This window comes from Helianthus annuus, chromosome 10 (assembly GCF_002127325.2).
Source record: "Helianthus annuus cultivar XRQ/B chromosome 10, HanXRQr2.0-SUNRISE, whole genome shotgun sequence".
NCBI classification, from domain to species: Eukaryota; Viridiplantae; Streptophyta; class Magnoliopsida; order Asterales; family Asteraceae; genus Helianthus; species Helianthus annuus.
The window spans coordinates 4,105,418-4,177,506 of record NC_035442.2 but is presented as its reverse complement, the minus strand read 5'-3'; the positions used below and the strand labels follow the sequence as shown (position 1 = coordinate 4,177,506).

General features: G+C 36.1%; 4 protein-coding genes and 1 long non-coding RNA gene across 13 annotated transcripts; 3 read left to right on the top strand and 2 right to left on the bottom strand.

Moving 5' to 3' along the window:
* Positions 1-13,791: 13,791 nt before the first annotated feature.
* LOC110883829 (protein GIGANTEA) lies at positions 13,792-28,309 on the top strand. 7 transcript variants are annotated; one of them, XM_035979056.1, is made up of 17 exons: positions 13,792-13,994; positions 14,087-14,177; positions 14,271-14,350; positions 15,409-15,604; positions 16,568-16,639; positions 16,824-16,878; positions 17,258-17,400; positions 17,492-17,748; positions 18,685-18,740; positions 18,831-19,077; positions 20,140-20,290; positions 21,118-21,327; positions 22,275-23,633; positions 24,668-24,736; positions 25,407-25,625; positions 26,967-27,059; positions 27,805-28,309. In XM_035979056.1, the coding sequence occupies exons 4-17, from the start codon at positions 15,518-15,520 to the stop codon at positions 28,105-28,107; spliced, it is 3,321 nt and encodes a 1,106-aa protein (XP_035834949.1). In that variant the 5' UTR covers positions 13,792-13,994; positions 14,087-14,177; positions 14,271-14,350; positions 15,409-15,517; the 3' UTR covers positions 28,108-28,309. The 7 variants fall into 7 exon arrangements, with proteins under 7 accessions (XP_035834949.1, XP_035834951.1, XP_035834947.1 ...); XM_035979058.1 differs by having other exon boundaries at positions 15,370-15,604; XM_035979054.1 differs by having other exon boundaries at positions 14,256-14,350.
* A 3,128-nt stretch (positions 28,310-31,437) lies between these two features.
* LOC110883828 (UDP-rhamnose/UDP-galactose transporter 6) lies at positions 31,438-38,949 on the bottom strand. 2 transcript variants are annotated; one of them, XM_022131480.2, is made up of 6 exons: positions 38,769-38,949; positions 36,819-37,058; positions 35,862-36,046; positions 35,122-35,322; positions 33,354-33,515; positions 31,438-31,983 (listed from the first exon to the last, which is right to left on the bottom strand). In XM_022131480.2, exons 2-6 carry the CDS (start codon positions 36,946-36,948, stop codon positions 31,648-31,650), a joined length of 1,014 nt encoding a protein of 337 aa, XP_021987172.1. In that variant the 5' UTR covers positions 36,949-37,058; positions 38,769-38,949; the 3' UTR covers positions 31,438-31,647. The 2 variants fall into 2 exon arrangements, with proteins under 2 accessions (XP_021987172.1, XP_021987173.1); XM_022131481.2 differs by having other exon boundaries at positions 36,819-37,055.
* Positions 38,950-39,971: 1,022 nt separating this feature from the next.
* On the top strand, positions 39,972-40,944 carry LOC118483345. The gene is made up of 2 exons (XR_004870433.1): positions 39,972-40,305; positions 40,656-40,944. It is a non-coding gene; the product is annotated as an uncharacterized LOC118483345 (long non-coding RNA).
* Positions 40,945-55,444: 14,500 nt separating this feature from the next.
* LOC110883827 lies at positions 55,445-62,246 on the top strand. Of its 2 annotated transcripts, XM_035979053.1 has the most exons (4): positions 55,445-55,643; positions 56,959-57,008; positions 58,020-58,656; positions 61,824-62,246. In XM_035979053.1, exons 3-4 carry the CDS (start codon positions 58,097-58,099, stop codon positions 61,891-61,893), a joined length of 630 nt encoding a protein of 209 aa, XP_035834946.1. In that variant the 5' UTR covers positions 55,445-55,643; positions 56,959-57,008; positions 58,020-58,096; the 3' UTR covers positions 61,894-62,246. The 2 variants fall into 2 exon arrangements, with proteins under 2 accessions (XP_035834946.1, XP_021987170.1); XM_022131478.2 differs by lacking the exon at positions 56,959-57,008.
* Positions 62,247-62,933: 687 nt separating this feature from the next.
* Positions 62,934-71,389, bottom strand: LOC110883826 (protein S-acyltransferase 8). The gene is made up of 5 exons (XM_022131477.2): positions 71,079-71,389; positions 67,424-67,609; positions 65,875-66,162; positions 64,630-64,863; positions 62,934-63,466 (listed from the first exon to the last, which is right to left on the bottom strand). Exons 1-5 carry the CDS (start codon positions 71,115-71,117, stop codon positions 63,146-63,148), a joined length of 1,068 nt encoding a protein of 355 aa, XP_021987169.1. The 5' UTR covers positions 71,118-71,389; the 3' UTR covers positions 62,934-63,145.
* Positions 71,390-72,089: the final 700 nt, after the last annotated feature.

The window sequence follows — 72,089 nt, the reverse complement described above, 5'->3', positions numbered from 1 at the left end:
GAGTTCCTAGTGATGCCTTTTGGGCTCACAAATGCACCGGCTGCGTTCATGGATCTCATGAATCGCGTTTGCAAGCCGTACTTGGACAAATTCGTCATAGTCTTCATTGACGATATCCTTATCTATTCCAAGAATCAAGCTGACCACGAGAAGCATCTCCGTTGCATTCTCGAATTACTACAATGTGAGAAACTCTACGCCAAATTCTCGAAATGTGAATTCTGGCTACGAGAAGTTCAGTTTTTAGGACACGTTGTGAGTGAGCGTGGTATCCAAGTAGATCCCGCTAAGGTAGAGGCAGTCATGAACTGGCAAGAGCCAAAGACGCCTACCGAGATTCGTAGTTTCCTGGGATTAGCAGGATACTACCGGAGATTTATTGAAAATTTTTCAAGGATTGCTGCGCCCTTGACTTCCTTGACCAAGAAGAAAGAAAAGTACATTTGGGGCCCGAAGCAGCAAGAGTCCTTCGAAATACTGAAGCAGAAGCTAAGCAACGCACCTGTGTTGACCTTACCTGAGGGTACAGATGAATTCGTAGTTTACTGCGATGCATCACACACAGGCATGGGGTGTGTGCTTATGCAGAAGGGCAAAGTGATTGCCTATGCTTCAAGACAATTAAAGGTGCATGAAAAGAATTACACCACCCATGATTTGGAGTTGGGTGCCGTTGTATTTGCACTGAAGTTGTGGAGGCACTACCTTTATGGTATTAAATTTGTGATTTATTCTGATCACAAAAGCCTCCAGCACCTGTTCAACCAGAAGGAGTTGAACATGAGACAGCGCCGTTGGATGGAAACCCTGAATGATTATGACTGCGAAATCAAGTACCATCCCGGCAAGGCGAATGTAGTCGCCGATGCATTGAGCAGAAAAGAAAGGGTAAAACCCATTCGAATCAATGCCAAGAGCATTGAAGTTAAAAATAATTTGATGGCAAGGATATTAGCTGCGCAGCATGAGGCTGTGTTGGAAGCTAATTATCCTAATGAAAAGCTGGGGGTAACTGCGGAGCAGTTGACTCTTAGCAAGGATGGAATTCTTAGGCTGAATGGACGTGTATGGGTTCCGATTTATGGGGGACTACGAGATGTTGTTCTCCAGGAGGCCCATAGTTCCAAATACTCAGTCCATCCTGGTGCTGATAAAATGTACCAAGACTTAAAGGCAAATTATTGGTGGATAGGCTTGAAAAAGTCTGTAACCGCCCATGTAGCAAAGTGCTTAACTTGTGCTCAAGTTAAGGCCGAGCACCAAAAGCCGTCTGGCTTGCTACAACAGCCTGAACTTCCCGAGTGGAAGTGGGAATGCGTAACTATGGACTTCATAACCAAGTTACCCAAGACCAGGAAAGGAAACGATACAATATGGGTCATAGTCGATAGGCTGACTAAATCAGCTCATTTTCTACCCATCAAGGAGACGTATAGCTCCGATATGTTAGCCCAACTTTATGTTGATAAGATTGTAGCCTTACACGGCATACCTGTGTCTATTATTTCCGACAGGGATACTAGATACACATCTCACTTCTAGAAGAGTTTCCAGCAATCTTTGGGCACGCGTTTAAATTTTAGTACGGCTTACCATCCACAGACGGACGGTCAAAGTGAGCGTACCATCCAAACGCTAGAAGACATGCTTCGTGCATGTGCAATCGATTTAGGCGGTAACTGGGATAAGAACCTACCCCTGATCGAGTTCTCCTACAATAATAGCTACCACACCAGCATAAAGGCTGCGCCTTTTGAGGCATTATATGGTAGGAAATGCAGATCGCCTGTTTGTTGGGCGGAAGTAGGAGAGGTCCAATTATCGGGACCAGAGATTGTTTTCCAGACAACGGACAAGATTGTCCAGATCCGGGAACGTCTCAAGGCTGCCCGCGATAGGCAGAAGAGCTACGCTGATCCAAAGCGTAAGGATTTTCACTTTGAAGTAGGTGAAAAAGTATTACTTAAGGTGTCACCCTGGAAGGGGGTGATGCGTTTCGGCAAGAAGGGCAAGCTGAGTCCGAGATACATAGGGCCTTTTGAGGTCATTGAACGAGTCGGATCAGTTGCCTATAAACTGAACTTGCCTGAAGAGCTCAATGGAATTCACAATGTGTTCCACATCTGCAATCTCAAAAAGTGCTTCGCCGACGAATCGTTGGTGATTCCACACACAGATGTGCATATAGATGAGAGCTTAAAGTTCATAGAAAAACCTTTGTCGATTGAAGATCGACAGGTGAAGAAGCTTCGCAGAAAGCACGTACCGATTGTAAAAGTCAAATGGGATGCTCGTAGAGGTCCTGAATATACGTGGGAAGTCGAAGCTACAATGAAAGAAAAATACCCCTATTTATTTGAGTAAATCTCGGGTCAAGATTTATTTTAAGGGGGTGAGGATGTAACACCTCGAAAATTTGTGTCCAATGATGTGTTAACACGTGTCATTTGTTTACACGTGGGATCTATAATAAATAAAGGACTAATTTTGACAAACCTTGAAAGTATATATAAATTCGAGGGTTATAAATGTCAACAAGGGTAAATATACTGTATAGTATCCCTAAATAATGCTTAAACCTTCAAACGAATAAATTATAGATCGTACAAAAATAAAACGCGGAAGAAAGTGAGAGATTACAAACTACAGGGGTTAACCGTGTCAACATGTTTAATAATACCTCTGAGTGACCCTTTAACGTTCCAAAGACTTTGTAACGGTATTATACCCTCACTAAAATAATATATATAAATTTCGCGAAGTTTCGATATGAAACGAGGAAGTTACGATCGAGTTCGTAGAAGAAGGGTTAAAAGCGTCAACAGTGAAAGATAAGGCTTTCCAAAATAATTAATAAATAAACCGGGGACTTAATAATGCGGGTAATTAACACGAGGCCCCTATCGGTAAATAACCGAGGGCCAAACCGCAAAGTTACCCCTTCAAAACCGAAAGGTCAGGTGAATCATTACGAAAGATTTCGTTATTAATGGCCAGATTCAGTAATCATTACAAAAAGATTTAAAATCATGAAATCTTAACCTTAGGCGACCCGCGTGAAGTTTAAGCATTAGTTGAGGCGGGCCGCGAGCCTCTTAAATAACGCGTCTGTTATATGAACTTTAGGCGACCCGCGTAAAAGAAGCATGGAATGTCCATGCGGGCCGCGTAAAGTGCCCAGATGCAGAATTGTAGTAACTACTTGGCTTTTGGACCATTTGAACGATCAAACCTTAATCAAAGAGGCATGGGCACCCTACAATTGACCCATATCACTCAGGGGACATCTACCCATCATCATGATCAGTAGTAGCATGTTGTGTAATGATTTTAGGCCTTGATCTTGGCTATAAATAGCACCATTGTGCTCATAACATTCACAACATCAAAACTCACTTCTCTGATCATTCTAAGTGCTCCCAAGCATTCTCTTCTGCTCTATAAACAAGAACACACTTCTGTAAGTCGTTCACAATCAATTTGGTCTTGCATTTCCATAGTTATAGCTCATAAACGCAACCGTCGTAACTAGCGGTTGTCATTGCAATATCTTGCAAATGGTTCAGTCTTATGACGAATCAAAAATGGTTATGAGTTGGTATTTATGTGGGTATTAAACCTCTAAAATGGTTCCCCCTGATCACCACTCTAACTATGTCAATTATCGAGTCAAACGTGCGGTTAAAAAGTCAACAGAAAGCTATTTTAGCGATTTAAGCATAATCTGTAATGTATATGTTATGGAACCTGTTTTGACAATCATAAATCATAGTAATAAGTATATAAACTTGTTTGCGCTCGTTTGAATCGATCATTTACTATATAGAACCGGTTCGGAGCCGAATGTCGCAAAAGTTTGACTTTTGCTTTGACTTCAGTTCTGACCCGTTTTAGTGAGGTATAAATATACCTTAGGACTCTCTTAGGACCAGGTCACATGTTGGTATAAGCCTCTGTGGTCGGTTCATGAGTTATCCGAGTCTTTTGCGCAATTCCGTCATTCGCCTAAAAGTTGACCGTAACGGCCTTTTAAAATTAAAACTAGTATTTCGGACACGTGAACGGACCAAAACCTTGCTTATTAAATTATAAGCATGTCCCTGAAGTTTCACGTCAATCCGAGGTCTAGAATGAGAGTTATGCTAAAAGGCGCACTTTTAAGAAAGTTTTGTAATTAACGGCGCAATTAGCATAACGCTCATCTAACCCAAGTTTTCGGCACCAAAACTTTTACCCACTGTGGTAAAATAATATTTTGGGAATTTTAAAGATTTTTAATAATTTTTACCTTGCTCATAACCTGCGGTTATGGCTACGGTTCGGTAAATACCGAATATGCCCTTTTTGGCCAAAACGGGAGTTCTACAAGGTCTTTTGACCCGATTCCAGTTGCTACTGATTTTAAATAATAAATAAAGTATTTTAAGCTTTATAAGCTGTTCGGGAAACTCAGATTTCCTGTAGAACTCGAAAATCCCTTTTAAAGTCTTTAAAATGACCAAGAAGCCCCTACGGGGCATAATATTAACTTAAACTCGTTACGGGCATTACGGAAGGTATCCTACTGATACCACAACCCATTTAAGGCATATTGACTTAGGAAATAAGCGTACGACTCTTATGGTTAACCGTTTCGCCTATTTGCGCACACGGTACGGCCCACGGAACTAGTTTTCGTGCAACAGCCGATATGGGTCGAATTATATTATTTGAACCCCAAAACCAAGAGTATGAACTATAAACCCATATAAAACAAGTCTCTGAACTTGTTGGGTCCAAATCATACTCCATTCTCGGTTTTCGCCTTTTCGTGCGAATTAACCATATCTATATATCGGAATCAACCGGTTTAAGCTACGGCTACTATAAGGACCGTTAGGATTCTAAGAGGTTAATTAAAACCTTCGTTCCAGATTAGGAGCCCCAGTAAAAGCTATCGGTGACTTGATCTAAATTAAGGATTAATACTTGCAAAGGTAAATACTTTTGACTTATTTCCCCTATATGGGCTTGGGTTACGGTATACTAATACCGCTTGATTGAGCATTATATACTTCCATCGCTTAGGTGGTTAATTGATTAAATATGATTGGCTCATTTAAACAGTTTTGTTGCTTATAAGCCTTTGGGGGGTTTAATGACCGTTGTCCCGGATATCCTCGGCATCATTTTACGAAATGGCCACGACCATCGACATCCCGGTGTAGGCGTACACCCGGTATAAAGTGTCGACATTAAAACTAAAAGACGTAGCCGTTGGTTTCTGTACTACGGTTTTACGCAAACGTGGTGTGTCTATAAATCTTTAACCCGGCACGACCCGGGCTACTGAACGCATAAAAGAACATGTAAAACGTTCACAAGATCATTATGAATTTTCCCAAGTTATAAAAGAGTTTGTGCCTTGTGCATTCAAATCAATTTTAATAAACATTTTCAAATGTGTCAGTTGAATGTATTTACCAGTGTAAACTGACGTATTTTCCCCAAAAAGATTAAGTGCAGGTACCTAAACGTAATTGGCTGGTATTAGCTCCCTAGCGTCGGGATAAGCCTCGCAAGCTTGATTGCAGTATCTAATGGAACAATACTTTATCTGTATTTACGATCCACTGTGGATATTCAACTTCTGTAATGCATTTTGATATTACAATCAGAGGTTGAATTTATATATTTATCTTATGCTTCCGCTGTGCATTATATAATTGTGTGGTTTGACTATATTGTTGCCAACATCGTCACGGTAATCCCCCACCGGGCCCACCGGTGAGACACGTGGAAATCGGGGTGTGACATTTCGGGTCTTATCTCCCGGTTTTCATTATTTTCTTGTTTTCAATGCTTTTCATGATGAATTCTTGTTTTGAACTTATTGTTTTGATTTTAGACATCATGTTTTCCGGCTAATACTCTTGTTACTACCTAGGTTAGATGATAGTTTAATGAAGTTTGGATTTTTAACGGTTTTCTATTGTTTGGTTATGGATTGATCTTTGAAAGTAAAGAATTCTAGAATCTTTAATTTGGTGCGCATGCGTATTTAGATTTGATTGTTGCTTATTTAATGTTTCACATAAATTTTGGTGGATGTCTTTCACATAATGAATTTGTGTTGATTATTCGTATCTTTGTGGGTTCGGGTGATCTTTGGGTAAATCGGCCGATAGCCTTAGAAACAGTAATAAAATACAATTAGAACTAGGTGTTCTGCTTAACTTGTCGCTGAGAGGCTCGAGTTTGTTAGTAGGTCTCGGTACGATATATAGCTAAGATAAGTTTTGAGAGAAGTCGGTCTTAGTTCCCTAATCGTATCTATGTCTATTAAACCAAGTCAGAATCTAGGATTGCCTTAGACTTTCGCGCTGAGAGGTAGATTGTCGTATTAGGACACTTTTAGAGACGTTAGAGGACCGAGAGGAAGTCTAACAACCGGTGTTCATAACAGCCTTGTAGGGTCTCCTAGGTTTCTTCCTGAGAAGGGTCGAGAGGTCTTAGCAGAGATACCTTAGGGTTTAGTACTTTACGATCCCGGTTCCATACCACAATAGTACCGTTAGACATCCATTCATAGTTAAATCGGATTCAAGCCTAGGTAGTCGTTAATCTCTATTGAATTAAACCTTAGTTCTTGTCATAATCTAGTTTTACTTTAATTCCAATTCTATGACTTTAGTAACCCCCCCCCCCCCCCAAAAAAAACACAAAAAACAGTTAAGTTAGTGTCAGTGTTAGTCCAAATAAAGTCGTTAACGTAGTTAATTAGAGTCCTTGTGGGTTCGACATCCGAACTTGCTTTTCTTTACTAGATTCGACCGGTACACTTGCCGGTGAGTAGTTTAGTCGAGTTAGAAAGTCTAGATTATTATTACTTGAGTCTAAAGTTAGGTTAATTTAGTTGATTTTATTTGAATTACTTGTAGCACATCAGTAAACAACCACCCAATGTCATTGAATCCACCATCATTCACTAAGCAGACCTAATTACAAAATGAAGGAGCATATGATCATGTTTGTATAATTATCATCAAATTCCAGCTAACTAATTGTAACAACCTGCATGTTCGGGCGTTGTTACTACTTGCTATACTCGCTACGCCTAGCACTAGAGATTCAGATCATATTGTAACTATAATGCTTACATCGCTACTTCGCAGTATACTCGCATAGTACGCATACTTTATCGCTATAGCACATCATGCCGCATAAACTAACGCTCACGATGACGTTGAGTGAGGACCTATTCTACCCTCCTTGATGGCCGTGATGCGTCGCACTATAACGCATTTTCGAAACGAAACCCGATTATTGCATCGCAAACTTCGAAATATGGATATTTATATACAACCCTTTTGTGACTAATTATATATATATATATATATATATATGGAAATGGGTGAACAAACCATCGCAACGCTCAACGCACAAAGCGAAACATCGAAACGGAACTCTTCGGAGACCACCGATCGAACGACCATTCGATCGAATAGTCATCCGATCGGATGACCATCCGATCGAGTGAGCAACCGATCGAATGGCCATCCGATTGGATTGCCATCCGATCCATTACACTCCATCACCTTCTCTCCTCTTCACCTATAAATAACACTTGTCACATCACTGTTCAAGTGATGTGACAGCTCTCACTTGACCAGCACGCTTTGGGGCTATTTTCTCTCGATTCCTCGCGATTCTTGTAATTTTCTATCTCAAATCTTGTACTTCTATGATCTACACGCACTCCTTCATCTTTTCCACCATCAAATCTCACTTTTTCACCGTAAAATCCTTTGATATGGGGCTTTCTAAGGTGATGTCATCATGGAGTTCTTAGGAACAAGGAAGCGTGACCTCATCTCATCTCATCAAGAATAGTTCAGATCTAATGGATTCCACGGCGTGTAAGCACTAATCTTACCTAGATCTAAGCTGAATCTAAGTATTTCAAGCTTCCTTCAAACTTTCTTAACTTTTTACTTAAAAACCGATAGAATCAGAGCTCGTTCAGGCCTTCTACTCATTCTTTAGTGAGGTGTCGGTTTGAGAACTGATTTCTATCGATGAGATGATCGGTTAACGGGTTGAACACGAACAACCGTTAAGGACAATTAACTGATCAGACGGGGTGATTCCCATCCGATCTGAAGACTTGGCCTCGGTGGAGTTCCATTGTTTAATACGTTGTCATACCATCTCGATCAAACCGCAAAAACTTTCAAAAATAATCAAGTTCAAGACGATCTGGTTCGTTGGGACGGATTGCCGTCCGATCTGATAGCCATCCGATCGGATTGCCATCCGATCGAACTGCTATCCGATCAGATTGCACTTGGTTCCAACACTTAAACATTTTCAAGCTATTCAAGGATCTGAACGTCGATCAGATGGCTGTCCGATCGGATTGCTATCCGTTCGAACGACCATCCGACTAGTTAACATTTGGACTTCAGCACTTAATCATTTTTCATAATTTCCAAAGAACATCAGTTTCTAACGGATTGCCATCCGATCGGATTGCTATCCGATCGAGTGACCATCCTGCTGTAACCTTGTTCTCACTGAGTGTCCTGCGAATCGAATCGCTATCCGACGAACGACCGTTCGATTGACGACCTGAAGGGTAAAGATACTTCTCTGTTTTCAAAATGCTACAACGAAAACTTCAAAGCCATCAGACACAAACACATCCTTCCCAAACGAATGTCAATCCAACCGAATGGCCATCCGATCGGATGACCATCTGACCGGATTGACATCCGATCGAATGGCCATCTGATCGGATTACCATTCGACACTCGGTTCACTCGCCACCGTTTAACGCACTGTTCAACGCTTACACCATCGTTCTGTAATCAGGCTAACCTCAGACGCGTTTCCTTCAATCCAACCAAGTTGTGTTGAGCACCGACTGTGAGTATACTCGAACCCTTTTTATCGCATTTTGGGTGTAACATACATTCCTATCAAATCGAATTTATCAAAACAAATTGTTAATCAAACTGCTTATCACTTGCGAATAACTGTTATACATATTTACACGTGATGCTAGTTACATATGTGTTAGGACTTTTACTCGCGAGGTCCCGCCTTAACTAGTATAGTACTATAGTACCCGACGGGGTCTAGTTAGGATGAATAGCAATCGCAGTCGCAGCTCGAGAGACTTAGCTGGTAGTATCTGTCCAATATATGTATGTTGTATCTTGTTTATATATGTGGTAATTCGCAGCACTTTTTATTCACTCACGCTACTCTATCAAAACTTGTATACTCGCCAATACCTTTGTATTGACGTTGTTTTAACGTATGTTGCAGGTTTAGTCGCAGTCTACATCAAATTAAGCTAGGAAGTCTAGAAACTCACCTAAAATCTAGGTTGTCGGATTTATATTGTTCAAGAGGACAAGAAATCTGTGATAAATTATGTGATTGTATTGTTTGTTAGTATGGGATAACAAATGTAATAAATATTGTTGCTTTGTAGTTGTTATGGATTCTCTTGAGCAATCTGATTCGCCTAGTTTCGTGCCCCAATGATTCCGCCATCGGTTGGGGTACGACACTAGTGTTTCTAAAGATGAACAATGAGAAGAATAAGCATACATTTTTCATCATTTACTTGGATTTTGATATTTTACTAGTAAGAGATTCAAGAATTGATGAAATATGTGAATGGTGGTCTTTATTTCTCTTTTAGTGGTTACTGGAGAACGAGAACAAATGAAAGTGGGTGTTCGTAATTGTGTTGCCTTGTAATATTGCTTTCGACTAAAGGGTTTGTTATTTACAAATTTTGTAAGGACTGCCAAAAATGTCCCTAAACGACCCGTAAGTGGAAACCCGGACCCCTGAAACCCTAATGTACATAAAAAAACCAAGAAAACAAGAAACTTGACCTTCAGGCGGGCCGCGTAAGGGTTGAGCATGGCCTTACGCGGGCCGCGTCAACTTAAGATTTGACCGGATAAGCATCCGGGCCACGCGTTGTCCATCTGGCACACCTACTCGTGACACTTAAGCCCTACACGTAGACTAGGCGGCCTCGCGGGCCGCGTAAGGATCAAGAAAGGTCTTACGCGGGCCGCGTAAGACCCAAAAATCAGCTATAAATAGGGTTGGCCATGAGCAGTTCTCTGGTGTCGAAATTTTTTCTCAAAAACGAAGATATACTGCTCAAAAGCATAAATTTCATTAGAGAGACGCTGCTACGATACAGGGTATTAACTCGATCGCTGCTACGATTCAATATCCGATCGATTTAAACCAATTCGATGGATGTTTAAGTGCTGCCCACATTAGGGTTATACTTTGTTATTCGTCGTGAATTCGATGGATATTTAAGTATCGCACTTTGTCATTCGTTGTGAGGGTTTGTATCTCGTGAGTTATCGTAAATGTTGTATTAGTTCTAACCTAGTTCGTGTGCATTGTTGTTTAAACTAGGTTATCAGGCTTATCAGTAGGCTAAACTCTGTCCGTTTAAACTTGTAGTGTGAGTCATTTTTTTTTATTAAACAGTGTTTTACAATACTCCAAACTATTTCCAAAGTTATAATTACAGGGATTAAGTCGTGGTTATCTTGAATCACTGGCTAGTGGGGTATTGTGCACATTACTAATTTCTCACGGTTAGGCTAATAAACCCTAACAGTGATAATCATCACTACTTGGGTGAAAGGACCCAATAGTGGTATGACCATCGTCATCAGGAGGTGACACGGGGCCAGATAAAAATAAGATAGAAGCCATTGTAATCGCTCTTATGCTGTAATCTATAACTATGTGTCATTTTATCAAATTGAGTGACTCGCCAGTATTTCCCCGCTGATAAAACCTTTTTAAAACATATTTCAGATGACCTGCAGTGACTCATGGAAAAGTGCTACGAAGCACTAACAAGCTTGAAGTAATGGCTCAGTAAAAATAAATAAACATATTTTGTAAAACATGGGTTTCTCGGTGAAATTTTCCTTATTGTAAATTTCGGGTTTTTCCTCGAATTATGAAATAAAATAATCGGGCATTTCAAGTTTTAAAGATCCTGTTAAAAACTTCCGCTGTCAAATTAAATAATAAATACCACGGGTTTCTGTCCCGCGGCTCCTGAAACGGGTCAAACCGGGTCGGTGGCCGTGACAAATTTGGATTGTTTTTACAACTCATGATTTGCGTTGTATCTGTGTTTGATTCAAGTTTATGTTCATTTGTTGTTCGATTCGTATTATGTGTGATTGGTGTTTCTATTTTTATGAATACACGTAGTTACAAATTTTAATGGATGGTGGCAATGGATGATTATGTTCAAAACATTTTGGATGTTCATAAGCTATCCAATAGCATAAAAACACTATTTTTTTTAGAATCGGTCGGGAAACACTTACATAACTGATTCGGTCGAGTACTCTTATATTATCATCAATTAAGTTGGTCGGTTGGTAAGTCTGGGTCGAGTACTAGCATATGGCCTAGATTTTGTAAGTTTTATCTTATTTTATTTTTTCATTCCAAAATCTCATCTACTGATTCATGATTCATATCTTATTTATTCAGACTTCATATTTTGTTAAAATTATAATATTTTATTTATTTAGATTTCATATTATTCCATATATAAATTAGCAAGTTTCTTGTACATCATCACTTGTACCCCATGTTTGGGACTTTTCAAAAAAAAAAAAAACTTGATTTTTCACTTTTAACCTTAAAGTTTTCTCTTTTACATTTTGACACATTTGAAATTTTTACTTTTAACTCAAACTTTTTCATCTTTTATAATTTAACACAACACTTTATTATTTACAACTTTCGTCCCCCATATTTTTTATCTTTCGCAAGTTTTTCGTTTTACGTTTCGTTCTAAATTTTGCGAGTTAACATGTCGTAGTGTGCATGTGAGATTCAACTTTTTTGCTCTATTTTTTCATATTTGATAGACCCGTCACAACGCTTCCATTTTTTCTCTTTTGAAAACTTCCCCGCAACGGGCGGGTCGTAGATCGACTAAGTTATTATTTTGTACGTTTTACGTTTCTGGTTAATTTCTTCGCATTAAGACACTGTAACGAGTGTGCGTGGTACAACGATTTTAGTCTCCTTTTCGTTCAGTGTAATTTTTACCATTTTATTTATTTTATTTTTAGGATGTTGAGAGTCGATGTCGTTGTGGCATTGGTGCTACTTGGCATGGTTTTACGAACCATTTTAACCTATTACTTTTTTTACTAATATTTTGTTTCGGTTTACCCATACACTTCCTTTACTTATAAACTATTTTTTACGTGCATATTTTATGTGCGGGTATGTATAAATATGATTTGTTCTACATTCCGACGTAAACTTTTTTTATAGACGAGTCAGGTCAAATATAATACGTTTTCGTTTAAAGATTACGTGCATATTTTTATGTACGTTTTGGTATAAATTGAAGTTGTTCTACGTTTCGACGTAAATTTTTTTGGGAAATGATTCAGGTCAAACATTATGTTTCGTAAAGTTTTTTTCGAACCAAGTGGAGTCAAATTATGGTTTCTTTTTCTCCCCTTTTCCGAAAGCTCCAATTAATCCCTTTCGATTACATGCGCATATTTTCCTTCATACCCGTTACGTTTTCTATGTATGAGTCGGGTCACATATAATACGTTATGATTGTTTGATATGAATTCCATTTACTTTACGTTTGATCCAATCACAATGCTTATACATGTTACACGGAGTTCAACTGGATATGTCGAAATGTGTGTTTTCATATGGTTAATGGATCATATAACGTTTGGACTAATCCATTCAATGTTTACGATGTACCCGCGCCGCAAGACGGGCGGGTCTTAGCCCTAGTTTTATTAAAATTATAACTCTACTTCAGAAGATAAAGAAGTTTGACTAATCACATATCGTTTTAAGTTAGTTAAACAAACACATACATCACATCTTAACTTAACAGTGATATCATCTGGCAGTCCGACAATTCGGTCCAATGAATCAGTAAGGCGATTATCGATCGATTCAAAACCAGGCTCATTATAGAAACAAGGAAAAATTACAAATTTTGTACTTTATCTTAATACTACTTATCAGGCGGTGTCCTTTTAACGAATTTGACAAGTTTTGCCCTTTACAAGGAATTTTGTTGCACATTTTGTTCTTTAAACTTAACCCAGTTAGATTTTCTTCTTAAATCTTGTCACCCAAGGGTATTTTAGTCTTTTACCGATTTATTCAAGAGTCAACCCTAAAATATTTTGTTTTATTCTTTTAAATAATATTAAATAAATGGGTAAAAAGTCTAAAATACCCTTGAGTGACAAGATTTAACAAGAAAATATAACTGGGTTAAGTTTAAAGGACAAAACGTGCAACAAAATTCCTTGTAAAGGGCAAAACTTGTCAAAATTCGTTAAAAAGGACACCGCTTGATAAGTGGTATAATTAGAATAAAGAACAAAACTTGTAATTTTTTCTAGAAACAACGCATAAAACCACTTGAACGTCTTTTAAAATAAAAAGACCAAAACGCCCATACACTTACAATTGATACAACCTAACTATTAGTTGCTACCAAGCTTGAAAGTATTAACCACACACATAAAAACATAGATAAAAGTTGGGGACGATTTTATCAACCCTTTTGAAATTACATAAGTTAAAAACAAAATAAGTAAAACAAGAACAAAAACTAAAAACAAAATAATTAAACAATAACAACAAACCCCAAGGGTATTATCGGTACATAATCACAATATCATGGTGGTAAGGCAGCCTGTAAGGTGAGAGGAAAATATCATAGCCACGTAGACCAAATTAGATTTTTAAGCCCACACACATCTCAGCTAAAGATCTTCTCTCTCTTCTTTCATTCTCTCTCTCTCTCTAAAAACCAACTTTCTCTCTCTAAAACTAACATTTCATCCTCACAATCGCCTTATCTCCTCTTCAATTCTTCCTCTAGAATCTTCCTAATCATCTTCTCAGATCTGTTCGCAGAAGTTTTCCTACAGCAGGTATACGTAATTTCAGTTTTATATGTATATGTATATGTATATGTATGTATATACTGAGCTTTTGTGATGAAATTTAGATTTGCGTACTGCAGGTATACACAAATTCAGTTTATATGTATGTGTACGGAGATTTTGTAGGTTTGTTTGAGATTTTGTGATGAAATCTAGATTTATGTACAGCAGGTATACACGATTTCAGTTATGTATATGTATGTACTGAGATTTTTTAACTTTTGTTTAAAATTATGTGATGAAATTTAGATTTATGTACTGCAGGTATACACGATTTCAGTTTATATGTATGTGTACTGAGATTTTGTAGCTTTTGTGATGGAATTTAGATTTATGTACAGCAGGTATACACGATTTCAGTTTTATATGTGTATGTACTGAGATTTTATAATTTTTGTTTGAAACTATGTGATGAAATTTAGATTTATGTACAGCAGGTATACACAATTTGATGTTTTATATGTATATGTTTGTATATATGCTGAGATTTTGTAACTTTTGTTTGAAAACATGTGATGAAATTCAGATTTCGGAGGATTAATTTCGTTTAGCTGAGCTTAGTGAGCTTATGATTAGTTTATTAGAGATTTACAGTTATGATTTTGTTTTTGATTTTTCTGTGGTGTGGTTGATGATTTGATGAATACTGAGGGCGTTTGAGTTAGGTTATTAGGTTTTTAGGATTTTGTTCGATGATCGTTGTTCTATTGAGGTGGATATAGTCATATAGATGCTTATTACTTGGATTGTTTGGATTGAATGTGTTTTTCTGTTAATATATATTTTTGATTTTTTTATAAAAGGCATGCTATTTACGTTGTTAACTATAGTGAAGTGTGGATTAAGTTCTATGCTTATTATTTCATTAGTTCTGTTCTGTTTGTTTTATTTTACATGATCCCAGCCACTAGTTTTAGAGAGTATTTATTACTGGATTCATTAAGATTAGGACAAGTCACAAGTATCATAATTGTATCATTAGGAGGCTAATCAAGCATGTAATTAAGAGGATCTATGTAACACCCTAGGCAAATCCTACATCGGTCATGGACAGAAGAGATGTTAGGATCATAACGAATGTCCGACTTCAAATATCAGTATCACCAACGCATTTTGGGCGCATTGGCTGGGAGGAGAACTCCATAGTTAAGTGTGCTTGAGTGGGATAAGTTTTCACTCGGTTAACCAATAACAAGTCTGTGAGCTCCTCGTTAGTTAAGCGGGGACAATATTGATTGGTACGAGGGGCTAGATGTTACAATTTTGAACTTCTCTTGTTTTTTTCGATTGCCATTTTCTTTCATGTTATGCTCTTTATTGTATTTACATGAGACTTTCTTTATCTGATACTTGGTTGGTGCAGAGAATGCTGAATTGCATTTTTCTCAATCGTCTCTGATAGGTGGATAGATGGTCTATGGTTGGTAGCAAAAGATAAGAGTGAAGCTTGCAGTTTCACAATCATCTCTGCCAGTATTAGCTAAAAGGAAGGGGTGATCTAGACATTAAATATGGCTGCTACATCTGCCAAGTGGACAGATGGTTTACGATACTCATCGTTGTTTTGGCCTCCCCCACTAGATACTCCGCAGCGTAAGGTATTATCCATGTCTTTTGTTGCATTTTGTAGTTATAAGTCCTTTTAGATGGTCATAAACACATACTATGTAGTTACTAAAGACCAGTGGCGGAGCTTGACCAAAAGTTTCGAGGGGGCGTAAAGTGATGGGACCCAAATTTTTTTCCTATCGTTATGTTCAGGTCGTGTCGGCTATCGATTCGGGTCAAGTCAAATAATAATAACTTCAAATAAAACTAAAAAAATTCATTCATTCAAAGGACCCGTTCTTAGACATAAAAATTGTGATTAAGTTTATTGTGTGGTGGGTAACCTAGGGTTAAACAAATAAGAGTTAAAATATATTTACAAAACTACCCATCACTTATATACAAAGTGGTAACAAACTTTACTTTAATTTATATATTGTATAAATATTTAGGAAAAATAATTGGGGGGGAGGCGATCCTATATAATTTTTAAAATTTCCGGACGAAAAATCGAAACCTATACACTTCTAACCGAAATATTGGGGTAGGCGGGTGCACCCCCGGGCACCAACAAACCTTCGCCCTTGCTAAAGACACTTACACAGGTAGTTTGGTTATTTGAAAGAGGGCAACTGCACGAAATAGATACGAACTTTACACCTTTTATCCCGATTTTAGCACCCAGCCTTAAATAGGCGTAAAATGGAAACCGGTTTACATTCTATTAGCGATTTTAGCTACCGCCTCATTTTAACTGATTTTACTTGTAAAGTTGCTGATGTGGCACTGGTTGATGCCATGCTTGCCACCACATACATTAAACGCCACATATGCAAAACATGCTTATGTGAAAAAGGTTACAAGTATGAAATATGATCTTTTAACTATAATTACAAAAAATAATTATCAAATGTCACACACTAAAAGGACAAAAATGGTTTACACTTGCATGATACATATAAGACAACATATATGCAGTATTGATTTTACAGTTCATTTTCATTCAAAACCAGGCTCAAATTACTGCATATGTTGATTACTTTGGTCAATTTACATCAGAGCAATTTCCTGAAGATATAGCTGAGGTAATTTCTTTGGTACTTTACCAGTGAACCCTGTTTTTTTCCTCTAATTCTATAGTAGTTATATTACATACTACAGACAACAATGCAGTTATATATATATATGTGTGTGTGTGTGTGTGTGTATCACTCATCCTAGTGCTCATATTGTAATGTACTTCCTCACTTATAAGTATATATTCTGCAGCTGGTTCGCCATCAATATCCCTCACAAGAAAAACGCCTGTTTGATGATGTCTTAGGTATTATATTTCTTACTTGCGTAAAATGCCATTTTTGTCCCTGAGGTTTGGCCATTTTTGCGACTTTCGTCCAAATGTTTGTTTTTCCGCATCTGGGCCCTCGTGGTTTCAAAATCTTGCCATTTTCGTCCCTGAGTTTTGGCAATTTATTGCGACTTTCCCTCGAGGTTTGGCCCTCAAGGACGAAAATGACAAGATTTTGAAACCACAAGGACCCAGTTGCGAAAAAACAAACCTTTGGATGAAAGTCGCAAAAATGACCAAACCTCATGGATGAAAATGGCATTTTACTCTTCTTATTTCATTAAGATCACTTTTTATTTTGCATTCCATGTTGATATATATTGTCTATTTGTCTAATCAAAACTTATTTTTTCAGCAACATTCGTCCTTCATCATCCAGAACATGGGCATACTGTAATTCTTCCAATAATTTCATGTATTATCGATGGTACAATGGAGTATGATAAAAACACTCCCCCATTTGCTTCCTTCATTTCACTAGTCTGCCCGAACGATGATGTAAGAAAGTACAAACTATCTAAGTTAGATTAGTCAACTAAATGGTCAATGTTTTGAAAAACTGAAAACACGCAACACTCCTGAAATGCAGAATGAGTATTCTGAACAATGGGCCCTGGCATGCGGAGAGATTTTAAGAATCTTAACTCACTACAACCGGCCGATTTTTAAGGTTGACCAAGATAGAAGCATAAGTGGAAGTGAAACTTCAACAAGTAAATCTCCTGATGGTCAAATGTCTTCTTCAGCTGTGCAGAATGAGGTCAAACCTCTGAGGCCATTGTCTCCATGGATTACTGATATCCTGTTAGCTGCTCCTTTAGGTATCAGAAGTGATTACTTTCGCTGGTAAGAAGTATTTCATCTTTATTTATATTATGTGACTAGGTTATGATCTCGTGTATTACACGAGTTAAATAAATAAAAAATCAAATAGTTAGCAGAGAAGATTTAGGAAATTATAATACGATATTCTTGAAATCCGTTTCAAATGTCCAAAACATGTGATGTTAACCAAGTTTATAGATATGAAAGCATTTGATCCTGATCCATGGATTAGAGAAACTGCATCATCAACTTTCTCATAAGTTTTATGAGTCACAAAAACATACATATAATAACTCAAATTTTATTTAAATAATATTGACAAACTGGAAATAATTTAGTACTTCTGAAACTTTTTGGTTGAAATATCTATATTAGAAATGTAGCAATTAGATAAACTTAGAGCAACAAAATATTTTTTAAAATTAAATTGATAAATCTGAGTTTGTAATAATTATACAAAGTCATTATTAAATTAAATAATTTTAAAATTTAAAGTTCTATATGTGATCTGCATTCTAAAAGAATGTTATTTTTTATTTTTATTTTTTGGATAAATTATTTTATGATAAATGTAGTTATTGTTCTCCTTGCATTTTATATATATATTAAATAAATGATTTCTTAAAATCAGAAAATGAGTTAAAATGTCTAAGATCTTATGATCCCCATGTTTTATTTTCCTGACAGCGACAATAACTGATAGTAATATAAAATTATAAAAAAAATCATACCATAATTACAAATATATTTTTTAATATAAGTTATTTAATAGTATATTTTTTAAAATAGGGATAGTATATTTCTTAAATAGGGATTTGGGTGGATAAAATTTTTGTGTGGTGAAATATGTTGATGAGACGTGTTTAAATTTGTAATCATTTATTAGGTAGTAGATTTAGTGTGTCTATTATGTAAACCTATTCAAGAAACTAAAATTAAACTTTTATATACTCATAGGTGTGGTGGGGTCATGGGGAAGTATGCTGCAGGGGAACTCAAACCACCTTCTGTTGGTAAGCTTATAGTGGAATTTGATATTTCTTTTATTTATTTTGTTACATTTTAATGGGAATAAAATTAATTTGGTTTTAAATGATGTTCAGTTATGGCTTCTTCTCGGGGATCTGGAAAGCACCCACAGTTAATTCCATCAACTCCTAGGTGGGCCGTTGCTAATGGCGCTGGTGTAATTTTGAGTGTTTGTGATGAAGAAATGGCTCGTTATGAAACTGCTACGTTGACTGCAGCTGCTGTTCCTGCTCTGTTACTTCCTCCACCAACAACATCCATGGATGAACACCTTGTTGCAGGCCTACCAGCTCTAGAACCATATGCAAGATTGTTTCATAGGTACTAAACAACCGTATAATTTTGGATTAATTTATAATGCCACAAAAATCCAACATACATTCTCATATAGTCATATCTGCATGAAAAAGTCCCTTATTCAAATTATGACATATTAACGTACCCGAATTTGTTAAAATTATATAAACCTATAGGGGTGTGAATTTCTGACACGACACGAGCCTACCACGAAATTCGCCGGTTTGGGTTTTAGTCTAAACAGGTTTGGGTCGGTTTCAGGTTGAACCGGCGAACCCGTTTAGCTAAACGGGTCGGGATCGGGTCAACACGGTCGGGTTGGCAGGTTGACTTGTTTAACCCATTTATATTATATTATATTTTTTACGATATGTTTTATGTCATAAATTAAACTGGGTATGTATTTTATGTCATAATTATAACTTATAAAGAGAAATTGGCATAAGATTATATAAATAAAATGTAATTGTGTTATATACATTTATGTCTTTTGTAGTAATTTTAATTGTAATATATTAATTTGCGGAAAAAAGTTAAAAAATCAAAAAAAAAAATCGGGTTGAACGGGTCATGCTCGGGTCAACCTGTGAATATTCTGGTCGTGTTCGGGTTCATATGTATGACACGATTTTTGGGTTCGGGCTGGGTTGAACCCGCCAACACAACCCGTTTAGCACCCCTACAAACCTATGATAAATGTTGGTTACTTGCGGTCCAGAACATACCTGAATTCCACATGGGCATTCTTTTTGCTGATGTTAACAAATAACAAGTAGACTCTTTTGCTGACCCAGACATCGAGAAAAGCATCCACTTCAGCCGAAGATTCTATGTATCTACTTCAGCAAAAAGGCTGATGTGGCGTCTTGTATGCTCTAACTATGCAAATAACCGTCATTTACCATTCATCTCACAACTTTATATGAATCTAACAAGGTCAATGATCAAAAATTTGGGTTGAGGGACTTTTTCATGTGAATTGTAACATGAGAAGTATGTTGTTTTCTTATGGTATTAACCCTTTAGGTCTTGTATGGAAGCTTAATAAAAGTAATGAGTGGAACATTATTGGTTTTCGTGTTTTAGGTATTATGCAATTGCTAGTCCAAGTGCTACCCAAAGAGTTCTTCTTGGACTTCTAGAAGCACCACCATCATGGGCCCCGGATGCCCTTGATGCTGCTGTTCAACTAGTGGAGCTCCTAAGAGCTGCGGAAGACTATGCATCTGGCATGAGGGTAAGTTAACTATGGGATTATATATATACACACACACACACATATATATATATAGAGAGAGGAGGGATCATAAGAAAACCTAAAAGATACTTGAAAACAGCAAGAAAACCACTATCAACCAAGAAATTTTTATCCTATTTTCATTCTTTTTATATGTTATTGATCTTTGAGAAAACGAAAAACCAAACTATATGTAGTTCGTGAGATACATACACGTAGCTCGTAAGCTACATATCTATACCTCATATGAGATACATATATGTAGTTCGCGAGCTACATATATATTTTTTTTATTTTTTTTATTTTGTTTTTCTATTGTTTTACAATACCAACCTTTTAATTTACAGAGATAAAAAGAAAAAAGATCATTGTTTGACAGTGGTTTCTCGGTTTTCAAGAATTTAGCGGTTTTCTCGGTAACTTAACCCTATATATATGTACATATGTGTGTGTGTCTGATACTCCCTGTGGAATTTGGTTTCACAAAGATGAATATCACGGCATCATTTATTATTTCCTATAACTACCTATGCCTGGTGCGTATCGTTCTTGTTGGAATGTGTATGCATGCATGTACAAATATGTGTATACATACACACACACATGATGTATGTAACGGTAAAACAATACAAGCCCAAAAATCCATGTCCTGAATGGTTAAAAAGTCCTAGGTCCAAAAGTGCTCGGCTTCAGGCTTTGTCGGACCCAAGCTCTAATTGCTAATCTCGAGCTCGTTTAGCACTGCCAGGACAGACCAGCCTTTTGCTTAAGCCTGTAGTGAACTTTTACATGCATACATAGATTAAGTTGGTTATTAACTGTTGCAGCTTCCAAGAAATTGGATGCATTTGCACTTCTTGCGTGCGATTGGAACCGCAATGTCGATGAGAGCTGGCATTGCAGCAGATTCTGCAGCTGCTTTACTTTTTCGGATATTATCACAACCCGCTCTGCTTTTTCCTCCTGTTTCACAAGTTGAAGGAGTTGAAGCTCAACACGAATCTCTAAGTGGTTGCATTTCAAACCATAAAAAACAGGTACACCCTTAAATGTTTTTCAGATGTAAATTTTAGAGGTGGCGATTATGATCCATTTACATATGAATGCGCCGATTTGGGTTGGGTTTTATGTGTGTAACCGCAACAGCTAAAACAGGGTTAAAAGGAAACTGGTCAAATGGGTCAGACAGGTTGAAATTGGACCGAAACCTGTTAAATCATGTTATTAGAAAAAAAAAGTAAATACTTGAAATTAGAGTAAAGTACACAGATGGTTTTTGTGGTTTACCAAAATTTTGGATTTGGTCCTTAGCTTTCCAAAAGTACACGGATGGTCCCTGTGGTTTGCACTTTGTAACACATTTAGTCCTCAGCCAACAAATCTAAAGGTCTTAGCATTTTCAAGTTAGGGACTAAATGGGTTACAAGTTCAAGCCACAGGGAGCATATATGTACTTTTGGAAAAAGTTGGAGACTAAATGCTTTACAAAGTGCCAACCACAGGGATCATCTGTGTACTTTTGGAAAGCTAGGGATCAGATCCAAAATTTTGGTTAACCACTGGGACCATCCATGTACTTTACTCCTTGAAATTATAAAAATCTTGTAATCATATTTGAGAAACTAATATAATCTATTAGAGGTTTTAGACAGAAGTTGTTTCGGGTCAATCCAACTCGAGCTGTACCATTACTTTTTTGACCAGGATCCGTTTGACCTGTGACCCAACCCGACCATTTTACCAGGGGCGGACCTACCTCTATGGTAGGGGTAACCTCCGCTACCCCTTGGTCGGAAAAAATTTGGAAAAATTAGTGTAAATTTTGGAAAAATTTGACGTTTTTTCGATTTCGTTACGGCTTATTTATAACACGTTACCCCTTGGTCGGAATCCTAGATCCGCCACTGCATTTTACCACCTCAAATAACCCGATTACTTTATCTATAAAAATATATTAACACGCTAAAAATTTCAATTTATACAGAGAGAATTATCAACAACAGAAGCAACAATTGAAGCAACTGCACAAGCTATTGCCTCATTGCTTTGTGCACACGGGCCCGAAGTCGAATGGAGAATATGCACCATTTGGGAAGCTGCTTACGGTTTAATTCCTTTAAGTTCTTCAATTATCGATCTCCCCGAAATTATCGTTTCAGCCCCGTTACAACCACCTATACTATCATGGAACCTCTACATACCTCTTTTAAAAGTTCTTGAATATCTGCCACGTGGCAGCCCATCTGAATCTTGTCTCATGAAAATATTCGTTGCAACTGTCGAAACAATTCTTCACCGAACATTTCCCGCTGAGTCATCAGTTGACCAAACAAAACATGTGTTCGGGCCCGCTTCGAAGAATATAGCAGTCGCCGAGCTTCGAACTATGGTCCATTCTTTGTTTTTGGAGTCATGTGCTACTGTCGAGCTTGCTTCTCGGCTTCTTTTTGTTGTGTTAACAGTTTGCGTGAGTCACGAAGCACAACCACATACCGGTAAAAGGGCACGCGATGAAAGTAACGAAAGTCCAGGGGCTAACAGTAAAAAAACGAAAAAACAAGGACCGCTTTCGGCTTTTGATTCGTACGTTCTTGCTGCAGTTTGTGCTCTTGCTTGTGAACTACAAATCTTCCCGTTGATTTCGAAAGTAGGCAACCGTTCAAACAGTTCAAACACAAACGATGCGAAGCAGGTTGAATCGCTTAATGATTTCCAGACTAGCGTTGACTCTGCGGTTAGTCATACACGTAGGGTGTTGACTATTCTCGAAGCGTTATTTTCTTTAAAACCGTCTTCTGTTGGTACATCATGGAGTTGCAGTTCAAACGAAATAGTGGCTGCTGCTATGGTTGCAGCTCATATTTCCGAACTTTTTAGACGATCGAAAGCTTGTATGCGTGCACTCTCGGTTTTAATCAGGTGCAAGTGGGATAAAACAATTCATTCTACAGCATCTTCACTATATAACTTAATCGATATCCACAGTAAAACCGTTGCATCAATCGTCAACAAAGCAGAGCCTCGTGAAGCGTATTTACTACACGCACCAATTTGGAAAGATGCCATTGTGTGCCCTAATGGTAAAAGACAAAACAAGGGAATAAACGTGCAGTCGTCGAGAATAATTAGTTTCCCGTTTAATGCTTCTGAGTTGGCAAATTTTCTTACGGTGGATAGACATGTTGGGTTTAATTACAGTGCACGAATTTTACTGAGTTCGGTTTTGACAGAAAAACAAGAGTTATGTTTTTCTGTTGTTTCATTATTATGGCATAAGTTGATTGCATCACCGGAAACACAAGTTAGTGCTGAAAGTACTTCTGCACAGCAAGGATGGAGACAGGTATATTTGTTGATTTAAATTTCATATATTCAGGGCAAACTGTACACAAAATAGGAAGGGTAAAATGGCATTTTCGTCCCTGAGGTTTCGCCAGTTTTGTGACTTTCGTCCAAAGGTTTGTTTTTCCGCATCTGGATCCAAAAGGTTTGAAATCTTGCCATTTCATCCGGCTCGTTAACTCCGTCCATTTTTCTTCGTTAAGTCGGGTATTTCCGTCTTTTTTTGTTAATTTAAGGGCAATTCAGTCTTTTTTTACTTTATTACTTCATGTACACGCGTTTAGCATAATGTGAAAAGGACTGAATTACCCTTTAAGTTAACAAAAAAGACGGAAATACTCTTGACTTAACGGAGAAAAATGGATGGAGTTAACGAGCCGGATGAAAATGGCAAGATTTCAAACCTTTTGGATCCAGATGCGAAAAACAAACCTTTGGACGAAAGTCGCAAAACTAGCCAAACCTCAGGGATGAAAATTGCATTTTACTCAAATAGAAATGAATTCCACTGTTTATTAATCAGATTTAGCAACCAAGTTAGCAATGAATAATATCAACTGGTAGCAGCTGATAGTTTTTTTTTGGGAAAACCATGATGTGGGGTCTTATTTTCCTTTTTTTAGTGTATATGTATGTGTCACATGGCATCTAATGTGACATTTAGTAACCAGTTTTTAATATAAATTTCAGAAAAGGTTCACTTTTCAAACTTATGAATGAATTTAGTTCTTTTTTCTTAGATACGTTGACTGACAAAGCATCAATTCGTGCCACATTAGAAATCTAATGGTAAAGTCAGTTAATAACTTAATATAAGTTTCGCTGCTAAAATCGGTAATAAATCGTAAGTTGATTTCTGTTTTGCAACTAACTTAAAGCTTGTTGCTAATATCTAAAAGAAGTGTAAAATTTGTTTTCATTTCTTGCAGTTTTTCCTACATTTTACAACCTGTTGATCTGTTCAGATATATTAATTATTTTGAGACTAAATTCTTATATACTGTATAAATAATTAATCCTTGTTTATCCATACAGGTGGTTGATGCTCTATGCAATGTTGTGTCAGCATCACCAACAAAGGCTGCAACCGCCGTTGTCCTTCAGGTCCAAGTTTTATCTACTGTATCGAATTTTGAACAAACAAGCGGTTTTGAACAAACGGACGATTTAAATAAATGATAAATTAAAAAAATAGATGAACGGTTTAAAGAGAAGTTTGAAAAATGAACGCTATTAGAAAGACATTTATAAAAAACAAACGCTTTTAGAAAAAGACATATTTATATATATATTTAAAACAAGTTTTATTAGATAATAATCGTAAAAAGATAATAAAAATAATAGAAACAAAATAACAATGAAAAAAGTTAAAAAGTAAAAATAAAAACATTTACAGAAAACGAAAAATGAGATTGTGGCTTGGTTTTTGTTAATTTGAGTAATTGCATAAACAACCCCTTAAATATTAAAAAAACAAATTTTATAATTTACCTAAACAACCCTGAGGTGTAAAGTACTAAAATACCTTTACACTTAACAGAAAAAAGTAACGGAATTAGTGTTAGGGCCTAGGGGCCAAAACCATTACAAAATACAACCTCAGGGTCTGATATGCCAAAAGATTCCTTTTTAGGCTGAAAGGGTTAAACATGGACAAATAATGTAATTTACCTTTTTATTTTCAAAATTTTCTTTATGCTATCATCACATCTGTCCTAAATAAAAAGTCGTTGCTTATGAAAAACTGTATCGTGTTTCTTTTTTGTTTTTTCAGGCAGAGAGAGAATTGCAGCCTTGGATTGCAAAAGATGATGATCTTGTTCAAAAGATGTGGAGAATTAACCAACGAATTATTAAACTAATTGTGGAGTTAATGAGAAATCATAATACCCCCGAGTCATTAGTAATAATGGCTAGTGCATTAGACCTCCTCCTTCGTGCTACAGACGGTATGCTTGTAGATGGAGAAGCTTGTACTCTACCACAGCTTGAGGTATCGTATTATCAAATTTCTTTTCGTTTTACATATCATACAAGGGGTGTTTGGTATGAGATATGGGGTTGATAGTGTTTAAAGTATGTTTGGTTTAAGGGTATGGTTTTGAAGGAATGGAGTTGATACCAATAAACTTGTGTCTCCATGCGCGTTGCGGCAACGCCATACGTGAAATGATAACGTATAGACTACAATCGACCAGACTCGTTTTCAAATAACTCAAATTTATACCGTCGAATCAAAATGTATTACATTTGACCCGATTTGTTTCAAAACAAAATTTACGTCAAAACGTAGTCCAACTCAAAACCTACATAGGAAAAAAAATTATAATTGACCCGACTCGTTTCCAAACATAAATTACGTTAAAGTGTAGAACTCGAATTTATACCGACACGCCCATAAAAGTAAAAGCGTAAGAAATTAGTTTTAGGGTAAGCTCGAAACTTTAGAAACTTGAGGGGGTCAAAGTGACATTTATAAAGTTAGAGGATTACCTTTGACATTATAGCAAAGTTTGGGGGTAGAATGGGTTACATGTCAAAAGCTTGAGGGTTAAAGAGAATGGGGACCTTTTTGTCAAGTTAGAAATTTGAGTGGTGAATTTGGTCAATTTAGAAAAGTTAAGGGGTGATCTTCGTCCAATCAGAAAGGTGGTCGGCACCGTTTCAGTTTAAGTATTATGTAATACCCTTAGTGATTCCTGAATGCAAACCAAACACCACCTTATAGTTTTCGACAGCAAGAGGGAGTTTATTTAATAAGGATTTTCTTTTTTTTGCAAGAAATATCAATTTACTTTCACTTTTGTTACGTCTTATTAGTCATTTTATTCGTTCTGTACATTCTAGTCAAAGATGGTTTTTTTTGTCATGTTTGGACCATCATGCAACCCTTTTGTACCGTTTTGGTCACATACACCCGCAAAAGTTCTAATCATGTTTTGGTTATTATGAAAATACCTTATAATGACTCAAACAGGACAAAAAGTCACCTTTTAATGATATAAAAAAAAACCATGATACTTGGTACGTGTCGGAGCGGGTTGATGCTAAACGCTTTCGTCTGAAATATTTCACGTCGTTTTCTGTGTTAATAACACACTTTAAAGCGACTTTTTACCCGTTTCGTGTTAAGTTTTTCTGCATGTTTGACATGTTAGAGGTAAAACATAACCCTGAATCCCTGATTGGCCCATTCATAAGGAAATGGGTCGACATTACTGACTCTATCCAAGTACAACTTCTTTTTTTTTTAATTCTCATGTGTTTGTGTCTCTATATTTAAATATTTATTGCATATTAATAATGAACTGAATCCAAATATAACGTGTTTCAGCTTTTGGAAGCTACAGCTAGAGCAGTGCAGCCAGTGCTCGAATGGGGAGAATCTGGAAAGGCAGTTGCAGACGGTCTCTCAAACCTTCTCAAGGTAAAATTTACGGGTGTTAATGGGTCGTGTTTGCGGGTTGGTGGGTTGAACGTGACACGAACCTGAAACTTTGACATGAACCCAAACCCAACACAATTTTCTGCGAGTTGACATGAGCACAGCTCATTTAACCCTAGACTTTAGAGTAAAGTACATGGATGGTCCCTTTGGTTTACCAAAATTTGGGTTTGCACTTTATAACGCATTTAGTCTCCAGCTTTTTCCAAAAGTACATGGATGGTCCCTGTGGTTTGCACTTTGTAACGCATTTAGTCCCTAACTTGGGCATGCTAAAAACTTTAGATTTGTTGGCAGGAACAAGGTTTAAAAGAACGGAAACAAGTTTCAAGGCATAAGCCTCGAGGGGAACTGAGGCGTAAGCCCGAGGTGGAATTAAAAAATAAATACAAAATTATATATATTATAAAAATAATAATAATACTAACTAAATTCATCATGAAAATCATCAAAAACACACATAAAAAGACATAAATTGCTTGAAAGTGACACAAAAAGTCAAAAACATCGAAAACAAATATAAAAAACACATATATAATTTTTATTTTGCCAATAAAAACACGTGCATTATTTGTATGCTAATAACATCTAACATACAAAATTTATTTCAAAAAAGAATATAAAAATTCTCTCCTTTCATTTCTTACGTTAAGGGTATTTTGTATATTTGATCTTTACACAGTTTATGTAATATATACAACTAATCCCATATCCATTGTTTAAACAGTGTCGCTTACCGGCTACAGTCCGGTGTCTTTCTCACTCAAGTGCTCATGTCCGAGCCCTTAGCACCTCAGTCCTCCGAGCCATTTTGCACGTGGGCTTGGTCAACCCAAGTGGTCAACCACCATCCAACTTGATTGCCGCATGTCGTCCGGCATATCAGTACCTAAACATCGATGTTATCGACTGGGAAGCAGATGTAAGCAAGTGTTTAACATGGGAAGCACATAGCCGAATTGCAACGGGAATGCCGATTCAGTATCTTAATATCGCTGCTAAGGAACTGGGATGCCCGATATCCATTTAACCGCTAACCGCCGTTATCTTTAAAGGTTTTCTACAGATTAACGTAAGATCGAGCATTTTAACGTTATGATGTTTTGTTGTATATAGAAGTTTATACAGAGAAACTAATAGGATTTGTGCTTGTAATTTAATGTATAATTAGTTTTTTGACAGATTGAATAATGGATTAGTAAAAAGAGTTACTAGTTTTCTTTTTGTAGGTATACATGATGATTAGAATGCTCATTGAATCGAAATCGAAAAATGAAATTCAAGTGGACCGAAAGCCAGACTGATACGAATAGGTCCGGTTCGGGTTCACAACTTCGGTCCCAAAGTGGACGTGTGAAATATAAAGAAAGAGAGAACGCTTCGCTTCTGAATCAAACAAAGGGGTGCTAAGCTAGTTGTGTTTGTGGGTTGACCCGATCATGACTAGAACGCAACATGAATATTTTTTCTGGTTGACGCAAACACAGTCTGTTTAATCCATTTATATTTATTCTCAAATTCTAAAATCACAAGTTTATAATTAAAAATACAAAGATGCAACTTACGCTTATATTTATATTACAAAAGTTGATGTTAATTTCTCCTTCAACTTCTTAATTTTGATTTGAAATATCTTACGTAACCGTAACATAAGAAAGAATCTTAAAAGAATAAACGCATTAATCGGATCAACCCGCGAACCCGTTAGATTAACATAATGCTTGAAAATAAACAAGTTAAATGGTTCAATCCGCAATCCCGTCATGTTAACCAACTCAGCTCGTCTAGCTAAACATGTTCCTTGATTCTATCATAAAATTCACGCCCCTGAATTCAAAATTATCTTGAATTTTAAATTGGACTCTAGAACTACATGCTTAGTTTGGCTCAAATTTTTATATATCTTAAACCTAAATGTCGGTGGGTTTTACATAAATGTTCCCTCTTTTTTTCCGGTTTTTATACAAATGGTCTCTTCTTTTTTTCCACCGATCATACAAACCCTCAACTTTTGTAAAATGCAGTTTTAACCCCTACACTATTACTTCATTTTACAACCCCCTCAACTTTTAAAAATTCCAATTTTTACCATCCCTCAACTTTTGAAAATTGCAGTTTTAATCCCTACACTATTAATTCATTTAACAACTTCCTCAAATTTTGGTCTACGTTTCAACGTAAACATTTTTCGAAAACAAGTTACGTCAAATATAATACGTTTTCGTGCTTATTTTATGTACAAATCCAGTTCATCTACGTTTCGCCGTAAATTTAGTTCCGAATTGCAATGGTAGAAATTCGAGTTACTCTACGTTTCAGCTCTGCCACAACACGCTAGAGGTAAAATTTCAACCCTTGGTTATGCTTTTTTGTACGTTTCTATGTATGAGTCGGGTCACATATAAATACGTTATGATTATACAATATAAATTTGATTACTCTACATTTTGATCCAACTACACTGTTATTGAGGTAAATAGGGTACATTAAAACACGTGTTTTCATATGGTTAATGCATCACATTACGTTTGGACTAATTCCTTCTATGTTTTCCATGTACCCAAGCAGGCACGGGTCTCATTATTAGTATTTTTTACCATTTCATTTATAGGGTTAGGTTCATTTGTGAACAACCCCCTTGATAGTAACACCAGTGAACTTATCCTAACCTTTGATTATCAATACACAAGTGTAAAATCAATGGCCATGATTTGATGATAAAAATACACTAGTGTTTTACAATTTGATGATGTAAATCAATGGTTAGGATTTGTTCATTTAGTTCACAAATACACTAGTGTTCACTCTAGAACCCCATCCTTCATTTATATGCATATATAATATAATTGTCTATATGTGTACCACATGTGATATATATTATATAAACTATATTCGTGTTTTAGTTCGCAAGATTATGTATATAACTAGGAGAGACACCCGCGCTACGCGGCAGGGTGTCTAGTAAAAAAATGGCGAGCGCATTTTTTTTTACTAAACTGTCACATATACGATCATATAATAAACAAAGAAGCTACATTTTTTGTTTTGTTCCTAATAAAAGTCTTATTTCGAGGTACAATTCTGATTTTATTAAAAAAATCATATCTGAACGTCAAGAAAAAAAAACTAACCATTTATTTATTTTTTTCTAAAAAGATAACGAAAGCAATTTCTTAGAAAAAACAAATAAAATTACCAAAAAATAAATTGGTTAAATATGTATATATTTTGTAGTATAAGGGTCAAAATCCATAAAAAACGAATATTGCTCCCAATAATTTGATAGTACAAAAACATTTATTTTGAATATAACTCTATTTTTCTCATAATACTTATATCGAAATGTTGATAAAAACAAATTGATTACAACCACATATTTAAGTTTTTTTTTTAATTCACATAAGTTATTAAATAAAATTAAAATTAAAATTAAAATAAAATTTGCTAAACTTAAATGAGTTATAGACATCTATTAGAGATGTATTGTTTATGGTGTAAGGAGTGAATTATTTGCACTTGCATTCATTTTATAACTATTTTATATTTTCAAAGTTCCCATAATATACTTATTTTTGTAATATAGTACTTTTTATTATCAAATAATTTTATATAAATACATGGTTAAAATAGCACTAAATCTATATGTTGTGTTGGAGTGTCATTATAATTTTTGTTTTGTAGTAAATAAAAAAGAAGTCAAAGTTATGTTTAGACATTCAATTAAGGGAAATTTAAAAAAAAAAAAAGAACATGAAAAGAGTGCAAAGGGAATCAACAATCTGATTATTAGTTTTCTTGAATTATTATTAGAATAATAAAGAAATAACGTGCAAATAAAAAAAAAACTCGGTGAATACCATATGACATCTACTGATTGGCTCCACAATTCTCACTAACCAGTAAAATGAGATTACTATACAACCTATTTAAAAATTGTAAGATATAGAATAGCTTGTTTATTAAAGTGTCTTTAGAAAAACCCAAAATTTCCTCTCCAAAAAAGTTAAACAACTAGTCACTGCCTCAAACCCACTTGTTAAAGAGTTTGTGCCAACCTTTACAAGTATTCAATCTTTGATAACTATTCAAATTACCATTAACAACTCAACTCATTTAGACTCGAGTTTTGGACTAAATACAACTATTCAATCTTTGACAACTATTCAAATTACCTATAACATGTTTTTAAGGTGCAATTGACAAATATTTTCTATAAAATATTCCAACACCACCTTCAAATTTCAATCTTTAAAGGATATTTTTTTTTTATATTTAAACGTTTCTCTATTGAATTAATTTTGACCTTTTTCTGCTGATTATTGAACACAGAGAGTAATTTCTTAAAAAAAAACAGCAAGTATTAAATAAAAAAAAATGAAAGGATATGGTATCCCCTTTCTAACTAAAGTTCCTCAATTCATAACAATTAAAATAAAATCATTATCACATACAAAAATCATATAACTTAAAAGTAACAATCGATTCAAAGAATTCTCTAGCAAGATAAATAGTATGTGTGGCGTGTCGATCGTTGATATTTTCTGTGGTATTATATTACTCGGTAAATCGGTCAGCTTACCACCTTGGCATCGATACTTGAAGCTTCTAACAGCGAGTCCTTTTTCGGTTGACTGGTTTTCGGAAGTGAATATGATCGGCGTTCTTTACCACCGGGTTTTGATGAGGCGTTACCGTACCAAACCATGCCCAAAATGGCTATAATCATCCCGAGAACCACGTGAAAATTGAGCCCTTCTCTACCAAAAAAGATGAACCCGAGTGTGAGCACGAGTATGGTTTTCATGTGACCGAGGACTTGGAATGTGACCGCGCTGAACCGCCCGATGCAGATGAATTGGCTCAAGTTGGTCCCGATTGCAATCGTGCATGATAGGAATAAAAATAACTGCGAATTGTTATGACAGACAAAAAGTCAAATGGCAAGGTCAAAATCAAAGTCTCAAACAGTGTTCTTGTTTTACACAAATTTTAAAAAGACCCGTGACACACCCGCACCGCTTACTTCCTCCGTTAGGCGTTCACTGTCGTTATTCGACTTTGAACGCATTTTTTTGTTTTATAAAAGTAGGTTTTGTGCTTTTGAGTTCTTTAACCATGTGTCCAGTGAATAAGATAGGGATGTGGCAATTTTGACCCATGCGGGTTAATTCGGTTTATCGTTTATGTCTAACGGGTCAACAGTTAGAATCAAAGAATAGCTTCAAAAAGGTGGAAATTCGCTTAGTATTCCTTTAATGCATTAATTATAAAACCTCCTAAAATAAATATTACTTGAAATAATACCATTTTAATTAAACAAATAAATACTTTAGACCAGGAGTATTTCAAGTCAACCTGACCCGCTTTGACCTGTACGAAGAAGTAACCGTTTTGACCGATCACCCAACCCCTCCGTTTTGACACGTCTAAAGAGATTACTATTTAGATAACCAGAATGCATTTTCTTTTACCTAATAACTCATTCACTCGCCTCCCATCGTGTTCATGGGTTGGCGGGTCGGGCGTAGAAATTTTTACATGAGCCCGAACTTGACTTGCGTATTCATGTGTTGACACGGAGATAATAGGTTCAACCCGATATTACTTTGCAAATTACAACTCTAACTAAAACTAAAGAGTAAATTACAAAAATCGTCCTTTATGTATGTCACTTATTGCAAACTGTGTCCTTTGTCTTCAATAATAACAGAAAACGTACTCGATGTTTGCAAATCCTTGCAAGTTATGTCCTTTAGCCCTAACTCAGTTAATTTTTGTGGTTAAATATGACCAAGTGGACCCCACATGAGAGTAAAATGACCAAATTACCCTCATGTGGGGTCCATTTGGTCAGATTTAACCACAAAAAAATTAACTGAGTTAGGGCTAAAGGACATAACTTGCAAGGATTTGCAAACATCGAGTACGTTTTCTGTAATTATTGAAGACAAAGGACACAGTTTGCAACAAGTGACATACATAAAGGACGATTTTTGTAATTTACTCAAAACTAAATGACCAACACAAATTTCTCTTTAAATCTAGTTTTCACATAAAACACACAACCAGTTTAAGTTTTGACATAAAATACCACTTGAAAGGTTTTAGAAAATAAACGGGTCAACCCTAGAACCTATCATGTTGACCTTAGACCAACCCGTTTAGCTAAACGTGTTCACAAGTTTGAGCCAAGACCAAGACTGACCGAACTAACACGAATTTGATGAAATATGGATATATGATAGTATGAGGTCAATGGAGACATGGACTACTTACCAGAGATGCAATATCATATTTAAAAGCATCCACTCGCATGTTTGTCAACCAGTAATCAACAAAGGGGCCCGCTAGTAGCAGGGATCCAGCCTGGATGGGCGCAGTGTGCCCTAACAGGTTGAAAGAACTCAATTGGTGTTTCTTTTGAAGATGATGCACATACTGCAAATGAATTTATAGTTAAGTGTACAAGAAACTACAAATAAGCCGCTGAAATGAAATGTTAAATATTAGATCAAAATTGGTTCAGATAGATAACGGGTAACTTTTGTGCACATGTCAAACAGATCTAACAGGTCATGTAGTATAGTGTTTTGCAAAAAATTACCATGATTTCTTTACCCAAAAAAATTACCATGATTTAATGTCTCAAATGTACAAAAAAATATTACAATGACTAAAACAGAACAAGTACGTTGGTATTTTATGAAGTAACCATAGATATAACTACAGAAACTATAGTATTACTAATTGCTTTCAAACTAGTATTAAGAAATAAGAACGCGGCGGGGTGTAAAAGCGGGTAAATAACTAACAGCGTGCCCGTTGCCACGAAACTAACATTACATGACAAAAGGCTCTTCCAACCATTACTTTAGATGTGAAGTGAGTTGAGAAAGCCACAACACAGTTAACATCAGGTTACAACCAAAAGGATACCCTATTGTAATACCAACATGAAGTAAACTGAGGGACGAAACATGTAAATAAGCAAAGTTAACTAACGAATGGATTTTTTTTATTAAAGTTGAGGGATCATATGGTAAATATAGTAAAAAGCAAGGGTGGTGCAATTAAAAAATTGCACTAAAAACAAAAATCACTAAAAGACAAACCCTTAGCACTGTAGCTAAGGGTTTGTCTTTTAGTATTATTTATTATAATAGAACTTAGAACACTGTAAGCATATGAATACGCATTAGGTCGCTTTTGAGCCATTCAAACCATAGTTATTAAAGGCGCTAGGCGCACTCAAGGCGCATAGGCCTCGCCTGGGGCCTAGGCGCAAGGCACAAAAAAGCGAGGGCCTGAGAAAAAAAGAGCGCACAATGAAAAAAAAACATAAACATATTTTATGTATTAGAAAAGTAATACAATTCTTCAAATAAAATAAACAAAAACTATTATATAACATTTAAGATCATCTATTTATTAGTGTAGAAAAGTAGTTTTCCTAAAATAAAAGTAGAATTCTGGCTGGAATATTGCCGGAATTTACAGGATTTGGCCAGAAACTCTCCGGAATCTAGGAATCTCGCTGAAATTTGTGTTTGAATCATCACCTGGAGAATTAAAGCGCAACTGCCTTAACTTAAAGCGCAATCGCCTCGCCTAGCTTGGAAAATGGGCCTAGGCGCAAGAGGCGATGGCTTTTAATAACTATGATTCAAACCATTTGACCTGTTTCACTTTTAGCTAACTCGAAGTAACCATTTCCATATAAATGAGTTAACTTGTGGCCTTCAGCTGTTGACATGTTAATCCACGTGTGACGTGTGTGTATTTTATGTTCTTTAATACTCCTTCCATGCCAAAATTTCCATCCACGTTACTACTTGCTAGTTTAGGTAAATATTGTCACAAGTCAATGGTGTCTTATATGCAAGGGTAAAGTGGGCATTATACTAACTAAAAATTGCATTCATTACACAAATTCTTAAATTAAGCTTATTTTTTTTGTTTCTAGACAGTTATCTTGGGATGGTGGGAGTATTACGATATAAATACTCTAGCAAGGAAAAAATTTATTGTCGAGTGGAAAACTTACATATTGTTGAAGAGCTGTACTCCAAACAGCAACAACGGCAGCAATGAAACCTTTAGTATTAACGCTCACATCAGTAACAGTACAGACAGCAACACCCAGAAGAACGATTAGAATACTGAGTTTTGTGTCTCTTGAATATCGAATCTTATCAAACGCAACTTCCAACAAGCAGGATACAGGGATCATACTCAATTTTGCTATCTGACAATGATAGTAAACACGAGCACAAATTACCTCGCTATATTTGTATAAATTTATTATAATAAAGATTGGTAAATAATGATAAAACTTTAAAAAAATAATAAAAGAGTAAAATGCCATTTTCATCCCTGAGGTTTTGCCAGTTTTGCGACTTTCGTCCAAAGATTTGTTTTTCTGCATTTGGATCCAGAAGGTTTGAAATCTTGCCATTTTTATCCGGCTCGTTAAACCCCATCCGTGCCAGGGGATTTCCGTCTTTTTTTAACTTAAAGGGCAATTCGGTTTTTTTAGGAGTATTCGGTCCTTTTACATAAAGTGAAAAAGACCGAGTTGCCCTTTAAGTTAACAAAAAAGATGGAAATACCCCTGACTTAAATGGAGAAAAAATGGATGGAGTTAACGGGCCGGATGAAAATGGCAAGATTTCAAACCTTTTGGATCCAGATGAGGAAAAACAAACCTTTAGACGAAAGTCGCAAAACTGACCAAACCTCAGGGATGAAAATGGCATTTTACTATTAATAAAATTATAATATTACCTGGTAGAATCCGACAGAGTTCCACATTAGACTGACATTCATTCCAACAATAGAGAAGTTAGCGAATACGACAAATTTCAGAAGATCTGACGTCGGTAGATGAGATGGTTGGATATAACCCAGCCACCTAAGAACAACAGTCATCAAGGTTGTTGTGACAAAATGTAATCCTGTTAATGTTGTAGCTGCATACAAAGAAATAAATACATGTCAAAACAGAAAAGAAAAGTGAATAATTATTCACAGTGAACTTCAGTACTGATTACTAAACCAAATAAACTTATCTGCTAGTATCCAAGTACCCAAGTGGGGACAAATTCAAAACCACCCGTTAGTTTTTTTTTTTCTTTTATTATAAGGATTTGAACAATTAGCAATATGGCGTACACAAAATGATTATACAAGTAACTGAGTGAAAATTGTCATCTCTAGAAAATAGAAATTACCAATATTAACAATAAAGATCATAGTTTTATCTATACAGAGGATGAAAGTATACAGCATACAATCTCCGTTTTGCCGATGAAGTTAAATTGACATATTAAGTTAGATTAAGGCGTGAATTTTTAGTTGAGCTGCACATATGGTTAGGTTTGGGGTTCTACAAATTTTGAGGACAGATAAACAACAAGATACCATATTTTTTAATTAAAAAATTAGCGTTAAATCTTGTGGGTAAAAGATCCAGTTTATTCCCCAAAAAAAGATAACAGAAAAAGGTTATAATAGAAGTTGTTAAGAGTAAAAGTGGTCAACATCAGCGTGAGCAAATGCCACTATGTATTTATAGGTATCACACATGTATGTCTTGCTGCATTACGGCATATACAAACTAATGATACGAGTTAGCATTTCCTCCATTATGAGGGATTGAGAAAAATGAATAAAAACAAAACAATATTAAGCATGTAACAACAAGATATAGAGATCGACTAACGATATGTAAAACGGACTTACCAAATGTGAAACCATATGTTTGCATCAAAGCTTTGTTGACGATGATGATCCCAACAGAAGTGACTATGTTGAACATCCATGCAGCAATGTCTACTGCTGCCTTTTTATCAGCCTTACTTGATGGAGTCATTTTTGCAATATTTTAGAATTTTTCAATGGAAGAAGTTTCACCGCTTGCACACAGAATATAGATTTCTGCGATTCCACATTACCCAGAGAAGCTTTCCTAATGCTTCACTGCTATTTTATAAAATAGATAAACGGTTAACAATAAAAAAAGTAAACAAAGTTATTAAGGGAGAAGTAATGCAGTAACACTGGAAAAAAAAGATGTTACAAATGCTCCAAACGTAATCTACAAATTTTAATACTTACGAAATGGTTTACACAGAGCCAAACTACCAAAAACCGAGTACATATACTGCAACGTTTGTTATATTGTCATATTCGATAAGTAATTTCAATTGCAATGGTAGAAAGTAAAAATAACAAATGCGTGAAGTGCTATTGTGAATTATAAACAAGCAGTCGAAAAAGTAATTTCATAAATGACTTGAATTGATCAAAATCGTATCTATAACTAAAATGATTCAAGTAATCATCCAACACCAAGAGAGCACGGGAACGTGTGTCCCGCTAGATATACAAAAAATGTAAAAGATAGCCATTCCCTAGTATACCCCAACTTTATAATCCAATTAGCTTCATAAACAAAATGTGAAATAGTGTTTGCAGCCAATTCGTGCCAGAATCTAAGGATTATGACTACACTATCATCACAACTCTACACCTCAACTTGATATCAGTTTCGCATAATTCTCCTAAAACTACATGTATCAATCGATTTCAATATACAACTATCATCAAACAACTAACAGCGAGAGATCAGCAAAACAACTAGATATTAAACTGTGAAAATTTGCATTGTGCAATATACAACTTTATAATCCAATTAACTTGAACAAAACTTATGTACATTAGATGATAGTATTTACAGCTAATTTGTGCCAGAATCTCACGATTATGATTACAGTATCCGATCCATTTCAAATCACTTAATTAAACAGTTAACGAGAGATCAACAAAACAGCTTCAATTACTCAAAATGCAGATCCATAACCTAATCAGATCAAAACAGTATACTGTATACAATCACTTAAAGCCTAACTGATCAACCATTAACATCATTCAATTCACATTCACAGTCCAGAAAATTCTGGAACACGAGTTAGATCACCATAAACTTCCAAACTTCTGGAGTAATTTAAAATCTACAAGTAATAGTGTTTACATCTAATTCCTGCCAGAATCTCACGATTATAATTACACTATCATCACAACTCAACTGCTCAACTTAATGTCAAATTTCACATCATTCTCCTAAAACCTTACGAACAGATTCCAAAGCTACAGTATCCAATCCATTTCAAATCAATTAACCTAACACTTAACAATGAAATATCTACAAAACAGCTTCAATTACTCAAAATGCAGATCCATGACCTAATCAGATCGAAACAGTGTTGCTTAAAACCTAACTAATCTACTGTCAACATCATTCAATTCAGTCTGAATTTTCAGGAACACGAGTCAGATCGCGATAAACTTCCTAATTTCTCGAGTAATTTCAGATCTACAGCATCCGATCCATTAATCAGCCTAAAAATTAACAACGAAATATCAACAAAACAGCTTCAATGAATCAAAATGCATATCCATAACCTGATCAGATCGAAACAATATACTGTTACACAATCGCTTAAAACCTAACTAATCTACTGTTAACATCATCATTCACAGTCTGAATTTTCCGAAACACGAGTTGAATCGAGATAAACTTCCTGATTTCTCGAGCAAATTCAGATCTATAAACATTGATTTTGATGATTTCGATCCTAACATTTTGCAGTTTATAGAGTTTTGAACGGATCGGAAGTTGCGTAAACGTACCGTGGTGAATTGACGATGATGAATTCAGATTCAGATTGAAGAAATGGAATCACGCAGCGGTTGTTCGATCACACGATTGGAGGTGTTCGTGTGTGCGTTTGAGCATATGAAGAGAAATGAGTTTGAATAAATGTAAAACCCCAAAGAAATAGAAGGAAGAGGAGTTATTGTTACATGTAAACCGTTCTTGTTTGTTGTTTTTCATTCGGTTTTAGCTTTGATGAACACATGTTATGGAGCTCGCTCGGATTTAGTTTGGAAAAAACTCGTCTGATATGGCTTGGTTTGAAAATGGGCCGAGCTGGCTCAGCTTGGTTAAAAGTGAGCCTAGTTCGGCTCGGCTCGTAATGAGCCAAAATGGTTCGATTCGGCTCGCTTATTAGCTCGACCCGGCTTAGTTGTGATTATTTTACATATGCTTCCATAGGTAGAAGTTGGCTACAAAATCTACTCTTTCTACAAAGTGTAGGAAGTGTTCTCCTTGTGGCATGTGGTATTTATGTATATTTTTTTTTTACTAAGACCATGTGTAGTGGTAAATTGTTATAATGCCCCCACCATGGGGCATTATCCGACACGTGTCATCCCAGTCAGCATGGGGCGTTATTGCAAAAGTGGCGTAGTGGGAATAATGCCTGATAATGGCCCTTCCAATCATTAAAAAAAATTTAAAAAGACAAATGGTTGTTGATTGATTGGCTAGTGAAAAAAGCAAACTGTCTCATTGCCACATGCAAAAATCCCATTGGTCACCTTTTGTTTGCATTTGACCACTTTGGCGTTTTAAAAAAAACGCCGGCTTGCAAAATGGAACAAAATAACGCCGGATCACGCCATGTGTAGTGGGGGAGGGGCGTTTTCGGGCGTTTTTTTTTCAATTTTTTTTTTTAAATCACGCCCCACTACGGATGGTCTAAAGGACATAAAAGGTAATTGATTAATTAAATTAGAGTAAAATGCACGTATGGTCCCTGTGGTTTGGTAAAATTTCACCTTTAGTCCCCAACTTTTCAAAATTACATATATGCTCCCTGTGGTTTGACAAGTTGTTACTCGTATAGTCCCTATACTGGATGGAGGTTAGTTTTTTATGTTAAGTGGATGTGGATTGACAAAAATACCATTTAACTACTAAATAATAAACATTAAAAGAAATTAAAAAAAGTATGTGGAACCCACTATCTACAACCCTACCCCTTTTCCCTCTTCCTCTGCGATCATCATCCTCATAACTCTCCAATAATTGAGACCTTTCTACCACCATCATCTACCGATACATAGGATTTACTTAATCGATCTTACTCATCCCAATCCTCTTCACCACCGTTGTCTGCTTCGTACACATTCCTCCACCCCCGTCACCAGATCCTTGCTGATTATTATGTTGTTCTACACATGTCATATAGTTTCTCACCTCTGTTCTTATCATCTCTTGCATCGGAATTGACGTCATCATGCCTTGTTGTTGCTGCTTCCTCTCCGACGACTCGTTTTTACTCCGACAAAGCATTTTTCCGGCAATTAGAAGAAGGAAAAGGTAAAACCAGTTGTTTCAGGTCCGAAAAATAGATCTTAAAACTGCCTCGAGATCACTAGCTAGTTGGTTAAAATATATTTTTTTGGTCTTCCATTAAATAAGATTCACACATAGAAAATAATCAAACGGTTTGTGACGATAGTGAAAATAATGTTTAAAACATTTTGAAATCAAACTCATCTTTAGTTTTAGTGGGGAATTTTGTCAAAGCTACATACCACAGATGAAGATGAAGATGAGTGATTTCAAATTTTTGGTGGGGGCACATGGGGTTATTTAGTTTATTTATAATTATTGTTATTTATGATTCAACAAGATTAGATTTCAGTTTAGATTGAAGTGTTTCGCAGATCTGGAGATGATGGATACAAACAGAGGTGTGAACTCGCCGGAGATGATGGATACAAACTGAGTTGGTCTCCTTTGTGTGTTTAGTCATACAGAAAGAAGGTCCCCAGAATTTTTAGGTGTGCCGAAGTAGTTTGTCGGGTATGTAGATGAGGTGAGGGTGGAGGTGGGTGTTAATATGGTGGTTGCAGGGTGTTGATATAGTGTTTTACTAGGTTATAACCCCGTGTATTACACGGGTTAAGTAAATAAATTTATATATTAAATAATAAAACATTATATCTTTAAAAACTTTCTTTATCGCACGGGTTGAATAAATATAATTTTATATATTAAATAATAAAAAGTTATATATATAAGAACCATATTGTACGGATTGATTTAATGTAATTTTATATACCAAATAAAAAAAATTATATAGTTAAAACCACATGTATTACACGGGTTGAATAAATGTAATATTGTTTACCAAATAATAAAATAATACATCTTTAAAAAAACTTCATTTATTACACGAGTTAAATAAATGTAGTTTTATATACCAAATAATAAAAAAGTTAGTAAATGTAATTTTGTATAGTGAAAATAAAAATATTTAATATATTAATAGAAAGTTTGGTTTTCGTGATATATAATTTGTTTTAGTTAAATATTTTAAATTAACATTTTACAATTTCGGTTATTAGAAAAATACAAGAATGGTATTCGAAATTTGAAGTAGGATAAAATTTAATATTAGCTCATCATTCATTTATTTATTGAATTAATATAAGATAAGTTTGAAAGTGAGGCAAGAAAATTATAAAATAAATACCTACAATGAAGACACGTGTCACACATTAATGTTTTATTATATAGTATAGTATAGTATAGTATAGTATAGTATAGTATAGTATAGATAAAAATTTAGATTGATATAAATAGATTATTTTGTTGTAGCAAAATTTGTTAACGAATTCTCAATAAATTTAACCCATTATTTAAAACTCCGTAAATGTATAAATGTTAAATAATATTAGTTAGAGTAAATTACGATTTTGGCCCCTGTGGTTACATCACTTTTACCATTTTAGCCCAAAAAAGAATTTTTTAACATCTGAGCCCTCAACGTTTTTTTTTTCTAACCTTTTTGGCCCCTAACACTAACCCCATCCATTAAATGTTAGGGGCCAAAAGGGTTATAATAAAGACGTTAGGGGCCAAAAAGATTAGAAAAAAAACGTTGGGGGTTCAGATGTTAAACATTCTTTTTGGGCTAAAAGAGTAAAAGTGATATAACGACAGGGGCCAAAATCGTAATTTACTCTTTTAGTTAAATAAATAATATTATAAATGAGGAGGAGATTAAACTAAATAATAATTAACCATAAGAAATTAAACTAAATAATAATTAACCATAAGAAATTAAACTAAATAATATTTAGTAGGAGGATTATATATAATTAATTAAAAAAGATTAAACTAAAATAATACTTATCTATAAAACATGGCCTAATATGATGACAAGTGTCCCAAAAATGGTTTCTTTTATTATATAGTATAGATTTTTTGTTTTTAATAGTAAGGGCATTTCTGTAATTGTACATCAACTTAACACCAAAAACTAACCTCTATCCAGTATAGGGACTATACGAGTAACAACTTGTCAAGCCACAGGGAGCATATATGTAATTTTAAAAAGATGGGGACTAAAAGTGAAATTTTACCAAACCACAGGGACTATCCGTGCATTTTACTCATTAAATTATTTATGGTAAATTTAAGGAAACAAGATATCTCAAATCAAATCAAATCAAAATTCGGCAATTACTTTATACTACGAAGATTGATTTCTCCTGCATATTTCATTCGTTTTTTTTCTTGTTTCTTTCGATTGAACTTACGGATCAACTAAATGGTGATAGAATGCAATGGTTGATTGATTGTGTTTTACGAATTACAATTTCATCACAATGTGTTATAGCTTTCATTTTTGCTTGTAAACAATGTACAAAACAATTTCTTGATGATGTGTTTTACCCGTTACAGTCCTTCATAAACAATTTCTTGACGATGTGTTTTACCAGTTACAAGTTAATTCACGATGTGTTATAGCAGTTTATGTTTTTAGGAAAGAGATGTATTTGTAATTATTGACGTTGTGTTTTTTAGGAAGGAGATGCTTTTGTAATTTCTTGACGATGTGTTTTACTAGTTATAGGTTAATTTATGATGTGTTATACCAGTTATCATTCACGAATGACATGTTTTTTTGTGTTTTATTGACGTTGTGTTTTATAATTTTTGGGTTTCTACAGGATGTGTCATATTGTATAACACACCACACAATTTAAATAACGTTGTGTTATATTGTATGATTCACGATGTGTTTTCTTGGATTTATTCACGATATGTTTTCTTGACGTTGTGTTTTTTCACGAAGGTAGAGGGGGGGGGGAACTTGTGAAAAAGGTGGAGAGGTTTATGATGTAATAGTTATTTCCTTATTTAAAACAAGTTAAATGACACACTTACCCCCAATCAATTAAATCATTTTATTTTAAGACACACAAATTACCAAAATACCACCAACATGATCTCAACCATCAAACACACTCATCCAATGGTCAAGATCACTTCCTACACTTTGTAGAGGAACCTCACTAATGCTTCCCTAATCTTTTCAACAGTAGGATGGACTACCAACAACAAAGTGAAAATCCTACTATCCAAAGGCGACAGGGTAATAGCAGTTACGATCAAAGTATCACACATGGGGAAGTTAGGACAACACTTAGGAAGATGGGAAGGGCTAAGGCGGTTGGTCTTGACAACATACCAATTGAGGCGTGGTTGTGTTTGGGAGAGGAAGGAGTTCAATGGCTAACGTATCTATTCAACCTTATTTTCAATTAGGGAAAAATGCCAGATCAGTGGAGCCGTAGTGTTGTAATGCCCTTATATAAGAATATAAGTGACACTCAATGTTGCGGACTTGCGGGTGAATCCTCCAACACCGGTGCGTGGTCGGTAAATCTCGAATCTTCCATCATTGGTTCTAAACACCTAGATTTGGGAAACCCTAGAGTGAAGTAAATTGATCTTACAATCACCCTAAAATTTAATCCTTTTTTCTTTTCAAGAATTGGGGAAAGTCTTCTTCCCCACAAAAGCAGTCACATCCTTTGTTCATATCCACTATATAAATTAACTAAAAGGTCACTTTGTATGAATTTTATTTATATTCTAAACACCCGATCTATGTAAATCTTCAATAAATTAATGATCAATGGCGATGACGTCGGCGCCCGGCGGGTGGTAATTGTGGTAGTGGTGGCCATGATGTTTTTTAAGGCTTCAACAAGAAAATGCACGTGATTAAAAATTAACAGCTAAAATAGACGTCGTTTGTGGCGGAGAGCAAAATGGGAAAAACATAGTAAACTATTGGAGAAAATGACCGTTTTTAAATGATTGAGGCAAAACCATTAAAACGACCAAATCACAGAAAGCAAAACAAAAGTTGCTAAAAAATCACTTGGTAATAAATATATAATAAACTAACAAGTTAAAAGTTTCATTACACCCGAATCTTGAAAAATGAAAATCTAGAGAATTAATATGTGGAAAAAAAGAGTTGGGTTAAACGGTCTTTGTGTCGTGTTCATGTTTATATGTTTTGCCACTTATCGGGTTTAGTTTGTGTCGGGTTAGATCCGCCAACCTGTGAACACGACTCGTTTAGCACCCATACACCAAACTGTGGTGGATAGTGCTTATTGGAACATCTATGACACCAGAGCTTAGAGGTGAAGCTTGAATTGGAATAGTATGATGTGTTCTTGCTACAAAAATATTGGTTTCTTGCTTTTATGCCTATATTTGTATGGAATGCGATGAGATCTTCGATTCTCAACGTACAATCGTTGGACATGATATACTTACACCTTTTCTAAAGAGTTAATTGCGCGGATAATCCATGTGGTTTTGAAGGGGTATGGTCCCAAAAAGCCGCGCAGACCATTCAGGTCGCGCGCTAGGCCATACTCCTTACTCAAAAACTGATTAATCCAAAGACCTCGCGCGGGCTGCTAGCATACAACCTGGACCTTGCGCGAGACCAAACAAGAGATAACATCAGTTTTCACACTTAGTGTTCTGAATAAGAGCCTTCAACTCCTACAACCCTGCGCGGGCTAGTTACGTGCACAACAAGGGTCGCGCAGGAGTTGCGGCGCAAGGCCACTTTAGAAAGTACCAAAGGTATGAGTGGCAGAAGAGCGAGCCAATCAACGTCCACCTGGCTGTGCTCTATCGTGCTCCACGATCGACTGACGTGCAGGAGACAGAGAGTACTAAAGGACGCCTACATGGCACCAATCAGGGGGCGGCGACAACTGCCCCATGATCTCCACTCACCTGCTGATGGCAGAGGGACAACAAGGCCGACAACTGAGACACGTGGCTCCAATCAAGGTGCGCCAGCACCGGAGAACTTCTAGAAACCACTAACTGTCAACACCAGTGAAACAAGGAGGATACTCCTTGTTGTCACCTTCCGGCCCAAGGCCCATCAGCCTATCTCCTCTTACACCGCTCCGGCTATAAATAGAGACCTCCATACACAGGTTAAACATTCCGTTCTCTCTACTCTCACTCTTAACACACACTTATTTCCTCAAAGTAGTTACTTGTTCTCACGTCGGAGTCTGGCTAAGAGGGAAACCCCTATATTCCCCTCTTAACGAGCTAACGGTGTTGCTGTTTTGCAGGAAGATCGAATTATAATGGAGCTCATGAAAAATTAAGAAGATTAACCCTCATGTTTGAAACATAAACCAAACTAATTAACCTTAAAATTAGTTCCGTGTTTCTTCAGGTTTGTCATTTTTTCACGTTTAGTCCCCAACTTTTTAAAATTACATGTGTGCTCCTTGTGGTTTCATCGTTTGTTACTCAGATAGTACCCTGACTGGATGGAGGTTAGTTTAGTCATTTTTTATAGTTGACTTAATATTTGGAATTCCTTTTTTTTCAGAAAAAGCTTAGTAGTTAGAGGCTCACCAACTATAAAAAAGCATATTAGTTTTTGAGTAAACTACAATTTTACCCCCTGGGGTTTAGGCCAATTGACACTCTGACCCCAGTAACGAAATAATTGCAATTTTACCCCCAACGTTTGGTGTTATGTCGCAAGTTTACCCCCCGGCGTCAATTTTGTTAATAGATTTGTTAACTGGAATGTGAAATTACTATAATGCCCTTTCATATCACCCCCTGTGTTTTGTTCTAATCTGTAATATTACCCCCTGCCACCACTGCCACCGCCATTCACCACCACTACTACCTCCAGCCACCACCCTCAACCACCTCCAGCCACCACCCTCCAACACTCTCAACCGGGTACCACCACTGCCACCGCCATTAACCTCTTAAGATCCAAATCTCACTCTTCCACCTTTCATTACACCTAAATCCTTCATGGGTCTTCAACCTTCACTCCAATTCACATAAATCTCATCTCTTTTTACATCTTTCTACCAAAATCCCATCTGGGATTTGAACATTTATCTTTAACAAAATGGCACCAAGCTCTGTAGTTGTCACAATAGATAAATCAAGCAACTTTTCTTTAGTAGAACTTGATAACTCAGAAGCATCGGTGTTTCTACACCCAATATGAAGTCAAGTACAAAGAGAGGGTTATGTACAGATTTGTAAAAGCATTCCTTGCTATTTCTGTTCTTACTTTGGGTGTAGAAATCTTTGCTTATTTTCAGAAATGGGATTTGAATTTTATAACAAGGAATTTTTGGGATGTGCAGGCTTTTCTTTAATAAACTCACGTTTTCATCCAATCTTAGTTAATTTTTGGCTATAAACATCCCATCACCATGGTCGCCGCCGTTGTTGCTGCTGTTGTTTTCGTCAACATCTTCATCGTTAAGCAGAGCCGCAGCTTGCCGCATCGAGTCCGCAAGCTGATTCAGTTCTTTAATCGCATCCATCTGGATCTAAATATCTAATAATCGATAATGACAGATCGAAGCGGATAATATCACAGATCGAGCAGATCGAAAGTAGAGAGTATAAACTCTAGTTTTTTGATGAAGAAGATGATGGATCTACAGTGAGATTTGAAGAGGAATGATTATTGTGTAAAGAACAGATGATGGGATCCGGCACCAGTCAGTCACCACTAGGGAAGAATATTATCAATTTGGGATGTGCAGGCGTTGTTGTTGCTGCTGCTAAATTTTTATGAAACAGTACCTCGAACACGGCCCCGTGCTCGCTGAGCACGGCCCCGTGTTCACTTGTCTGCATGTTTTTAGGCTAAGGAGTCTTAGAGTTTTAAATTATTTTTATGATTTTCAGCTGGGTTTTAAGCACATATAATTTAAAACAAAGTTATACAATTAACTTTAAAAGGTTGCATTTAAAAACGTTGGAATCATGGAGCTTCCAAGCTTCTATGGAGGAAATGTTTGAAAAAATTTGAAAGAAGAGGTAATGAATAAAAGTGGAAGGGACAAGATGGTTCTTGGGAACCTTCTTTTAGCACTTACCTAGGATGGTATGAGTGAAGATCCCAGGAATCTCTGTCTTTTGGAGTGGTAAAAAATGAGCAGGGATCAGGCTGCATTTAAAGAAAACGACAGCGCACTGGACAAGGCCCCGTGTTGGCTGGACACGGCCCCGTGTGCAGAGAAAATCCTGACACATTTTGTCCGTATTCTGACAAAATCAGCAGAGAATCTTTTAGGTGAGCACGGGGGCGTGTTGACCTGGACACGGCCCCGTGTCTGGAAGCTGTCTTATGGAGTTTCCTTACTTCTAAGGATTTTATTGATATCGGGTGGTTTCTTACTGGTTGGAACAACCCCAAAGTGCCTAAGATACCTTAATTGTCCTAGACTAAGGCGAGAACGCAAGAGGTTGTCGGTTAGGGTAATTCCTATTTTCATTCTAGGTGGACAAGTCCAACCCTTCCCCGGGCTCTCGTTAAAGAAGGTGTATGCCGAATCGCTCAGGTCTATGTACGCACCGAACGAAGTCAATGGAGAGTCCTTCACGGCACAATCGGCACAGGGACGACTATCGTCCAAGTCTTCGCTAGGTATGAAGGTATTTTTGGGAGCAACGAGGTTGTCGGAATGCGATCCCAACATTTCCTCATGATCATCGTCTTGGGGTGGATCAATAAAATCCTTCCTAAGCTCTTTTGACCAATTTAGAATTAGCTCTTCTAGTTGAAATAACTCGTCAAGGAGCATTTCTCCTAGAATATCTGGCTGGGCGCATTCGAGGGAGAGATAGTGCTTATTTTTACTTTCGCCCCTCTTAAGGTTATAAGGAATCGGTGGGTCTATGTAGTGGGGCCTATAATTTAGAAAGTAACATTCTAATTCTTTATGTTCGCCTCCACATAATTGACACCACGTACCATAAGAGTGCCGAAAGTAAAAAGAATTACTATCACTCATGTTTGTGTCAGAATTTACCAACCGTCGGGATCTAACGGTTCTGTTATCAGTAAGTGAATTGATGTATTGCAAAATACATCGGTATTCGCGTCGGTTTTAGTCATTAGTTAGTTAGTTTTAGTGTCGGTTTAGTTTAGAATGTATATACTTTTGATCTATTTGTGTTTCCAGGTTTTTACAGCCAAAAGGAGCGAAAACGAGCCAAAATATGGAAAGGCGGAAGGCTGGAACGGAAACCGAGGAGTCGGGAGCTGAAACGAAGCGAAAAATGCAGTTCTGGAGCTTCCAGGCGGCCCGCTTAGACTTTTAAACATATCCAGGCGCCCCGCATCAACTTAACAAAGAAAAGCTGAGTTATTTAAGTTCAGGCGGCCCGCCTGAACTTAAGGTCACCTTCAAAGCGGGCCGCGAGCGTTATGAAAATGGTTTCCGGTATTAAGCCCTAAGGCGGCCCGCGTTGACTCATCAAGTTCTTTCAAGCGGGCCGCGTGAAGACCTTATGTCGGCAAAAATTCGCGACTTGCATGAGATTTTAGGGTTTTTGATTATAAATTGATCCTCATACGTCTACAGCCGAATATCTACGAACTTGGACATCTTTGGGCGAATTTTGGCTGCTGTTTGAAGAGGATTGAAGCTTTCGGTTGCTAGGAATCATTCGGGTAACATCTTGGAGCATTCGGGAGTGAAGATTCGGGTTCCATCATCCTTATCTTGTCGTTTTCGTTTGTTAAACTTTGTTACGCTATGAATTCAGAATATTTAATGTCTTTGATTATATTTTTGAATATGTTTAACGGCTAGATTCGTTTACTACCTAGACATTCATGAATGATTGCTTACGTTTTGATTATACTGCGGATTTTTGAATGCTATGGACTAGTTTATAAATTGTAAACGGTTTGTTCTATCAGCTAGATGTGTTTGCATGCTTGGTATTGTTTAAATATTGATTATTGCTTCGCATGAATCTTGGTGACGGTCTTTATCACATAATAGAGTCATGCTAGGTTTTAGGTTTTGGTGACTGTCTATATCACGTAATAAATCTAGAATCTTTAGGGTTAAATCGGCCGATAAACCTTAGAAGTAATAATTGGTAATTTTATAAAACCAAGTGTTCTACTAATCATCAATAGCTGTAAGGTGCGAGATTATTGCTAGGTCTAAGTGATTAAACCGCAAGGTGGGTCCTTCTTAGGAAGTTAACCTTTTGGCTGCTGTCTAGCAAGTATAGCTGAGAAAACAAACCTATCCTAGGTTTAGGTCTCGTAAGGGAGTGAGCCTCGTAGGATACTTTTATAAACCCATTTAGATGTCTTGTAAAAGAGTCTAATAACCGGTAAATTAATAACCTTTAGGGGATCTTAGCGTGCTCTTGAGAAGGATTAGGGGTCCTTAGATTTCCCGAGGGGTGAGAATCCCAAGATCCCGGTTCCATAGCAGACAACTTCCACTTATAATCATAACTAAAAGCAATCAGGATTCCTGTCTAGGTAGTTCCTTCATCATCTTTGAGTTCAGCCTTCGTGTGAGTTCGTGCCTTGTCCGTCTGTTCGTCTAGTTAATTTAGTTTAATTTTAATTATAATTATAATTTTAGGATATTTAGAAACCCCCCCCCCCAAATTAATAAACAATTTAGTGTGTCGGGTCAGTTTAAGTCTATATAGAGTCGTAGCGTAATCAGTAGAGTCTCGTGGGTTCGATACTCGGACTTACTTTAGCTTTACTACATCGATCGGTTCACTTGCCGGTTGTGTGGTTTAGGGTTTAGGTCGAGTCTTAGTTTTATAAATTTAAAGCTTAGAGAGTCTAGAATTAGGGTAATTTAGTTAGTTTTAATTAACCCATTTTGAGCACAACATGAATCTTGGGCACGGGGGCGTGTTGAGTGAGCACGACCCCGTGTTCAGCTTACTGTCTGACTTAAAACAGGATTGCCAGTTCCAATGATTGAGCACGGGGGCGTGTTCAGCGGGCACGACCCGTGCTGAGCTCTGCAGAAGCTGAAAAACTAAGAAAATCCTAAAAAATAAAAAAGAAAAATAAAAAGATGATTAGGCCGTTGATTCCTAACTTTCTTAAAATCCTTGTGTCCCCGGCAACGGCGCCAAAAACTTGATGCGTGTTAGCGTGTATATGTTTTAGATGTATATTTTAAGCCCTTTTTACGCTTTTAGCCAAGTTTTAAATTTATAAAACACGATATTTACTAACACTAAACACACATATGGGCAAGTGCACCCATCGTGGACGTAGTATAGTGTTGGTAAGATACCGAGGTCGTCCAAGGACACAAGAGCTTTTAGTACCGGTTTATCCTCAACGTCTAATCAAATCAAAATGTTAGAAAAGGTTTTTAAACTAAGAAAATAAAAACTAACTAAATGCTGAAAAATAAAAATAAAATAAAAACAGATACACAAGATGAATCACTTGGATCCGACTCGTGTATTAGTATAACCTTTGATTATTTTCGCACTTTTGCACTTGTTTAAGAGATTATCTTAGTTATTGTAGTAGGCCCCTCTTTTGAAGGCGACGTTACCCTCAACCCAGTAGTTTGAGTCAGCAAGGATACAATCCTAAAGGGTTGGATTATTGGAAGATAATGAATTAAGTTATTAATGCAAATTATGGTAGACCCCGCTTTTGGCGGTGACGTTACCCTCGGCTAAGTAGTCTGAGTCAGCAGGGATACAGTCCTAAATAGCCGGGTTATAGTATTAATAGTAGTTAACTTATGAGGGGGTCAAAGAGTTTGGATCCCCGCATCCAATACCTATGGGCATTGAAGGAGATCCTACTAAATTTGACCCAGGTCCCTTGCAGGACCTCTAAACGCTGAACAAGGGCAAGACCCTTACCAAACCGTTCCCTTAACCCCCGACCAGGTAGCCAACATATCTCCATATAGACCGTGAAGATATGAATGGTGAAAATCTTTTATTTTATGTAGACAGTAAAATAATGCCAAGACACCACGGACAAACAATAAGGAAAGATCACCTTCAACATAAGCAACTAGTTATTAAAGTCATTAATACAAAACAAAATAAAAAGTGCAAAAGATTAAAAATAAAAAGTATTATACTAAACACTTGTCTTCACCAAGTGATGTAAGAGACTTAGGCAAACATGGCCTTGATTGTCAAGAACTCTTACGATCAATCTTGGATCCCGAGACGACTCACACACTCTATGATGGACAATGGATGATGGTGGTGGATGATGGTGTTGTGATGGTGGTGGGTGGTGGATGAAGTGTGAGAGAGGTGGTGTGCCAAGGGATGAGTTGAAATGAAACCAAGCACTCCTATTTATAGGCTGAACAGAAGGCTGGGCACGGCCCCGTGTCCGCTGGACACGCCCCCGTGCCTGTCTGACACTCTCTCTCTTCATTAATTGTAATTCGCAATTACAATTAATGCGCCTGCTGTACTTTCGCCACGCCCCCGTGTTCACTGGACATGGCCCCGTGGTGGGCAATAGAAGCTTCTATAAGTTTGTCTTTTCTGCTGCTTCTTGGGCACGGCCCCGTGCTGGCTGAGCACGGGGCGTGTTCAGCCTTCTGCCTTCTCTATTTTGCTTGGGAGGATGCTGTCGAGGGGTCGGGCAGTCCACTTAAGTTCCTTTTCTTGTATTTATGTTAGATTTAACTGTCTTTTTGCTTCTTTTGTGAATTTGAGCTCATTTAATCCTGAAAATACAAAAGGAAGACAAAAACACTCTTTTTCCAACATTAGTACTTAAAAAGGGTTAGTTTCATGCCTTATTTGATGTAATTTATATGTTACATTTTACACACATCAAAAGGAATACGAGTATTGCATGTAAAAGCAACAAGATAGATAAAAAACAACTAAAGGAATGAAAGATTAACCTTTTTTAACTTAATTAAAAGGATAAGATGTAAAAGATGTAAGAAATGTCTTTATTTTTATTAAATTAATAATCAAATTATATAATAACGAGACTCTAATTATTCGTAAGAAATATGATAGTACAGTTTGGTTACAAAGTTATATGAAAAATAAATATAAATTACAACTTTATATGCACCGAACGTGATTCAACCGCGTCTTTAGTGGGTGTATCAAACATCATCTATCTAGTGTTCATGACTAGCATTTATCCGCGTCTTTAGTGGGAGTATCAAACATCATCTATCTAGTGTTCATGACTCTAGCATTTATCCGTTGTGTCTTCAACAACACTACAAAAATATTAATAATTTTTTGTTAAGGATTGTGTTTGACACGGGACCCTTAAAAAGATTTTGTGCCTCCTCTAAGACGAACGGGTCTGTCTCTCGGGGTACAAAAACCGAAACAATATATGCACTGTTGAAGATGGCTCTCACACCCAAGATAGCACCGGGTATAATGATTTTCTAATTTATGTAGAAAAATATAAAAATGAAGTTAGTGATGGTGGAAAATAAGAACATTAGAGAGTACTCCTCTCCAAATTCTATAAAACTGTAAACACAAATAAATTTTTTGGTATCTCTTTCATCTCATTTTTCTCTATTTTCTTTCTTGTATTCAACAATGAATCATAAGGTTCTTTTTCTACTCAAAAACCAAAACTCCATATATTTAATTTATGTTCTTTTAAGATAATTAAGTCATAATAAAACCTTCTATCATGATTCTAAATTCATAAAACAACTAATTTATGACAAAGATAAATTTATATTAGAGTCATCAAAATTTTAAAATATTTAGTTCAACCACTCAACCTCGTGCATCATGTCTCATTTATCTTAGCTCCTAGTTAGACATAGATGTGGTTTGGTTTGTTTGTGAAATTCTCACATCGTATAACACAAACTCATAAATAATTATCTATATAGCTCGTATATAAATACAATTATTTGTTGTTCAAAATTAGTAAAAAGGTTATTTTCCGTAATATTTTTCCAACAAAAAAAACGAGAAAAATGTGTTGTGGGTTGTATATAAAGCTTGCATGATTGTTACACAGAAACACAAAGTTTGTTTATATGCTTAAATCATATCATTTTTACTGGTTTTTTTAAACGATGAAGACTCAGTTACCAATTGGTCCGAGCTAACTGTGAAAAAGTCTCAGAAAGTCTTTGCTGCAACATGAAAGACCACAACAAGGAAGAAAACACACCGTTAGCCTCGTCACAGGGAGGGGGGCCTCCCTGTGACCAAGCTCGGACGTGAGAATAAGTATCGGAGTATGTGGAGTAAGTCAGTGAGAGAGAGAGAGAGGGGATAGTTAGAGAGAGAAAGTAGCGATTACCCCTTTTGGAAGCCTCCCTGTGACCAAGCTCGGACGTGAGAATAAGTATCGGAGTATGTGGAGTAAGTCAGTGAGAGAGAGGGGAGAGTTAGAGAGAGAAAGTAGCGATTACCCCTTTTGGAAGGTCTTAGTGGGGTATTTTACCTTTTGGGTATGCTGACGTGGCGAGGTAGTTATGACCGAACCAGTCACTATCAGACAGTTAGAGTTGTGGGCCCCGAGTTAGTTAGGGAAGATCCTCTAGGTCGACCGTACCTGTTTAGGTCGTCCGACTCGGTTCAGTGGCGTTTTACCTTCAGTGACTATCGTTCGACCTTTGATGATGGATGATCGGTCCGGTGATAGACGGTGTTCGGTTCAGTCTCGCACTTATCCTCATCAAACGGTAAAGGTTATATAATCTATACTTCTAAATTACACCAATTTTATCCCATATCAGGAATTGAACCCTGATCTCTACCAAGAATCACAAAGTCTTACCACCCACCAAAGTGGTGATGGCAACAATTTTTATTGTTAGATGACACCTGTCGGTTTGTATCAAAATAGGTAAAGATGACTCAATTCTAACATTTTTTATTCCTATAAGTGATCGAAATTGACATAAAGTCTTTTATCAACTTTGGAACAAAACCACCTTCCTTTTATTTATGTTTGCCTTTTATAGCTGACAATGCCATAATAACCTCCATGGTACCACCAACAACATTCTATTATACTATATAAAAACCTATGTCAAAGGTCTACTAAAGGCATTTTTAAAGATGAATTTATGAAAAGCATCAAAAGACTACTGAGAGTTTGGTGCTGCGTTTGGACCATTCAAATAGTTCCTTCCAACTTGGTCTTGCCCTTTATGTTGTTATGGAATCTTTATCCACTCTCTTTCTCTCTCTCTCTCTCTCTATATATATATATATATATATATATATATATACACATATACTCCATGGATAGATTTTTTTTACGACTAATTTTTTCCCCTTAAATACTTACACATTCTAAAGACTGAACCTTAGTCTCCTCACAAGAGATAATTTCTCTTGACCACTAGGCCATAGCCTAAGTGGCACGATGGTTGTACTTGTGGAACATTTTACTTTTTTTAACTTAACATACATAGTATTAGGACTTTAAGGATTATCATGTTTTTGCGTGACTTGTTTTAAGTCTAACACGCCCCAATTTCTTAAAAAGAATATATATCCATTATTAAGTACTACAAGTATGATTCAGACTGAATCATCGCTAAGAGATCCTAACAAGTCTAAATTATGGGGTAAATGGAATGCATCGTACCAAAATATGCTAATGTTAGAAAGGGTGGGTAGGAATCTCGAGAAATCTATTAATACCAAAATAGTAAAGGCACTGACAAAAGATCTAAGAAAACATATTAACATCACCTAAAGTGTAAATAAATGCACACGTCTCGTAAAACAACTTGCAAGAAAAAAGTATCACTACAATATTACAACCCTATACTAATTTCAAACGTAATAAGCTCACAAGACTTTTAACGAACAAATAAAAGTTCATACGCTTACATGACTTCACCCACCCGGCCCATTTCAATCCATACAAGTTCACAATGCTTCAACAGACAAAACCTCGTAATTTGACGTTGTACTTACACATGGGAACAATCAGTGAATATGTTTCAGCACTCCCCCATCGCATTACATATGCTATTAGCACACAAATCATCTATCCTTAATGATTCTAACAAAGGGAGGAGTTCTTACTGAATAAAACACCAAAACTCGGTGCCTGATTAGAGTGGCGTCGGTGTTATAGATCAGTGACTACCCCAACACATCTTTTTCTTTCTCTCGTCTCCTCTTCTCACACAACAGATTTATCTCTCATCTCATTTCATCAGTAACTACCACCTGAAATACATACCCGATTTATAATACCCAATGGAACGACGTCAGTGTTACCAATCAAGTAATACTACCCGATTCTTTTTACGTTGGCCGTTTAAAAAAATATAATTGAAAAAACAAACCAATAATTAATTGATTTGATGTTGAGTTGTCCATTATATCCTAAAAACTTTTCTCACACCCCCAATCTCACTTCTCTCTCTCTCTCTCTCACACACACACACCGCAGTCTTTCTTCTTCCGTACACTTTTCCGGCCACCGGAAACCACCGCCGTTTCAACCGCCGGCGAGCTGACGTCACACACGTAACCTGACATCATCCTCAGATCCGCGAGCCTTAATTTCAAGCTTTTAGGTATTTTTCACTCGAATCGGATTGAGATCTTAGGGTTTCGTTATAATGTGTGTTGAATTTGTTAACTGAATTGGAGATTTTGTTGATTAGTTGTGTTGATTGATGAATCTGATCTCGTGTATGTAGATCGTGAGTTTTTTTACCTAATTTTGAATGTGATTTTGATGTTTTCGCTAGGTTTTGGCTCCGTACGATCTTCGTTTGCGTTGATTTTGTAGGTTTGTTGTTGATTTTGATTCGTGTTTTTAACTGTTTTAGGAGATTTTAATCTATTTAGTTAGTTTGAGATTTGAAGGAACAAATCTAAAATGTTGCAGTTATAGGAACAGTTATTTAATTCTGCTATGAATGAATGTGTTAAATTAGGTAAAAAACAGTTGTTATGGTCCCATGCTTGTTAGTTAGGTTGAACTGAATTGGAGAATTTTCGTTAATTAGTTGTGTTGATCGATGAATCTGATTTCGTGTTTGTAGATCATGATTTTTGACATAATTTAGAATCTGTTACGATGTATTGATGTTTCGCTAGGTTTTGGTTACGTACGATCTGCGTTTGTCGGTGATTTTGCAGGTTTGTTGTTGATTTTGATTCTTGTTATAATAGTTTAGGAGATTGTTAAACATTAGAGTGTTTGAAACAGCTCAGTCTAGTTAGTTTGAGATTTGAAATTATTTACAATAATAGGAACAGTGATCTAATTCTGCTATGAATGAATGTGTCAAATTGGATAGGTAGTTTTTTTTACCTAATTTAGAATGTAATTAGAGTTAATTACTGTTTTCGTCCCTGTGGTTTGTCAAAAATCACTATTTCAGTCCATTAGTTTAAAAATTGCGATTTCAGTCCCTGTGGTTTCACTTTCTTAACCATTTAAGTCCCCGTGGTTTCACTTTCGTAACCATTTCAATCCATTATTCTGCTAAGTACAGGGACTGAAATGGTTAGGAGGTGGACTGAAATGGTTACGAAATTGAAACCACAGGGACTGAAATCGCAATTTTTAAACTAATGGACTGAAATAGTGATTTTTGACAAACCACAGGGACGAAAACTGTAATTATCATGTTTCGCTAGGTTCTGGTTTCGTATGATCTTCGGTTGTTGTTGATTTTGATTCATGTTGTAACATTTTTGGAAGATGATTAAACATTTAGAGCATTTGAAACAGCTCAATCTAAGTAGTTAGATTGAGATTTTAAGAAATAAATTGGAATTGTTACAGTAATAGTAACAGTGATTTGATTCGGATGAATGTGTCAAATTAGATAGGTACTTTTTGACCTAATTTAGAATGTATTATGATGTTTTTGTCAGGTTTTGGTTTTGTATGATCTTCCTTTGTGGCTTTGTCGTTGATTTTGCAGGTTTGTTGCTGATTTTGATTTGTGTAATCGTGTTATTATAGATTTAGAAGATGATTGAACATTAGTTTTTAAAACAGGTAAATCTAGTTAGTTAGTTTGAGATTTGAAGAACTAAATCTAGATTGTTGCTGTTATAGGAACAGTGATTTAATTCTGCTATGAATGAATGTGTCAAACTAGGTAGGTAATTTTTTGACCTAATTTAGAATCTGATTATCTGATCATTTTGTTTTCGCTAGGTTTTGGTTGTGTATGATCTTCGTTCGCCTTGATTTTGTAGGTTTGTTGTTGATTTTGGTTCATGTTCTAACAGTTTTAGGAGATTTCAATCTAGTTAGTTTGTTCGAGATTTGAAGAAACGAATCTGAACTGTTGTAGTAACAGGAACAGTTATTTAATTCTGCTATGAATGAATGTGCCAAATCAGATAGGTAAACCAACAGTTGTTTGGTCCCATGCTTGTTTTTGTCTTCTTCTTTAAAATTATACTCTTGCTCATGCATGGAACAGATTGATTCCATTCCCATGCTGATAGATTAGGGTGTACAGTTATTCTGTCTTATCCTGTTATCTGTTTGGTGTTCTTATCGAAAATAATTCAATAATTTCATGATACGCGCGGTGTTTGGGTGTGCGTTTTGAAGTAATAATCACTTTTTGATGGTTTTGAGCCATGCGCGCGTGACTACTTATGATTATTCAAATAAGTAACAGATAAAATAAGGGTATATAAGTAATTTTACTCTTCCGTTTGATAATTAGATGATTAGATCTTTGGAGCTAGTATCAAACACTAGAAAGTGTATATTGTAACGGGGTATGGAAATCATGTTCGATAAAGAAACCTTATCTAGAAAGGAAACAGCATCTGTATCACTTTATATAAAAAGTTGTCATAGAAAGTTAGGAAACAGCATCTGTATCACTTTATATAAAAAAGTTGTCATAGAACGTTTAATAAATTTGACAATATGTGTTGCGCGCTATAGTAACGGGTTGAACCTACTGCAGGTAATTATAAGGTGGTTGAATTTGGAGAACGTTTGAATAAAGAGAAGATTTATGGTGGGCCCAAATGAAAAGAACTGATGTTATTAGCAGTGGAAGGAGGAAGGTTTTTCTCTTCCTCAGCATCAGGCTATAGTAACGGGCTGAACCTACTTCTTTTGGGCCAGAAAAAGGAGGAGAAGCCCATGAGAGTTACCCCGTGGACCCAGTACCATTTGGTGGACCAAGAAGCCGACCCTGACCTCCAACTGGCTGCCAATAAGAACCCCCGTTGTGCCTGCGGGTGTGCTTCCTTCACCTGCTTTGGTGGTGCCGCCACAGGACTCGAGAGCCCGTCTGTGGGACCCACCCAGCATCAGCAAACCGTTGTTAAAGACTCGTCTCAGTTAGAAAAAGTTGAAGAAAATTCTCGGGACTCGTATTTGGTGGAAGGTGATGGTGATAGTAATGGTATTAACGTAACTTCTCTTAAAAGCAGCTTGAAGAAACGAGACGCAACTGTTACGGTAGCGGTTGCTGTTAATAGCGGTGACGAGGTCGAGCCCGAGCTTGAGCCTGTGTTCCAAAGTGCTAGAAGGAGTGTGCATTGGACGGATGTTAGAGGGGGAGAACTTTGTGAGATTCGGGAATTTGAGCCCAGGTATGATTTTTTTTGTTCTTTAAATTGATAAATTATCTGTTTGCTTATGGTAAAATTCTTCTTTTGCTAACTTAGATATAAACTAGTGGGTTCGAAACGTAGATAAAAATAAACAAATCGGGAGAGTTAAAGTTGTTGATGTTTTAGTTAAGGGGCTAAACATGTCATTATTAAAGTTGAGGGGCTAAAGTTGTTTGATGTAGTTAAGGGCTAAACATGTTATTATTAAAGTTGAGGGGCTAAACATGTTGTTATTAAAGTTGAGGGGCTAAAGTTGTTTTAGTTAAGCGGTTAAACATGTCATTACCAAAGTTGAGGGGCTAAACATGTTATTATTAAAGCTGAGGCCTTAAACATGTCATTATTAAAGTTGAGGGGCTAAAGTTGATTAATGTCAAAGTTGAGGGGCTAAAGTTGGTTGATTTGACAAAATAGCATATTTATAGTATAGATAATTCGGTTGCCAATTATGCACATACACACACACACACACTGGGGAGGGGCGATGGATTGCTTATTGAAACTGATTATTTATCTTTTTGTTATTGGATAAAATTATTTTAGATTAGTATTGGATAATCTGTTTCATGGTGGCTGCAACAAAATTGATTAAAAAAAGGTAAAGTACAATTATCGATTAATTTAACACGGAAATGCAACTTATTTTCACCTTTTTACCATTTGTTTGTAACACACTTTTACTTTTCACCATCCTAAGTAAGCTTCTATAGCATATACAATGGTGATTTATGGCATGTCATTGTGCCTCGTCACCAATTTTATGTGCTACAGAAGGTTACTTACATGATACATACAATGTTGAAAAACTAAAAGGATGTTACATAGTACATACTATGGAAAAATCATTTTTATTATTACATACCATGACCAAAAAGTGAAAGCTAGCTACATTTTGGTGTAATAAACCTCGTATCTATACTACATAATAAAAGAAACCAGTTAAGGGACACTTGTCATTATTCTAGGTCATCCTTAATTGTAGATAATAATTATTTAATTTAAATTATTAATATTAAATTAATATAAATCTTATCAACTCTAAATAAATAAACTTAACTTCAAATTGTAAAGTTTTATCTAAACTATGAGTTTGTTTATGTTATTCATTATATAAGTTGAACTAAAAACAAATCACAAAATGGTTTGAAATAAGAGGAGAAATACACACGTTTTTTCAAAGATGGTTTTGTAATGTTTCTTATACAATTTTTTCATTACTTTATACCATCCTTAATTGTAGATAATAATTATTTAATTTAAAATATTAAATATTAATTAAATTAATATAAATCTTATCAACTCTAAATTAATAAACTTAACTTTAAATCGTAAAGTCTTATCTAAACTAAAAAGTATTGTTTTACTTAACAGTAGATAAACATGCATATTATTTATTGTTAATGTTATTATTGTTAACTATGAGAAATTATATTAAACAACTTATTAATCAAACCAAAAATTTAAAATAGTATTAACCTAATTTAAAAATACACAGGGTTTTTAAAGATATAGCTTTTTTTATTGTTTGCTATATAAAGTTAGATTTATTCAACCCGTACAATACATTGAGTTTTTTTAAAAACATAACTTTTTTTATTATTTGGTATATAAATTACATTTATTCAAACCAAGATATAACTTTTTTATTATTTAATATATAAAATTATATTACTCAACACATGTAATAAAAGAGGTTTTTAAAAATATATTGTTTTTTTATTTAGTATATAAAATTACATTTATTCAATCCCGTGTAATACACGGGGTTCTAACCTAGTATTACCTATATACCGATTCTTTTTAACTTAATTTGAGAGACTTTTACTCCGATCTCACAAATCATCTCCTCTTTTTTCACATGCTTGTTGTTTTTTGGCCGTTTTATGTATATTATCCTTAGTTTATTATCTGAATCTTTCAAACATTGAATCGCTGGATATCCGATAACATGTAATTCTAATGTCGATTATTGAATTATGGTATCATACTATCAGTTCTAGGTTGCTTTAGTATATGCTTTAGTATATGATAAATTCCTTGCCTTTATTTTGAGTTGTCTTATGTGTTATCATGTAGATCGGTTAAATTTTGTGATGAATAAATTGCTACCTAGTGAACAAGCCTTGCAAAATTAACAATTATAGCAATTTCCTAATTGAATTAGCTAGAAAACTTCGATCTTTCTTGTTTATGGTCAGTTGGTCACAGTTTTAAGTCTAACTAGCAGATGAAGAACAAAAACCAAAAAGTACAAAAAAAAAAAGGATAAAGAGGAAAAACAATGTTTACTTGATTGTTAGAGGTGGTATTGACAGGTTGGGGTTGGGTAAATGGTTAAAACATATTATCTTTTATAGGTCAAAACCGTTCGAGCTGGGTTGACCCAAAAAACTTTTTGTTCATATATTTTAGAGTTAATTACTGTTTTCGTCCCTGTGGTTTGTTAAAAATCACTATTTCAGTCCATTAGTTTAAAAATTGTGATTTCAGTCCCTGTGGTTTCACTTTCGTAACCATTTCAGTCCCTGCGGTTTCACTTTCGTAACCATTTCAATCCATTTATTATGTAAGTACAGGGACTGAAATGGTTACGAGGTGGACTGAAATGGTTACGAAAGTGAAACCACAGGGACTGAAATCGCAATTTTTAAACTAATGGACTGAAATAGTGATTTTTGACAAACCATAGGGACGAAAACAGTAATTAACTCTATGTTTTATTACGGCAGCATATTAGAAAACATGTATTTTTATGGGTCGAAACGGGCCGAGCTGGGCTGTGGCCCCAAAACACTGTTTTGAGTGTTTGTTCATATATTTTATAACGACAGTCTATCAAATATCATTACCAAAGGTAACTATTTCAATAACTATCTACATTTCTGAATAAAATGATTTAGGATAATTTTTGCATTAAGATTGCACTCTAGTCAACTTTCGACCCGTTTCTTTTCAAGCCTTTTTTTATAGTTTGATCATTTGGCTTGTTAGAAATAAAACATGGCCTAAACTAACTTGTTCATATGTAAATGGCTCGAATTGTTATAGAACTGTTAACCAACTAATATTGACATGCTTTATAGATCAGTTCTAGAATCTTCTATTTGAACGATGTTTTTTAAACACATTTCCACTTGTTCTTGCAGTGAACACAGCGATTCAGATGACGAATTCGAAAACAGTACTGGGAAAACATGTTCATGCAGGATAATGTAGTTTGAGGTTGTAGCTTTTGGTTGTGTTTTGCTCTTTTTAAGGAGCAAGTATTTGGGAACAATTTTTGTATTATGTCATCATGTCGACATCATCGTGCCGTACGATCATACAACAAATCGCAAAAATTTGTTGCAAATGACGTAGCGATCTGTATCATTTGCAACAAATATAATCCGTTTGTTGTATCAAGTCACAACATGATGACATGATACTAACGAGTGAGTTTTATGCTTTTTGCTTCACCACCGGATATAACTTTTGTTCATATTCCAGTTTTTTTTCTTTTTTTTTTCTCAGATCATGTTATTCTTAAAATGTTTTGTCGTAATTAACAAAATTTTATTGTTTTTTTAGTTTTTTTTTTTTCATTTTCTTGTTCATTTAGATCTTTTTCGAGATTTATATCTTTAAAAAGCTCGTTAAAAGGGTCCCAAAGCCGCCTCATGGACACCTCAACGATCAAGTCAGTATACGCATATTGGATGTAATAAGCAATTAAGCATAACATATGTGCGTCGCAAATTTTGTGGCATGCACAAAAACAATCCCCACAAACCGAACGGATAATTTGCATCTAAAAACAATCAAGAATGCCATTTTCGTCCCTAAGGTTTGACTGCTTTTGCGATTTTCGTCCCTGACATTTACATCCAAAAAGTTTTAAATTTTGCCATTTTCATCCGTGAGGGGCGAAGGACGAAACTCGCAATAATTTGCCCAACTCAAGAATGAAAATGGCAATAACACACAAACCTCAAGGACTCAAATGCACAAAAAAAGTCTTTTTGTACAGTACAATCAAAAATAGCTAAACCTAAGGGATGATTTTGGCATTTTACTCGGTGATTTTATACCAAAGCCAAGAACGTAAATGCACAAATCTAGAAGAACATAATCATAAATAAGATCAGTTGAGCAGGGTTTGAATAACAGATGCAAGAACCAAATCGAACCAAGCTAGTTGCTGCTTTGGTTTTACGGTTCGTCTTTAGGCTTTGTGGGACCAGATCGAAAGCGACCGACACACATAACAAACACAATTCATCATGTTCACAATAAGCATTGAATAGTTTAATTTACACGGAATAAACCCAAGTAGCACAAAATCAATCCATAAAGAACACACCAATGCATCAATCAACCAAAACCAACTAACCACAACTCAAAATGACAATTTTGCCCTCTCGAACATTTACATCATCCACACCCTCATCAAATTCAACCAACTAAAACCATACCATAACCGAAAAAGCTAATCTTCATCATTCCCTCTGCTACGTATATCTGATTCAATCCCTTCAATGTTATGACGTTGAGAAATCTTCAATAGATCCCCGCCTATATCCAGGTCATCTTCCACCTTCACACGGCGGTCCTCCGGGCCCCCATCATGGGTGGCAGATTCTCGAGCGGCGGCCGGAGGCGGTCGTTGCACTTCTTGAAATGGAGCTCGGAAGTTGTTTGCTGATGGCTTAATTTTCGTGCAGAAAACTTCGAAAAAGTTGTTTACGCAACCTCGACTATAAACGCTGTACCTGCTGTCTGCTCTGTACCGGAAGTTCTCATAGGTCGTCTGAAACAAACAGATATTGTATAATCATAATTGGATAATCAGTTGTATTATTAGTTGATGTTGTAACAATCAACGTTTAAAGACATTATTAGTTTGTAATCAAGTTATATGTTGTCATATCTAACCTGTTTGATAAAAGGGTTGTGTTCGGGTTGACCTGTTTAGCCTGCTTAATTTAGTAAGTCAACCTGCCTACTTGTTTAACTAAACAAGTTGACCTGTCAACCGTCCCGTTTAACTCATTTAAGACTATGTGTAATGGGGCTCCATATAACGCCATAAAGCCCCTATAAAGCCCCTATAACGCCCAAACACCATTACGGAGGGGCTTTATGAGTTTGAAAATGGTGGCTGGCGCGATATGTATAGCGCTTGATGGGGGGAGGATTTTGAAAAATGGACCAATCACAAACAAGCATGCTTTTTTATATTAATTAATAAAATTGAAAATTATTAAATAGGTAATGATGGGTAAAGGCTTTATGACTACGGGCTCTAGTGATATAACGCCCCATAAAGCCCCCCGTGTGACGTGGCACGACACGTGTCGCATAACGCCCCACAAGGGGCTTTATGACTACGGATGGCCTAATACAACCCACCAACCCAATTAACACAAGCTACCTTTACACTACGTAGTGATAGCAATGAAATAGCGACCGCTATTTGATGTTCAGCGATAACGCATTAGAATTTTTGTTTCAAAAAAATCGAAGTTTTATTCACAAATTTAAGGTTTTTTTTTTACGCAATTAGTGAGAATTACAGCTGTTTGGTCGATTAAAATGCCTAAAAATTCGGTTCTTAATACTTAAAAAGAAAAAAAAAACCTAATTGTCACTATTTCACGCTAAACATCAGATGGCGATGATCCAGCGCTACGCTACGCTATTCGCTATAGCGCTCGCTATCATCGCTATTAACAACTATGATTACTACCCGTCAATACGTTTGACACGTTTAGATATATGGGTCAAACAGGTTGTGTTCAAGTTACATGATTTTACGTGTGAAGTGTGAACAATTCAACCCCTCAACCCCGACATGATTTGACACCCCTAAACTTGCAAACTGACATAAAGGGTTTATTACTTTAATTATGAAGTTAATTACTTAGTTTCCATAATAAAATCACAATATAAATATGGGTTAATTTGACTAACCTGGTTTGACCCAATAAGGTAAAGATGAAAGCCCGTGAGTCCACCAACGAACCAGAGTGAAATAAAACAATAAGCCATTAATACAACCGAAGCAGGGGATTCTTTCATGGCTTTCCAAACAGTACTCTCATAATCATCCATCAAAATCTTAATGTATAAAGCCGACATCGAAAATACATAGATGCATAGAAGTGTTGATGAAGAAACAAATAGGAAAAAGAACCGATAATTCCGCTGAACCACAAAATATTTACGGGTTAAACAAATAGAAAAAGAGAAACGGGTCAAAACAGAGGTGGCAAGACGGGTCACGGGTGAATACTGTAACAAGTCAAAATAGACGCAAATCAAAACGGGATGGTTTTACAAGTTTGAAATCATGATCATTTTCTAGTGTTTGTATTTAAAAATAATTATTAGATATCACATCAGATGCCATGTAGCATAGCATATACACTAAAATCATGAATAAAATGTCATTTCCGCCCTTTTTAAAAATAAGCAAAAAGAGTAAAATGTCATTTTCGTCTCTCTGAGGTTTGGCCAGTTTTGTGACTTTCGTTCAAAGGTTTGTTTTTCACATCTGGATCCAAAAGGTTCGAAATCTTGCCATTTTCACCCGGCTCGTTAACTCCATCCATTTTTCTCCGTTAAGTCAGGGGATATTTTTGTTAACTTAAAGGGCAATTCGGTCTTTTTCATTTAAGGACTCGTTTGTATATTATGCTAAATGATTGTACATAAAGTGAAAAAGATCGAATTGCTCTTTAAGTTAACAAAAAAGACGAAAATACCCCTGACTTAACAGAGAAAAGTGGAAGGAGTTAACAAGCCGAATGAAAATGGCAAGATTTCAAACTTTTTGGATCCACATGCAGAAAAACAAACTTTTGGACAGAAGTCGCAAAACTGGCAAAACCACAGAAACAAAAATGGCATTTTACTCCTAAGTAAGCAAAACTACGAAAATGTAAGGTGGTTGCTAAAACTAGAAAAAAGTGTAAAATTTATTTCTATTTCATGCAATTTGCCCTTACAAACATCAGAGCATTATTACAATAGTAATCTATATCTATATATTTGAATATAACAATATAAGGGGACTTTAAGCAGGTTTGAAATGTTCGATTAACTTGACCCACTCGAGATAAAATAAAACCCAAACCAAAACGACAAATTAATAAGCAAACGAGCTCAAATTGCCACCTCTAATAATAAGTTGTAAGAACTGAACTGAAACCGTACCAGCCCGATGCATTGCCCCACCCAAGGACAATGATGATCAAATCGTTCGACACAATTGTTACAAATGGAACAATGAGAGCACCTAGGAGGCCGATAAAGCATACACGTGTCGCAATATTTGACTCTAACCGTGATCCCGTTGTACAACACTTCTTTGGTTCTTGGAAATTGTAATGCTGGTGTTTGTCTTCCCCCGGTTTCATGCGTAAATTCTTCTTCGGGTGGATGTGAGTTACGGGGAACAATCCCGGGATCACGGGCTGACGTAAGAAGAAGCAACACCAATACCTATAAAAAAAATAAAATACCATTTAAATCAGCCAAACCATCATCACAAGCTTTGCCGTCAATAAATACGCAAACACTTTTGTCGAAAATAGTTCTCTTATAAGTTAATATATTAATGAGGTGTTTGGGGTTCATTTAAACAAACTATAAGCAGAAGCAAGTAATCAGCTTACTGAAAACAACCATAGTTGTCAATAGCGAGCGTAGCGATCGCTATAGCGCGCTACATAGCGTATAGGTCTAGGCTCGCTATTAGGGTTGTAGCGAACTAGCGATAACAGCGACAGTTTATTTTTTTTATTTTAATATAAATAGCAATTAAATGTAGCTATAAAATATCTAGATTTTAGGTTTTTTGTTATATATACATGTAAAGTAGCATATATCACTATTCAATATGTAGTGTATCGCTATTTATAAAATAGGGCTCGCTATTTATCACTATTCAATATGTAGCATATAGGTACCTTGTCGCTATTCGCCATTAACAACTATGAAAACAACTAATTTCACTAAGTGAAAACTTGTAGTTTTAAATCACCAAAAATAATAAGTCTGAGAGTAAAATGCCATTTTCTCCCTGAGATTTGGCCAGTTTCACGACTTCCGTCCAAAGGTTTGTTTTTCCGCATTTGGATCTAAAAAGTTTGAAATCTTGCCATTTTCATCCGACTCGTTAACTCCATCCATTTTTCTGCGTTAAGTCAGGGGTATTACAGTCTTTTTAGACATTTCTGTTATTAAACTAAAAACACTGTAAGACATAAAGATCCACCTCTGTTGACTTTATTTCTTTTAGTGTTTTTAGTTTGTTAAAAAAAATCTAAAAAGACAATAATACTCGACTTAACAGAGAAAAAATGGATGGAGTTAACGAGCCGGATAAAAATGGCAAAATTTCAAACCTTTTGGATCAGGATGCGAAAAAACAAACCTTTGGATGAAAGTCGCAAAACCGGCCAAACCTTAGGGACGAAAATGGCATTTTACTCAAAATCTGAAATAAGTAATCTTACACTACTTATTATTAGAAAACACTCAGAAATGCATATCTGATCTTAAAATTGCAGTACACAGATCGGTTGTGTAAATAAGCGAACCCAAACACCCTTTAAATTTGATCACTAGACCTGCATTGGTACAAAATAATGTATTTTTCTGGCACAGTGTAGTTTCTTTAGGCAATTTCCGCCCCATTTGACCTGTTTTTGTTTCGTATAGTTTGCCATTTCATAAGATGTAATAGATTAAGAAGACTAACATAGATTGTGAAGACGATTGCAGCAACAATTATGGCATATCCTGCATTATATGACGGGAATTGATGACGAAGATGTCTTCCAACAAATACGCAAAAAATAATAACCGGAACAACAATCAGTGAAACTGTAGCAAGTAGAGACTTAGCATCTGGACCGAATATCAATCTCCCTCCAAGAAAGAATTTCTGTAATAAAGACAAAGATAGTGAACATGTAAAAAAGAAAAAGGTTATATGATAATCGATATATGCAAAAATGTTAAAAGGATAACATACAGGTTGCGGTATAATTCAAGTAGAAACAAAGATGTCACGAAGAAATAAGCATACATTGAGAGAATTTCGGGAGATGGTCAAACAGGTCCAGGTCAATCTTATAGTATGGTCAAAACAGACAATTCAAATATGGGTTGACCCGCAAACACTGTTTAGTGTTATCTCTTTTATAACAATCGATGGGTGGTTGACCCTCTAATTTTTTTTAATATAAATGATCTAAAAGGTTGTATGCATTTATAAATAGCCTTCGTGTGGCTTTCAACCCGTTTGACTTGTTTGGCCCATTTATTATGTTCCCCCTTTAGGTAATACCTGTTTGAGATCAAACACAAGTACACAACCCGAAAACCCGCTTCTCAGTGTTTGCTCAAGAAGATTTAAATCGATCAAATGCAACAATATAAAAGAAAACAAGCAATGTTATTCTACTCGATCAACAATGTTCTTCCTTGCTTGCAAAACTCATAAAACTCTAAACCTACAGGCATATACATAACAGTATAACACCATAGTTATTAAAGGCGCGAGGCGCACTCAGGGCGATTTGTTGGGCCCGGGGCCTTACTTGCGCCTAGGCGCGCGCTTTAATAACTATGGCATGAACATAGTTATTAAAGGCGCGAGGCGCACTCAGGGCGATTTGTCGGGCCCGGGGCCTTATTTGCGCCTAGGCGCGTCTGGGCTCTCGCTTTAAATTTAAGGCTGGCAAATCGTGTCTTAACAGGTTTAACAGGTTTCTGACGGCGCGCACAACATAAGTTTCAAACATGATTACGACTCGTTTAACTACTTTCTACCTCATGTTTATAAAACAGTTTTACGTTTTATGTACAAAGATGAATAAATGATAGATCCTAACATTGTAATTTAAATTAATATTAAAAATTAAAAAAGTCAAAGGGTGTATTTTTCAGTCAAACAGGTCTAATCGTGTCTTAACAGGTACCCAATTGCCAGCCCTGCCTTTAATAACTATGCATAACACATCTCTGTTTCATCTTGAACTGCAAAACACTTTAAACCTAAGTTACCTAACACCAAACATCCTCATTTCAATTCCAAATCACAAGTTCACAGCAAGTAAACCTAACATTAATAATAACAACATTCACATCCATACAATACACTAAATCAATCAAAATCAACTACAACAAGCAAAAGAAAGCACAAATTGTCAACAATTGCAAGCCAATCCAACATTTTGCTATGCATTACCATCGTTTCAAGTGCTACACGCCACAACAACTTCTTGATTTTTCCACACTACAAGACCCTACAATTGCATTAGCCGTCCGAATTGTGAAGAACGACTTCCTAGGATGGTTGGATTCTAATGGCCACTCCTAAGACTTCCTACTTCCTAAACCCTAAATCCCCTTACTTGACATATGTTGTCATGTACATGTATTATGCATGTATCAGTGTATCACACAAATCACAAACCCTAAGGGCCTAAGTTCTTACGTCTTTTGTAACCGAAACTTACAAATCGATTACAAAGTTCATTTTATGCAAATATTCCTCAATTCATGATATTATACTAATATTGTTAGTCACCTAGAGTTCTTTCAAGTAAATCTACGGTGTATACAAACCACATCTTACATCTCCATTTCATCTCAAACCATACAACAGTCTAAACCTAACACCAAACAGCCTCATTTCAATTCCAAATCACAGTATAACCCTAACACCAAGTCACCAACGACAATAACATACATTCATACAACACACTAAACAATCAAAATCAACTACAACAAGCGGAATAATCACAAAACCAGTTGACCTAGTCACCTAGATTACGTCTTTCGTAACCAAAAGTTACAAATCAATTATAAAGTTCATTTCATGCACAAGCGTTCTTCAATCCATGGTTTTAAAAAACGTTTGAGGCGTGCGCCTCAAGGCGCGCCTCGAGGCGAAACGGCCAAAAAACGAGTCTGAGGCGCGCCTCATGGCGTTTTTAATGTATATGCGCCTTAGAGGGGCTGAGGCGCTAAGAAAGCTGCGCCTCAGGTGCGCCTCAGTGGATTTTGATAGCTGTTTTTGGTGTTTTTGACTTTTTGTGTTAATTTCAAGCATTTCATGTCTTTTTTAAGTGTGTTTTTTATGATTTTGATGAATCTGATGATGAAATTAGTTGGTATTATTATTTTTATAATATATATAATTTTGTATATTTATTTATTAATACCGCCTCGGCCTTACGCCTCGTTTCGCCTCGAGGCTTACGCCTCGTAAGGCGAAGGGAAAACGCCTCGAAACTCGTTTCCGTTTTTTTAAACCTTGCTTCAATCCACAACTTTCACTAAAATTGTCAGTCACCTAGAGTTCTTTCAACTAAATCTACAAATGTATACATCTCCATTTCATCTCAAACTGCACAATAGTCTAAACCTAAGTTACCTAACACCAAACAACCTCATTTCAATTTCAAATCACAACATGTAACCCTACCACCAACAATAGCAACATTCACATCCACACAACACAACACAACACACTAACCAATCAAAATCAACTACAACAAGCGAAACAAGCACAAAAACAGTTGACTTAGGTTATCAAATTATTTTCTAGAATGGTTGGATTCCAATGACCGCTCCTTGGGCTTCCTTTTTCCTTAACCGTAAATCCCCTTGCTCAACATATGTTATCCTGTACATGTCTTATGTATGCATCACACAAATTACAAACCCTAAGTTCTTACACCATTCGCAATCGAAATTTACAAAGTTCATTTCATATTTTCATGTACAAATCTTCTTCCATCCATAACTTTACACTAAAGTTGTCAGTCACCTAATCTCTCCATAGTTCTTTTAAACTAAACCTACAGGTGTATACATAACATAGCACATCTCCATTTCATCTTAAACTACACAATGGTCTAAACCTAACACCAACAATAACAACATTCATATCCACACAACACACTAAATCAATCAAAATCGACTGCAACAAGTCACAAACCCTAAGTTCTTACATCTTTCATTATCGAAAGTTACAAATCAATTACAAAGTTCAATTTCATGCACAAATGTTCTTCAATTCAATCCATAAACTTACACTAAAATTGTCAGTCACCTAATCTCTCCAGAGTTCTTTCAACACATCTCTGCTTCATCTCAAACTGCACAATAGTCTAAACCTAACACCAAACAGCCTCATTTCAATTCCAAATCACAACAGATAACAGCATTCACATTCACACACCACACTAAAATCAATCAAAAACAACTACGACAAGCGTAAACAATCACAAAACACACTAAATCGATCGAAATCAGTCAAAAATCAACTGCAACAAGCGTTAACAAGCACAAAACAGTTAACCTAGGGTTCCAAAACTCAAAATCGAACTCCGAAAACTTACATTCCGGCCTTTCCAGACTTCGTACACCTTCTTCTCCATTGGAAACAGAGAAACCCTAACTCGAAGAGCAATTAGAGCTCATAATTTGTGGTTTTTTTTTGTTCGGAAAAGTGGAAAAAGTGGTGGTGCGTAGTGTGTGTGTGAGAAGAGTGATTGAGGATGAGATAATTGGAGTGGAGAATAGCTAGTGGTTTAGGATCTGAGAGTGGCGGTGGTACGGTGGTGGTGCGGTGGCGGAGACGGTGGTGGTGGTGGCGGTTTAGAGTGTGGAGAAGAAATGGGCATGTTTAGTGGGGGGAATGTTTTTTGGAAAAGTGGCTTATTTTAGATATCAAAATATTTTACATCTTTTTTTTTTCATTTAGAGTAAATTACGATTTTGACCCCTGTGGTTATATCACTTTTACTCTTTTGATCTCTAACACTAACCTTATCCATTTATTTTTAGGGGCCAAAAGGGTTAGGAAAAAAAATGTTTGGAGCCAAAAGGGTTAAAAGAAATACGTTAGGGGCTCAGATGTTAAAAGATTTCTTTTTAGGCTAAAATGGTAAAAGTGATATATTCGCAGGGGCCAAAATCGTAATTTACTCTTTCTTTTAAACTTTCTCTCTCATTAACATTATTATTGTTTTGTTTTTATAACATTTCAAACTTGATATGACACTATGGTTTATAAATAGTAAAATAAACTCGATTATATTTGACATCAAAATTGATTTGTGATGTTTGAATTACCAGGATGGAGTTGTCATGGCAAGGGGTTAAAATTTTGAGGGATAATTCGATGGATGGAGGCAGGATATTCGAGACAGTGAACAAATATTGAGATAGGGGTGATGATAAATGATGACAATGCGTTAGATGGATAGAGAGGATGAGTTTTCAGGGGAAGAGGTCATGGCTTAGATGTTTCCTGTCACAAGAAGGCTGTGTAAACTCTGTCTTTGAAATGTGCTACTTGTCGCATACTTATCGGTGGTTTAGTGGGTCTTGCCAACTTATGAAACGTT

Coding starts and splice junctions, on each gene's coding strand:
- LOC110883829 (XM_035979059.1), top strand. CDS start 15,518: ATGGCTGCTACATCTGCCAAGTGGACAGATGGTTTACGATACTCATCG. Junction 16,640..16,823: donor TTCCTGAAGATATAGCTGAG/GTAATTTCTTTG, acceptor TATATTCTGCAG/CTGGTTCGCCATCAATATCC. Junction 23,634..24,667: donor CACAGCAAGGATGGAGACAG/GTATATTTGTTG, acceptor TTATCCATACAG/GTGGTTGATGCTCTATGCAA.
- LOC110883828 (XM_022131480.2), bottom strand. CDS start 36,948: ATGACTCCATCAAGTAAGGCTGATAAAAAGGCAGCAGTAGACATTGCT. Junction 36,047..36,818: donor AACATATGGTTTCACATTTG/GTAAGTCCGTTT, acceptor CTTTGTATGCAG/CTACAACATTAACAGGATTA. Junction 33,516..35,121: donor GTACAGCTCTTCAACAATAT/GTAAGTTTTCCA, acceptor ATTCATTTGCAG/TATGTGCATCATCTTCAAAA.
- LOC110883827 (XM_022131478.2), top strand. CDS start 58,097: ATGTTATTAGCAGTGGAAGGAGGAAGGTTTTTCTCTTCCTCAGCATCA. Junction 58,657..61,823: donor ATTCGGGAATTTGAGCCCAG/GTATGATTTTTT, acceptor TTGTTCTTGCAG/TGAACACAGCGATTCAGATG.
- LOC110883826 (XM_022131477.2), bottom strand. CDS start 71,117: ATGGAGAAGAAGGTGTACGAAGTCTGGAAAGGCCGGAAT. Junction 67,610..71,078: donor AAGTCTGGAAAGGCCGGAAT/GTAAGTTTTCGG, acceptor TCTTTATTACAG/AAATTCTTTCTTGGAGGGAG. Junction 66,163..67,423: donor CAATCGTCTTCACAATCTAT/GTTAGTCTTCTT, acceptor TTTTTTTTATAG/GTATTGGTGTTGCTTCTTCT.